The following is a 72,089-nucleotide window of genomic DNA, read 5'->3' on the forward strand; positions in this document are numbered from 1 at the left end:
GTGATTTTTTAACCGTCCATTTTTGTGATTCATGTTAGATATACGGATTAATGGCATATATAAACTGCTGTGGATCCCACATTCAACTAATGGTAGCATCCTATCCCAAATCTTCCCTATGGTTTGGTTTATGCTGAGTTTTGTACTGGCCTGATTTTTGGGTTTTGAGGTAAATGCGTGGCAACGCACCCTATGGATGGGCGCACCTCATGTACATGCCACCCTGTTAGCAACAGGCACGACCCTATTGTGTAGGTGCAGTCATGCTAGCGCAGTTCATCGTGGAGCCTGTCAAACCCACCATCAGTATTACATGGCCATGAGTTTTCCTTGTTCTTCTCAATATTGAGAGCAAGACCAACAGATATAAAGAAGTATATTAGCATTGCCTTTATTTATGGTTCCAATTCAACAGGTAGAGACTACCTTGTAGTTGAGAGAAGGGCCATCATATGGTCCACCTTTGATTGTCCATCCCTCAAAAAACTTAATATATTGCTCACTTCCTGTTGAATCCTATCATGGATGGGTAAATAAATCTTGTGATTTCTTTCAGATGCATGTGCACTGTTGTAATTTTCTGTTGTAACTGTCATAAGTCTGTGATAAATGGAAAGGCTAAAACTATCTTACAAAGGATATTTAAGGGCATAATCCATCCATGGTGGGACACAAACAGATCAATGGCCTTGTTTACTGAAAAAATGGGCAGCGTGCCTTGTGAGTTGGAATGTCCATCAGTGGGCTCTGACACAAGCAAAATGCATTCTTTCAATAGACCAAGCACAATGGGCTAGCCCAAAGAGTTCAAAATCCAAGCCGAAGCCCACTTTTGGGCTGGCTGGTTTACTCTGATTCTATTAGAGAATCTTCAGATAAAGGAAATAGATGTTATTAGAAAAAAAAAAAAGGAAAGAAAACCACCAAGGTTCCTTGGACCCACATTCATAAGGAGACAATGCACAAGGGTGTGGAAATCAGATTTCAGTGATTAGTTGAGTGAAACTGCAATTCTTTCAATTTCTAAAAAAACAAAGGCACCACATCGTTTAAACGTGGTATATATCATTGAGCCATAGAGTCAGATCCAATGACTTAGTGAATTTGTTTGGTAGTTGGGTTTACATGTTGTACATGATAGATAGCTTAGTTTTGATTGCCCATCCCTAAAAAAAGTCACTCTTACAGTACTGTGGTCTTAGTTCTTACCCATCCCATCAATGAAAAGAAAATAAACAATCCACTATTTATTACAGTAGATGAGGTCCTGTATGTGATCTAGCCCAACTTCCATAGCTGATACTAAAAACAGTTCACTTTGATTGAATGATTTTAGTCATTTGATTGATGACTAGGGAATGGATGATCCACATTTATTGCACCATAAAAAGTCTAACCATTGTTCATTGTGTGGGGGCCACATTTGATTTTCCATTCCCCTCAAAAATTACATTGACCAGATGATAGTAACCATCCAAGCTAATGTCTTGGAAACTGACTGCTCATATATATTATACTGAAGAGTAACTGACTTGAACATTTCATCTTGCAGTTACTGCCTTTGTGTCTCCATCAATCTAAAACATTCACTTTGAAAAGATGATCCTAACCATCTATACAATTTATAGGAAATTGACAGACCATATTTATTATAGTAGAAAAGTTCTTATCAACGATTTAGACCCTTTATCATGTGGGGTCCACCCTTCACTGTTGATACCTCCTAAAATTTACTTTGACATAATAATCCTAAAAATTCAACCAACAGTTGAAATAAATTATATATATTTATAATATTAGAAAAGGTGCCCTAATTTTCCACGAATATTTTCGGCCCACAGATAGCACATTCTTTTTCCTTTGATAGGAGGATGCTAATTCTTCAAATGATGGCCCAGAAAGTTGTTGGCTCATATTGCCTATACTAGAAAGTGCATTGATTTGGTTTGGGTTCACCTTTGATTACTGATCCTTTTGAAAATTACTTTGACCGGAGAATCATAACCATTTGATCAATGTTAAATACTTTTTGCGGTGGGTAGAGCCATTCCCAGCTCTTCTGCAAATGACTCATGATCCCAACTTTGTAAGCTGGGGATCTCTCTCTTAATGGTCAAGTTCATGATTTATGCTCTTTTTGCTGATTGGATAATAAGTAATTAAGTATTTTAGTTATTCACGTGCATGTGAAGTGCCGAGTTGACATTTCTCTCTCTCTCTCTCTCTCTCTCTCTCTCTCTCTCTCTCTCTCTCTCTCTCTCTCTCTCTATATATATATATATATATATATATATATATATATTCCCTTTGATGGCCAAGTTCATGATTCATGCCTACTTTGTTAATTGGCAAGACTTAAATTTAGTATTGAAGTGATTCACCCAACACGCAAGTGAATCATTTATGCAATAAGCTTATTCTAAAAGGGTTGTGCATGATGCGGTGAGTGACTCTCATTGCCTAGCAACCTTTGTGATGGTAAAACCGTGGGCCCCACCGTAATGTATGTGTTTTATTCACGGTGTTTATCCATTTTTCAGCTTATTTTACGCCATATGCTCAAAACTGAAGCATATTTAAAGCTCAAGTGAATCACACCACAAGAAGTAGTGGGATTGAATGCTTATAGTTGAGGATACACAATTTTGAATCAATCTGATATTTGTGTTTTCCGATTACCTTATCAATTGGTTAGATGACAGATAAACATCATCATGGGCCTTAGGAAGGCTTCAATGGCGAACACTAACATTCCCACTGTTTCTTGTGGTTTTGTCTACTTGAAGTATAGATATGCTTCAAATTTGCGCTTGTGATTTAAAATGAGTTGGCAAAATGAATGGACAACATGAATAAAACACAAACATCATGATGGCCCCACAGGGCAGGTCACCGTGCAAGCTACATTCATCGTATATGGCTCTATAAATTTATTAATCCAACCACGTGTGTAGCCACCACGTGAATTTGGAGATAACGGGCAATTGTCAATTTTTATTTTTATTTTTTTAATTTTAAGATGTTGCCTACCTAATTATTGGATAGATTTGGTTTTCAAAGCATTCCGTCATTATAATAAGATTCATTGAGTAGACTTGTTGAATGAAATACACATGAAACACTTGCCTCCAACATAGCTATAAGCAGGTGAATTAATAGATGCACAACATGGATAGCTCTTATATGCTGGTGAGTGATTTTTTTTTATTTTTTTATTTTTTGCCTTTTATTGGTTTTTTATTTCCTGCATGGTGAATTACTAGTAGACTTTAAGCTTACCGTGGGGCTCATTCAGCAAAGGGCTACACTTGGGTGAGGCAAAATCAATATTTTAAATAGGACCAACCCAACTAATTCAAAATCAGACCTGAACCAACCTCAGCCCACCGTTGCCACGCTTACTTTGCAAGGAACCGGCCTCTTAACACTATCCCAATACCTTAAATTTTAATTTAAAAAAAACATTAGAAAATTACCAATTTCATGAATTTGATGGAATTCAACCAGCATTTCAAAATTAGACTTTCAAAAGTCTTTCTAATAGAAAAAGGTGGACGCATTCATTTCCAGATATAAAAATCTAAAATATATCCAACTTACATCGATCGAAAATGATTCAGCAGAAATGTCTCTCTCATATAACAGTTGACAACCACTCTATAACAACCGTCTATTTACTTAACAAAATTACCATAGATGCCCCCAACCGATGAGATCGTCTTGGTGGGGCAAATGTTTGGGTGATCCAGACTGATTAGATGGGCCTGAATGTGGATGCATCATGATCTAAAACCCTCCCAAATCAGAAGATCCTGGCCGTAGAATTTGCAATAAATCCCCAATAAGATTGCTGCACTGAGGCTAATTTTTGGGTGATCCAGATCGTTGATCTGATGGCCCCACTGTGGATGGACCATGAACCAAAACTACCCCAAGTTCGAAGATCTGATGGCCTCTTTTTAATGGAACGTGGGTTAAGGAGGTTTTAGTCAGTTGGACAAAATAGCAAGGTCCTTTTAGTAATTTCCTGGAAAGTCGAGGGCCTTTTAGCTTTCCAAATTCCAACCGCTCTAGTTCGAATCCCCCGCTACGAGAGTGACGATCTTCTGTCTTCGCTACCTCCGTCGCTTCTCTCTCTCTCTCTCTCCCTCTCTCTCTCTCTTTCTCTCTCTCTCTCTCTCTCTCTCTCTCATGGCGGGTTCAAGACTTTTCTTCTCTCTCCTTCACTACCACGCTTTCTTTAGGAAATGGAAATTCAGACATCTCAATCTCCGTTTGGTAGGAGCAGTTGTTGAGAAAACGATTCTTTGCCGTTCTTTAAAAATTCAAATCTCACTTCCATTCCACTCCTCTTTCCAACAGATACTTACCTTCTTGCAAAATCCATTACTAAACGTCAATTCCCACGCCTGAAATCCTACTTTTTCCATTGCTTTCTCAAGAAGCCGGCTTGGAGAAACTGATTTCTATTAGCTTTAGTGATAGAAAAAAAAATCCTTCATCGATGGAGCTTTGGTGGGTAAATAGGTTCCTGAAATCAGAAAAAAAATCTAATTTCTTCTATTGAATTGTTTTAGAATCCAATATCCATTTCTGGGTTTTCAGGTTTATATTCTATATGTAATTGCTGAAAAAGATAGGGGTTTTTGCAGTTTTCATCAGAAATTCTCTATTGTTTCTGCATGTTTTGATGTTTAGAATGTTTTTCTGGAATTCAGTCTTGTTTATTTTTTTGGTCCTGATTGATCCTGAGCTGTGACGGTTCATTCGAATGAGAATGTTTTCTAAATATCGGGACAAGTAGACTGATGGTGTACGTTCTTGGGAAATCTCCATTGTTTTGGTATGTTTCAATGATTAAAATGTCTCAACTGATGCTTAGCTGCAGCCATGCGGTTCACACAAGCTGTTGAAGGAGAACATCAAAAGATTAGAATAAGTAGATCAGATTTTGTGCATTTCGCCACAGTGTATGCTCTTTCAGCCAGAACATCTGTTTCCGATAATCCTGAATGTTCTGTTTAATATAGAGCAGCACTCGTCAAATGGGAAAGCAAGGCTCGCCTAAATGGCTGCGCCTGCCACCATTCTCGAACGAGTCGGTGAATGTTCAAAAGCCATCCTTTTCAACAAAAAACAACAAGACCAAATCTTTGGATTCTACATTGGGTGGAGATCCTTCCCTTGGGAGGAAAACAATTGGTGGGGATTACTTCTCTGGGACCAAAGGTATGGTGCCTAATGGCTCGAAGAATGCTAATTCTCAGCTCAATGCATCAAAGGGGTCACCTGGTGGGAGAAGACCGATGTTGCTTTGTAAGCATGTAAGGACGATCGGTTTTGTCTTGGTGCTGTTGGGCTCCTTTTTTCTGCTGGATTCTCTGATGCTGTCTCTCGTCCATCGCTTAAATCTTCAAAGTGGCCCAGTCCATGGAACATTGGAGGGGTCGCAGGTATGATTCCACATATATTCTTGATGCATTACGAGTCTGATAGTGTGCATCATGGTCAGTATATTTGTGGATGATAGCTTACAATTGATCAGATCTTTATAAATTGTTTGGTAACTGCCTCTGCATGGAATTTAGTGTTGAATAACAGTTCTTGAGGAAGTGAGTTGCTAACCACAATGTAGCCATTGCGGTGCTTGGTGAGATGCTAATGTTGGTTTCCAGTATTTCATCCGTTTCATTATCATGGCTGCTGTTGCCACCCTTTTCTTTAAATGCTCAGCTCAAATTGGTATTGTTTTCACATGGGCCACCATTTAGTACAGGTGGGGCCCACCTTTCAGCGATCCCAACTATTCATCTGGTGGGCCTGCCATGGATCAGCAATGCTGTGCAAAACTCCCATATTGGACAATCCTATCCATTCAATGATTGACCAGTAAATGGATGGTTGAAAAGAAAATAAAGCTAACGAACCATACGCGACAGCGAAAAAGCCTCCAGGAAGGCAAGAAGTGGGCTGAAGCCAAGAACCATCTGATTGGATCAACTGCAGGTGAGGTTGATAGCAAATGATGGATCAGGCTCCACCAATTAGGTGGCAGGTATTGTTTGATGGGGGAGATTTTTGTTCCATCGCTCATCCATGTTGGGCCACCATATGGAAAATCTTGACCACAAAGATCTTTGTATATTTGCAAGGGAACTTGCAATGTAACTATTTGTAAAATTTTGGAGCAAGTATAATAATTCATTCCATACGATTCGAAACGAGGAGCAATCACCATGACAGTGAAGCCAGTGTAACAGGGATTATGTTTGTGCATGTTCTACAGAAGGACGAGGGGACCACACATGTTGACAATGAAGAGACACCAAAAGTGATGTACAAACGTCTTCTAGATTTGGCTTCTAGAGCTCTTGTGGAGGTTTGTTTTGCATCTATAAGTTATACATGATTGTTCTTCTTTTATTTATTTATTTATTTTTATTTTTTTTATTTATTGAGATCGGATATTTATGTCCATAGAATCAATTTAAACCTGAGCCATCAACTCTATGGAAGGAGCCATATAAACAGGCATCTGCATGGAAACCTTGTACAGACAAAGATAATCTTCAATATCAAGGTAATCCTGTCACTTATGTTAGTCTTTTGGCTCATTGATCAGCAAGGGAAATCTGTAAATTGATTAGCTTCTTCTCCTTCTTATTTTTCCTGGCCCTGAAATCAGTTAAAATGCTGGTTGAGAGATAATGGTACTTTAAGTCTCAGTATTCTACTAAAAGTGGAATGTGCTGATTTCTGAACAGGGAAAACTACCAAAAGCAATGGGTATATACTGGTTAGTGCAAACGGTGGTCTAAACCAACAAAGAGTAGCTGTAAGGCTCTAACTACTTGTACATTTTCTCTTCTTAGAAAACACTGGTAAACATGCAAGTTATTAAACTAGAGGGATTTTAAAACCAGCATGATTAGATTTCCATCAAGCAGCGTTTTCAGAAATAATATTAATGAATTCTCGAAAAGCTAACCAACGGTTCTACATGCAATATAATAGCACAAAGTTGCCTGGTGGAATCCAAAAAGTAAACATGGAAAAGAAAGCATTTTCTGTATATGTGATGTTTTGGGCTGATTGCAACAATAAGTAACCTGTGGAAAACGGTTTTCCTTCCCATGGTTTCATATATAAAAAAAGGGCGATTTTTGTTTCCTCCACAAAACCTGGTAACCCTGTTTTGCATTTTGTTTAGAGACTTTCTCACTTTTGGCCATTGACCTTTTCACTTTTCTATGGTAATCATATTGATTATAACAAACAGCCTTTTTATGATTCTTTTCCATGAATTTTCTTATCCACGGTTTTCCTTTCCTTTCCATATCTACTTTTTGGATTTCACTAATCCAAACAGACCCTAAAGTAGAAAGAATGGGTGCTACCATCAGTCATTGCAGGTGCAGATATCGACTCTCTCCACTTAATCTAAATGTTTATTCTGTTCTTAAGGTGACTTGGTTGTGACATGTTACATGTCATTTGGATCAAGCTTAGCACTATTTCTGTAATACTGAAGAAGGCATTGAATATCTGAGCTGTGTTTAGAACCAAGTCATCTCTTAAATAATAAGCGTTCATGGTTGGTGTAATTGTCAATGACTACAGGTATGCAATGCCGTTGTGGTTGCTTCTCTACTCAATGCGACTCTTGTTCTTCCTAAGTTTCTTTACAGCAGTGTTTGGAAGGATCCCAGGTCTGCTATCATATTCTGATACTACATCAATCAGATTAGTTCATTCTATAGTTTCTATTGGTTTCTCATGCTGATCTCTCCATTCCATCATTTTAGATAGAATCGAAACATACATTACTATTGCTATTGTATTCCCCACCATAGTTTGCAAACCAGGCAGGCGGACCCAGGACTCAGCTGGGTCAACCTGGCCCAGTCAATGACCTGGTCACTGGGTTGGGAGAACAAGGAATGCATAGGACTCAGCCTGGTTTCCCAAGGCAAAGCATGATTTGATTGACATGGCCGAGTCAAAATGAGTTGGGCGAGTGTTTAGGGGTGGATCTGTAATTTTTAAGAGATCAGTTTCTATAATAAATAATAAAAAATCGTTTTTAACCCACCCAGTTAACCCGCTGATTGCCAGGTCGACCCGGAACCAGTGACTGACCAAGTCCTGAGCCAAGCTCTGGTTGGCAAACTACGTTCACCACCTCTCATGCATCATTTTCAAATTCTCTGTTTCAAACTAATACTATGTTTATTTGATGGTAGTGCAGCCAGTTTGGTGACATTTATCAAGAAGAGTATTTCATGCATTATTTGAAGGATGATCTCAGTATTGTGAAGCAGCTGCCTTCTCATCTCCAGTCACTAGACTTTGAAGCAATTGGTAGTTTGGTATGTTCTTTCCCGAGTTGATGTTTGATACTTTGCTTCTATTATGAAGTTGAGGTGTCCATGATAAGGATGCAATCTTAATCCCTGTTCTTTCTTTTCTTTTCTTTCTTTTTTCTTTTTCTTTTTAACAGATTACAGATGCAGATATTATGAAGGAGGCAAAACCAATCTATTTTGTTAATGAGATACTTCCTCTCCTTCGACGGAATGGAGTTGTTCATTTCCTTGGATTTGGCAATCGGCTTGCCTTTGATCCACTGCCTTCTAAGTTGCAGGTTGTCAGAGAAATATGATCAGATCCTTTCAAACTTGCTGAGTTTTTCCATCCATGCTACATTTTTGTAGATTGCCTTACAACAATTTGATACATCAAAATCACATTTCCAAATGTCATATCGATTACAGCATGCTTCAAAAGAAGGAACTGGTTTTCTTTTATTTTGTTCTGATTTGTTTTTAATCTCTCAACTTGAAATGGTTCCAAATTTCCTTTGTAATGTTACTTGAATATGGTTCCTTGAATGTGATTTTATGTGGAACACTGTTCTTTTGCTTGAATAAGGTTCTTTGAATGTGATTTTACTTGAAAATTACCCAGTTCTGAGGTTAATCTTGTCCTTGAAGGGGTTTAATATCTGAAAAGGCATGAAAAGCTTAAGAGCTGAGATCTGCATGAAATATGAGAAACAAACAACTTTGAAAATCTATTGATAATCTGTTTCAAGCCATTCAGACCATGACATACAAAAGTATTCTAAACTACATATGGCTTGGGTGGCAGAGTTGTTGATATGTAGTTTTTGGACTCCACGACATAATGGCAATCTTCCTATCATTTCACTTATCCCTGAAGTAGACCCTAAGAATTCTGCCATAATACCTTGACAGATTTGTTGTGTAAGGAAGTTGGTTTGAGACATTATAGTTTGTGGGTCAACACCATTTCCTGGTATCACTGAGCTTCTTAAACAAGTGGGCGTCGTCGCTAGTCTTCAGGTCATGAAACGGTAGCTTTAAATGCCATTAGAAGGGTTGATTGAATTCCAACCATGTTTAAGGAGATCCGAAAATTTGTTATGTATCTCTACATCTATGCATGCATTTTGCATTCTGTTCAACATATTCTGTTTCCCCTGTCACCTGTCACCTCTGTTTGAAGCCTGTTGATAGTTTTTAAGTAGCCTTTTTCTCTTTGGACTGAGTTTTATTGTATTTTACAGAGATTAAGATGCAAATGTAACTTCCATGCACTGAAGTTTGTGCCCAAAATTCAACGAGTTGGTGCTTTATTGGTTAGAAGAATCCGAAAATATGACGTACGACGGAGCTTGTTAGATAAGCAATTGTTTGGAAAGTTCATGCCCAGTATTCCCCCGAAACAGCATGAAGCATTAAGAGGCCCATCTAAATATCTTGCTTTGCACTTGAGGTTTGAAATGGACATGGTAGCATACTCTCTATGTGATTTTGGTGGAGGAGAAAACGAGAGAAAGGAATTGCAAGCCTATAGGGAGATTCACTTTCCTTTGCTAATCATGCGCATGAAAGACACCGAGTACGTTTTGTCTGTTGCCATTTAGATGAAAATCTCTGCTATAGATTATCTTGTTTTATTGGGTCTTAAATGTGTCCTCCATTGAATTTATTCAAGGCCATACATGCCTCACCTGTTCACACATGCTTACCTGCCATTTGTGCAGAACATCCATGCCATTCATGAGGTAGGCCACCCAAAAGTCAGGCTGATCTACTTGTTGGGCACATGTCAAATGTCGATCTTTTCATACATGGGGCCCACCCAATGAGTTGACTAGTTGATCTTTGCTCTAGTTCATCTACATGGTTGGGCTCACATGATGCACAACCTGGGTGTCCCGAACACATGATAACTCAGCATCTGTGGCCCTGTTAGAGGTGCATGGTCTTTGCAAAACTCTTCCTTTATTAGGGTGCTGATTAGCATTTCTTAATAGGATATTCTCTGCCTCCATAATGTGACAACTTTCAGGTTCACTTCTCCTTCGGAATTGAGGAAATTGGGAAGATGCCCGTTGACACCTGAAGAGGCGGCACTTATGCTTTCTGCTCTTGGTTATAAACGCGGAACCTACATCTACCTTGCCGGATCTGATTTATATGGAGGGAAATCAAGGATGCTTCCGTTCACTACCCTCTACCCGAACTTGGTCACAAAGGAAGATTTTCTCATGCCGAGTGAACTTGCACCTTTCAGGAATTTCTCTTCCAAGGTAAAAAATCAGCTTCAACCTGGTTATTGTTGGGTCAGTGACCCTGGCCAAGTGCTAATTGGGCTGGGCTTGGTCGAGGTCGAGGTCATTGGTCTGTCAAGCTTGACCTGACCAGGTTAGGTCAAGTCCATGACAATAATAAGATATTAAACCTATAAGATTGTTACTTTCAAGTGTGTTTCTTTTGTGATGATTGATATTATGTTTGATTATTAACTCCATTGTTAACAAGATGTGCACCCAAATATCCCTTTCAAGGAATGGGACAAAAAACATTCTAAGCTATGGTCTCACACAGGCCTTTGATTACATTTTTTAGGGAAAGACCTTGATTAAAAGGGAAAATCCAAGTATGCTCATCATGAATGCAAATTATGCAATCATGAGTAGAATGCTATAATGCTCGTATTGGAGTGTCTGCATTTGTAGCGATGGTGATGCTTGTTTCGGAGTGTCCGCATCTGTAGTTGTAGCATAGAGCATCTCTTTAGCCTTCTAGCATTGAGGATTTAGTAGCTAGGCTTTTGGCATTTCATAGCTTTTAGGCGTCATGGTATCTCATATAGCTATTGAGTGTCAAGCCTCTCGTATAGCTAGAGGGCATCATGAACTTGTTCAAAGAGGTATTGGCTTCATATACGTGTAGCCAACGAGCGTTGAATAGCCAATTTAGTTGAGCGGGAGGATAATAACTTGCCATATCCTTGTAGCCGCCGAAGTGTAGATAGTCATTATCCATAAGACATGTAGGTCTTGTGTAGTGAGGTGTGGAGCTTCTTAGTTGTTTGCCCCGTTGGACAATTTTTTATAATGTTGTTGTGGTTGGTAGGGCTGTCAATGGGCTTGGTTGACCCGTTGGGCTTCTGGGTTTGGCTTGCCTTGGGCCAAACTTGGGCTGGAGTTTCAAGGCATAGGGCTAAGCTCAGGCTTAAAATTCAAGCCCATATGTCAATTGGGCTGGGCTTGGACCATGTACAATGGCCTGTCAACCCGACCCATTAGGGTTTTCAAAGGGTAATTTTGTAATAATTTCATCATATAAAAGAAAACCCACACACCTCCACTCATCTCTCTCTCTCTCTCTCTCTCTCTCTCTCTCTCTATCTTTGCGCCCCAATCGAACCAACCCAACGGGGGCCGTCCCCCCCCCCCCCCCCCAAGACCCTCCAAAATGGCCTAGGTGTAAAGCTAAGACTGCATGTGTTTGGGCTCAGGCCCAGGCCCCCTATAAACATTTAGGGCTAAGCTTGGGTTGTACTATTTTGGTCCGTCACAGGCCTGGGCTAGGTTGGGACCTAGTTGAAAAATGCAGGACAGGCTTGGATGGAGCTTGGCCCGACCCTAACCCGGCCCGTTCACACCCCTAGTGGTCGGGACTTCTAGGTTCTAGCACTACCTTGGGTCTCACGTGAGGGATGGAGGGTAGAATTTGGTGTTGTATGACATGGAGCCGCCAGTGTTGGTATGAGTTTGATATAGATTGAGTGAGAGGTGTAGGGCGTCACTGAGGTTGATGAAGATCTCTCTCTCTCTCTCTCTCTCTCTCGTAGGGAGATGTTGTAGTAGAAGAGCAAGAGAGAATTGATTCCGGCCATCCTTTGTAGATAGAGGCAAAGGCATGAGCAGCGTGCCTTGGAGTCCTAAGGGGAAAGGAATGAGACCACATCCCTTAAAAGCGGGGTAGTGTGTGTGTTATTGAACATTGTGCATGGCAAGATATGAAGCATAGAAGAGTGAGCACGACCCTTGACCTTGGTGCAAACCCATTGTACCTTGCATCTATGGTCTAGTGCATGTCTTTCATGGTGGAATAGGACTAGCGCTTGTTATTTGGAGTAAGGGCATGTTTACGACTAGCATAAAGGTGATGTGGTAGCTCTTTGATGGGGTCCATGCCCGCAGTAGAAGAGGGATGGTTGATTTGCACATGGTGCAAAGCCTTCCTTAAAAAACCTATGCCAGGGCATAGAGCCTTCCCATCACAGAGACTTTCCAAAGGCAATGGAGTGTCCAAACTAGTGGGGCTCATTTCATCTTGGAGGAGTCGGTGTCTGAAGTCCCAAAGCAATCAGCCAACCCCTTGTAAATGAGGCTTGAAGGGGTATTTATACTCTTAGGGTCTTGATTTCCCGTCCAAAAGGTAGTTAGGTAGTTACACTAATGTGGCGCCCTTTGGTTGGACAAGAAGAGGCCATGGTTTTATCAATCTTGAAAACCAAAAATTGGTGTAAAGGCTAGCGCTTGCTTGAATGAAGGCAAGTGCTTGGTGCTTAAGCATTAGCTCCTATGCCTAGACAAATAGGCACATAGAGCTCTACATCTAGTGTAAAGGCTTTCTAAATCTTTCTGGAAAAATGTAGGTATAGTGGATAGATGTTTACGTGCAAAGTATCTATAATAGCATTGGATAGGCACTCTTGGGTGGGCACATTGATTGCTAGCGGTCTTAGAACCCTTCGATTTTTCCACAGGAGTGTATCCCAAAAAGCTTGGTGTGCAATTGAAGGATGTAAGGATTAAAATGAGGGAAATCCTTATGGGGAAAGGCAGCCATTTCCATACTTATCAATAGTCCGGTGCCATCTCTTGGTTGTGTGTGTGTGGTCACTTGTGTTAAGCTTGGGGCTATGTGCACAAGCTGGAAATGTAGACCCTATCCTTTGGGAGATTTTCATGCTATCCTTTGGGCTTTGGCGCAACATGGAAAAAATTGATTTTTCCTATTATAATAAACATGAACTACCAAGTACAAAGAAATTACATGTAGTCCAGGATTGGGTGTCACAAAATTTTAGTTGGATCTTTTTCGTCCCTAGAATACTTGGCTCACTCATGCTTTGCCCTTGTATTGCCTGGTAAGAGTCAGGCTCACTGGGTCCATTGATATAGCCTTAGTTCTTGTTTCTTGCCAAAATTGCACCATTTTTTTAATAGGAAGTAACCAGTACAGAAATTTGCATATAGTACAGGATTGGGCCTACTTCTGCTCATATTAAACCCTTGTATTCTTAGTCAAGAGTCAGGCTTACTTGCTCTGTTGATGGCCCTAGTTTTTGTCTCTTGCCAAAATTTCACCAGAATTTCAAGGATATAGTCTCAAGGAATTATAGGGTCTATAGGAGCATCTAAAGTATAGCTTGTTGAGCGGCCTAATGATTTGGTCGTCTAATGAGACCCGTGGGCATGCCTAAAATAAAATCCCGGATTGGAAGATCCTAATGTATTGATCTTTGGCTTAATGGATCACACCTAATGGAGAGGCCAACTTTAGGATCCTCTAATGATGACGAGGTTCCAATCTGGGTGCATTTTGGGGCACCCTCCATCCATGGTTGGGTCCATCAGGTCAACATTTTCAACATCCTGGGTTTCAAAAAAACATGCAACTATGTTTCGGGATCCTAAGATCATTGATCTTTTGAGTATCAATGTATATACACTTTCAGAAGTGATTGTCAACCAAAACCTAACAACCAAATCAGGAAAATTTTCATCATCACCACCACCACCACCAACCATATCCCAGCTCTTTGAGTTGGGTTTTATGGATCCTGTTTTGATAGCCACTCTTATTTGAGCTCCTATCAAATCCCCTCACTGCCTTGATTCCAAGTCTAGGCCATCCCCTCGTCCTCTTCTTAGACACAAATCCTGCAAGTACGGACACTGGAAAATTGAACCCTGTGACTCCCTTTTTTTAATCACGAAAAGATTGTATTTACCAATTTGTACACAACAGATATTTGCCAAACATCTCCCACCTTCCACTGATTATGAGTGGGGATTCCCACCACGTTTCCCACCCACATTTTGGAAAGTTGGAGGCAAATACTATTCTGAATGTGCATAGGATTCCACCCGGAACCAATTGATGTTGGTAGATCTTGGCGGACAATCTCCCATGTAAATATTGAAATGATGCAGGAGTTCAGCTCGAAAGAAATCAAAATGCTTGCAGACCCAAACTACCCATCTTTGAAAAAACATTGACACGCTTGACATACTTTCTATTCACATACAGAAAAAACATAAATATTGATTCAATAGTTCAGCTAGTGTGATAAGTGATTTTATGTCTATGTGGATTATGCTCACAGCTAACCAAGCATGACACTGATCCTCTTGAAGGCGTTGAATTTCAACTTGCTAATCTGACTGCTTAAGCTTCAGTTTCAAAGCTGAACATTCAACAATGACATTGTATTACAGCTGGGTGATGATTCACAGCATATGATCAGATCAGATAGACCCAAGCTTGGAACAATATATCGAAAATGCAAGTTTTGCACAGATTGGCTGCCCTAAACTCACATTGGATTTTTTCTTTTAGACTTCTTACTCTTTGACCCATTTTCTTATCCATTTTTTCAGCTACTTGTGTTTCTTTTAAACTTCTTACCCTTTGACCCATTTTCTTATCCATTTTTTCAGCTACTAATGTTTTCTTGCAAAAATCCAACATGAAACTTTTAAGTGTTTGTATTGAAGGTATTGGATTCTTTGGAAAATGTGTAACTTCACATGCACGAATTAATATGAAACAGAATTGTTGTTTCCTTGTTTTACACGTTTGAAGGATTTTGAGAGATGAAGTTGATGATCAAGGGTTTTGTATTGATCCTGAAATGTTGGAAGTTTTCCCTGTGGCTTATGCAGATGGCAGCACTGGATTTTATTGCCTGTGCAACATCAGACGTTTTTGCAATGACCGATTCAGGAAGCCAGCTTTCCTCACTGGTGACAGGATACCGCACTTACTACGGTGGTGGATATGCTCCAACCCTCCGACCCAACAAGAAGAGATTTGCGTCGATCTTGTCAGAAAATGGCACCATAGAATGGAGCGAGTTTGAGGGGAGGGTGAGGAAAATGATAGATGAAAACCAAAGAGTGCGAGTACGGCGTGTGGGTCGAAGCATATACAGGCAACCAAGGTGCCCGGAATGCATGTGTAAAATTCGATAGCACATCCTCACTATGGCAGCAGCCATAAGCCTCTGTGTATTTATTTTTTGGCCATTTAGAAATCACAAGTTTCCATGTTTTTTTTTTGGGTAAGCTGTTTCCCACCCCCACATGCATAAACTTTCTTAATGATAACATAGAAAAGCAAATACGTTAATTTTATTAGATTACGCCCAAAAACCAGACTCAGATATACATACAATCTGTAAACCCAAACATTCCATTCTTACTGGAACACATGAACTAACTCAATAAGCAATCATCATCCTCTTCCTCATCTCCTTCATTGAGATTGTCATTCATCGTCTTCTTCTCGGCTAGTGTTTTTCTTGATTTACGGCATGTGATCTTATGATGGAGGGAAGAAGCGGTTGAGGTTGAACGGGAGGGTATAGAATTCCTCATTCCGGCCGTCTCCTTGAAATGTTCGGAATCTAGACCACCATGGCATTCCTCTATCCACGGCAGCATCTTTGTAGTCGAGGGTATTATCAAGAAAAACAGCTACAATCAGAGCGACGGTCGGTGGAGAGAAGAAGACGGTATTGAGAAAATCATTGAACTGCAGCAATGAACAATTCATTAAGTTTCACAAGCTTGAATTACAGCCAAACTAAAAGAGGAACAATTGGATATACACCATAATAGATTATATATTTCATTCAGTGGTACATGCTTTGTCAAGGTTCATAAGCTAGAGCTTGTTGAAAAAGAAAAAAGAAGAAGAATAAGAAGAAGAAGAGCAAGAGCTTGTTGAACCTGTGGTCAAAATACAGCTGTGTTGTCGTCATTATCATCATTATCCAGGCCTTTTTCCAACTAATTGGGGCAGCTACATGAATCCTTTTCCCATGTCCTTTCGGACATTTCCCTTGCACTTTTAAATCTTCAACTTGTACCGACTCACTCCTTTTGGGCCTTCCCCTTGCCATATAGATACAGCCGCGTCATCATCATCTAAAAGCCATTCTAGCTACTTGGGGTTGGCTACATGAATCAAGTGGCTGGGATAGATACAACTGTGCCCTTTCGGGCCTTTCCCAGCTACCTGGGGTTGGGCTACAGGAATCAAGTAGCCCCATCCCATGTCCTTTCAAGCCTTTCTGTTGCCTTTTCAGAATCTTCAACTTGTACCAACTCACTCCTTTTGGTCCTTCCCTTTGCCTTATAGATACAACCGTGTCATCATCATCATCATCATCATCTAAGCTAGATACAACCGTGTCATCATCATCCCAGCTACTCGGGGTTGGCTACATGAATATTTTCCACCATTCCACTCTATCAAGGGCCACAACTTCAGTTAGATTATAAGCCACCTTTAAATCTTTTTTGACTACCTCCCAATTCCTTTTGGACATTTTCCTTGCCCTTGTTGATCTCCGTTGCACATGATCAAACCATATGAGTCTACTTTCCACCATTCCACTCTATCAAGGGTTACAACTTCAGTTAGACCATAAGCCACCATTAAATCTTCCTTGCCCTTTTAGAGCGTTCATCTTATACCAACTCACTCTTTCTAACCAGCTTAGTTGTTGATCTCCATTGCACATGATCAAACCATATGAGTCTCCTTTCCACCATTCCACTCTATCAAGGGCCACAACTTCAGTTAGACCATAAGCTATCATTAAAGTCTTTTCTTACTGCCTCCCAATTCCTTTTGGACCGTCTCCTTGTCCTTTTAAGAGCATTCATCTTATACCAACTCACTCTTTCTAACCAGCCTAGTTGTTGATCTCTGTTGCACATGATCAAACCATACGAGTCTACTTTCCCTCATCTTGCAACCTAACGGCTCTACTCCTAAATTTCATGAATGCATTCATTTCTAAATTCAGATTATTAAAAGTAGATTACCATAATCTAGATTAGATTAGTATAATCTTATATTAAGATATCTTGGTATATCGCCTCAATGAATAACAACAAAAATTTCACAATGTAGTCCCAAATTTATAACAGATCGTAGCTGTCCACCGAGTGACCTCCACCCTCTGAATGCCATGAACCATAATTCGGGCCCTTCCAAAAGTGGACAGCTAAAAATGGCGGACGAAGAGATCCACCAACTTAGATATTGAACGTGTACCACATTGGTAAGTGTAATCAAGTGTGGGGTCCATTCACATGTGGGCCATAAACCATACTCCACTAGCCACTGTTCAGCACATAGCCAATCATCTGCCATTATTTCTTGAATGTGACCATCCAAAGCCTTGGTGTGAAAGCAGCACATGTACATGAATAATGGTATGGTGCTATACACCTGATCTTCCTCAGGTTCACCTGCCTCACATATGGAGATGAGAAATGTGTGCCAGATCTGAGCCGCTTATCAGGCAATCCAAAATCTATTAGATACGCCACATGTTGAAAATAGACTGATTTGATCAGCAGGTGGGCCAAATGGGTATGAAAAATCTGGAATGTTGGTCAGTTTCTCTTTACTGTTAATTTATTCTGTAAACTTGTGTTCTACCTGCTGATCATGACCGTCTAATCCTGGAGATATATGGCATCTACCCAGTTAGGATTGTGCGACCAGCGGCTCACACACATATGACTCGCTCCACACGTGGGCAAGAAAACGTAGCATTCTTTATTATTCATTCTGCACGTGTGAGGTGGGCGAGCGTAGCAATCTCGTTACTATCGCATCATCCAAAACTGGTGCGTACATACCAATATCGTGCATGAATGATATGGGTGGATCGGCATTCAGGTGATATGATGGACCCAAAATCGATATTTCAACCATGATTTAGTGGAGGAGGTGACGTGGTACCCACCCATCCGGCCTTGGTGTGAGCAGGACCATGCTTAGCACCTGTAGTATACTCATAGAAGTACTGTGGCACAGATAGCCCCAGGAACAAAGACACCCCAGTTATGAACAGGTTCCTCATCGAATTCATGTTAGTAAATTGCAGAAACGAGAGCCCCACAGCAGCTGCAAACACAACATACGTCCACACCCATTAGTTTTTTTTTTTTTTTGGGTTCTTGCCATGCATGCATACGTGACATGCAGATTAGTATTTTTTACCATACGTGCATGCACATATATACATGTATATTCATTGCCACACGTATGCATGCATACATGCACATTTACATCATCTATACATAAGCTGAAATAGAACATACCAACGAGTCCAAATAGAACACAGTAGACAGCTGCAAAGATTGTGAATGGTATTGAAGCAAAAAGCGCACCGAATTTCCCTACACCACATTGTAATTCAAGAAATGAGGACATGTAAAAAAAATTCGAGTGGCAGATTTGTAAATTGGGAGAATTTGGGTACCTAATATGGAGAAGAAAATCATAAAACCAGCTGATATTTGAATAACTCTACGGCTTCCAACTCGAGTGACTCCAAGAAGACCCACATTCTCTCTGTGTATGGAGGAGTACATGAGCGCATGATTAGAGAAAATGGACATGGGCGCAGGTTAGTGTAAAGGGAATGGATGGTGCAACTTACATGGAGACGGTAGAGCCGGTTCCTGTTCCGAAAAGCCCGTCCAATAAGATCCCAATTCCCTGTTTCCACAGCAACAACAGAAGTATAAGCTCCTTTGGTTAGTTTCTTACAAAAGAGAGGGGGAGTTTCGTCTTTTCCCGCATGGGCTTTTGGGCCGGGTACTTTTCATGGTGGGTTGGGCCGGCCCTGGTGTGAGGCGGGCGTATCAGGTGTGGGAAGAGTAGGCGAGTAGGCAGAGATGCGGGTAGAGAAAGGAACGCGACGGATACCTGCCAGCCAATGCCGCGGCTGAGAACGTGAGCGGGAGGAGGTGTTGCGCTTGCGAGTCGAGATGCGGCTTTGTAGGCTCCTGTTGACTGCAAAAGTACAACCACCGTTTTATAGCTGATTATTTTGTATGTATTATATGGAAATATATGGGAAGATGCATGATGAGATGCTCCCTTCTTGCTACCTCGATCAAGGAAACGAGTACAGCGGCCATCATTCCAAATGAATGCCCTGCATCAAAGGTAGGTGCACCCCACTGAAGCGGGTACGGTATTTTTATCCTGCATTCATTGTAAAAATGTATTACTACTCTCTTCAAATAAACGTGTATCCGCCAAACCCTGAGCACGGGACCACCCCAGCCCGTGATCGAATGAATCACATGCACGACGGGCTCTGCTCACCGCTTATTATTATTCACATCAGGTGGGCCCCACCAGCATATGCCCAAGGGAAAACAGGAAAATAATAATAATAATAATAATATATAAAAACTAGGTTACCACCTCCTTCACCTCGGTAGCCCGTTGGTCTTTTGCACCCAAATCTGTATTGTGTGCTGCTGGAAAATCTCTGCGAACCCCAACACAGGGCCACTAGCCAATGGCTAGTGGTCGGTGATGTATAGTTTCATCCACACTGTCCGGCCATTTTTCCAGATAATTTTATGGTATGAGGCAAAAAACGAGGATGATCGAAATCTCAAGTGGATCACATCATAAGATATAGTGTTGATTGAACGGCCACCATTAGAAACTTCGGGGGCTACAGAAATTTCAGATCAAGCTGATACTTGCTTCTTTTAAAAAAAGAAAAAAAAATCCCTTCATCCACGTCTGTATGACCTAATCAACGGGTTGGATGTAAAATAAACATTACAGTGGGCCCTAGGAGGTTTTTAGTAGTGGACATTCAACCACTACTGTTTTTCTATGGTATATTTTTTTATCAATCCCAAAAATGATCTGGAAAAATGGATAGATGGCCTGGATAAATGCATACATCATAGTGGGGCCCACAGAGCACCAACCACTGGCCATCTGGCTAGTGTGGCAGCATCACTAGCCAAACCGCGTTCCCCCCACCATGATGCATGTGTTTTATCCATGCCGTCCTTCCATTTTTCCAGCTCATTTTAGGACATGAGCCTAAAAATGAGGCAGATCCAAATCTCGGGTGGACCACACCATAGGAAAAGTGGTTCAATGCGAGATTTGGATCAGTCACCACTGTTTCCTGTGGTGTGTTCCACCTGAGATTTGGAGCTGGCAAAATGGATGGACGGCCTAGATAAATCAAGAACTCATGGTGGGGCCCACAGCTTTTTCAGCAGCACAAAGTCACTCAATCCGAGTCCCTTTTACTCACCGAAAGTGTGGTACAGTGCAACCTTTTGTTTTTGTTGTTTTGCACTTGTCTCTCATACGTGTAAAGCTGACACGCGTGGCTCATTATGGTAAGCCACACATGTACATCAAATGCTGACCTGTAGTCGGTTTCTCCAACCCATTCTTTATTTGGTACAACTGTGGCCCACCTGACGATCAGATCGGCCTGAATTTTACTCGTGGTTAACCACACATAAGTTGAATGTGGACCGCTAGTTTCTCTAACCCATCTATTTATTTGGTACAACTGTGGCCCACCTAATTATCAGTTTTGGCCTAAATTTCGATAGAAAGGCATACACTAAAAATGGTGCATTCTCTGTGATAAGCTGGATGAATCTAAGACACGTACGTGTTCCACATTCCACGTGTGAACAAGGCAAGCAGTTAGCATTCCATGTCAGTTTATTTGGTCTGGACCTTTTTGTTAATCATGTCTTATGGGACACCATGAGATTCATTTGGGGGGATCCAAGGCCCAAAGGTGTGGGATGACAATGAATTGTAAAAGGAATGAGATCTGGAAGGGGACATAGGACTTATTAGTTGTGATCTGCTAATACAATGGGGATTTTGGTTCTTTGAATTCAAAATACTGTACTTAGAGATTTAATCAATAAATACAGATGCTACGTATTGAAGTTAGAGTAATAGGTTGACAATTTTTAGTGTGTATGTGAGATGAAAATTAAAATGTTATATAGACTTCAATAAAGCATCTTCAACTTTAACAATGTTGTAAGCAATGAATAAAAATAGAACCCTTGATTATACAACTGCAATAATAAATAGAGCAAGATTTTGATATTAATTAAATGATATTATTGTGTCAATATCTCAAGATTTCAAAATCTTAGCGGTTTTTAGTTTATTGTGATTTAATTGCAAAATTTTAATATTTTAAATAATCAATATAAAAAGTTAAATGTCTCTCGTCTGGACTTCATCTGCCGAATGAGTGACAGAACACCTCCTTTTATAGGCTTTTAGTTCCGCTGCAGTAGCTTGTCGATAAGGGTCCGGATTTTATAAGATTCTAGTTACACTACAGTAACCTGGCTAGTAAGAATCTGAATTTTGTAAGGTTTTAATTCCATTATAGTAACTAACCGACACTACAGTAACTCATAAAAAAATTACTATAGTACTGTTATAGTGACACTATTTACTACAGTACTGTTGACACGGCAGTAATATTCTATAGTAATTGACAATTTACAACAGTAATTGCTATAGAAGTTGCTAATCCGAAATGAACACTTCAAAATAGCTGCAGTAGTTCCGTCCTTTATATGAATGAAAAAATCTCCTCAAACTCATTATGATAGATATGTGTTAATCGCTTTCCACATTTCTAGAGATTTCATCCCAACTCCTGATGAAAACTACACACCATCCGTTGCTCAATCAGAAATTCATGCTTGGGAATTGTTCAATTTTATCCAACATAATTATAACAATCGTGGAACAAATTTAGCAAATTATCAATTGCTATGTAATATTACTATTGTGTTGGCAGTATTGTAGCAAATAGTATCATTGTAACAGTACTATAGCAGTTTATTTTTTTATAAGTCACTAGTGTCGGTGGGCTATTGTAGCGAACTAAAACCCTGTAAAATCTGGATCCTTCAACCTATAAAAGGAGATGCCCTCTCACTCATCTGGTAGAGCAAGTCTAGATGAAAGCCTATATAGCTTGCTGAATATTTTTCTTGAAATGGACAAATGAAAATACACCTCGTATGTGTATACATGGTGGGTTTATAAATCACATTGAGAAAGTCTATGATGTGATTACAGGTCCAACATGTGATATGTGTACACGACACATTTTCATTAATTCATATAAAGGGTTACAAAAAAATCAAGTCTAGGGTGAACTGTGATGTGAACAGATCCTCAATCTACTAGAAGATTGTGGTTTCATGGTCCTTTAAGGGCTTAAGTGGTGTGAAGTGTTGGGTTATGATAGTATTAGTTGTAATTAGGGTTATTCCATTCTTGATTACTAGTAGTGCAATTTACAGTCTTTTTTTTATTATTAAATTCTTTCAAATGAGTGGGGACTGAAGATGTTGTTGACTAGTGTTCTTCTATACACAACTGTGCGAGGGTGAAGTCATTTGTAGTAGCAGCTGCATCAGTGCAAATTGCATGTTGCTAATGCACTAAAACAGTTGGATAGCAGAAAAACATCAACTAGGGTGTTGGGTTATGGCAGTATCAATTGTATTTGGGGGGTGGGGGGGCGGTGGGTGTGTAATTTATAATCTTGTATTCTTTTGTTTATTGCCTGCCCTTGTAATTGAAGTTGTACTTGATTAATGAAGCTTGCATATTATATGTATTGACATCAGTACAAAACGTGGTAGTAATGAATTGACTGAATTTCTAGTTCATTGTGATATCTTAGATGAGTGGTTTGTAATTTAAAATTTATATGAATGGGGACTAATACGGTTGTTGACTTCTCATGAACACAATTGTATTAGGTGAAATCATTTGTACATTTGTAGTAGCAGGTATAACAACACAAATTATGTTGCTAATGCATTGAAGCATTTCAATTTTAAAAAAATATCAAATCACTAGATTCACATATGTACAACAAATGAATAATGTATCTATTTCATCTACATCTTTTGTCTACACCTGTAATATGAACTATTAACCTATTGCATGTTACAACTCTATTGAAAGGTCAAATCAAATCCAATTTTCCCTTCGAACCAGATGGCATAGACTTCTGAATCTCAGTCATTTTAGAATCAACCCATCTTAGATGAGTTATAGGATGTTTTTGGCAGACTTAACAACAAGTTCATCTCATTTTAGTTAACACTAGATATGTTTTAGAAGATTTGGTAAGAATTAAAAATAATCTCAATAACCCATAATTCATATAAACTAGGATATTTAATACATAACCACAACTAACTAAAATGAAAGTAACTCATGTTTAAGTGACAACCAAACAGGGTCTTTTGTGGTTCTCAAGAAGAGAGAAAGTACATACCAGGGTGCCGAAGAAATGAGGTTAGCCCTGTCTGTACGGCAGTTGACTTGGGTGGTTACAGGTCTATGCTTGTATGCGCCGCTCGCTGTCAACAAGTGAGCGTATGCCCATATCACTGTAATTGATATTAGTAGTGCGAATCGCTCCAAAATCGGCAGTTGCTTTGCCTTAAAATGCTTCAGATACTGCACCCACAAGACGAATTAAGAGAATTAGTAAACTAAATATGATCAAGATCATCCATCTGATCTGCCTCCCATTTTAATCGGTTGAAATGGTATGAAAAGAAGGTCATGGAGTTCCAGATTGACAGTGTGGATCACCAAACAATGTCCCACTTGTACCTACCTAGGGGGATTATTACTCGGTACTACGGCAGATATGATTTTGCATGGTCATGGAAACATTCACTTCATATGTGTAGTTCAATCATGGATCGCTGTTCATATCCTAACCGTCAAAATCATGGGTCCTATCAATCATAGGTAGGTCATAACATAAAAAGGTCCATTAATCAGAGGTTAGTTAGGACCATCCGATCAATATGATTTTGGGGTTCTGAGTGAGACATGTACACTGAGGCCATGATTTCGACATTTTGGACTGAGGTACATTTATCCCATGTGCACCGAAAGAAGAAGAAGAAAAAAGAGATAAAGCACCTGGGAGAATGCAATGAATAAGATAAGCATAGGAACACCAATTTCAACACATCTTCCAACCTGACAGACACAAACATAAAAGATATCTGAGAGAAAAAGAGAAAAAAAAAATAAAAATACAAACTTCATTCGTGATTCGTGTGAAGGGAGATCCGACACACGTTCTAACGTGGCAAAATCTTGATCATGACCTGTCCCACGAATCAAGCCAATCCACTCATCAGATGACCAATGGCTCATATTCAACGTACGTGTGCAGCGCAGCTGATGAGTGGACCAGCCTGGTTTTCGGGAGTCCATGTTGAACTCCATCTAGCACATGGCCCAGATCTAGCACGTGTGAGAAGTGTAACGGTACAATTATAAAAGGGAAGATTGAATGAGTGGCTGCAGCGTTTTGCGTTTTGTTTTTTTACCACAGGAAAGCCTCTGTCAAAAAGGCCAAATCCCACCAGCGCAATCACAGGCACCATCCCGAGCGGGCTGAAAAACCTGTAACATTTTCAACCTAATTTTAGTGCAACAGAACAATCTTTGTTCTCCAATCAATGCATCTGCCCATTGATCTGGACCGTTCAATTGATGGGTCATCTCTTCAATGAGACGCAGCCTGAAAAATCTTATTGATCATTGATCAAATGATGTTTTAGCTGTCTGGCTCGTCGTCCTTCATCTGCACCCTTGCTTATCGTCCTTCATCTGCACCCTTGCTTAGAACCTTTTTGCAATAACCCATTGATCTGATGGGCCCCACCGTGAATGGGGAATGCCCCAAAATCTCCCAGGTTAGAACGACCCTAGCCTTCGATCAGTAGCCTACAAATAGATGGTTGGGAAGAAGATGGATGGCTATGATATTCCAACCTGAAAACTTTCTGGGTCATGCCACATCTGCAGAGGCCCATCATATCAACGGATACTGTGTACATTCCGATGCATCAGGACTAGATATGTTATTTATACTCGCTTAACTGTCCTTTGAAAGAGAACTCGCCTTACACAAGCTGAAAACAAGGCGCATGTACACGAAATCCGAGCCGTTCATCAGGCGATTCCGACTCCATGTCATATCCATAAAAACAAAGATTTATATACAATCATCGGTTGGATCACACATGTACAGAGAATTTCGACTGTTAGATTGATTTCAGTTAACCGTCCACATACTTTGCACATGTGTGCCCCCTGATGATCTTATCCGTTGAATCTTCAAGATATGGAATCTACACAGACGGGATCTCCTAATCAGCAGCCCCAATGAGCCTTGTTTCCGCGTGTGAAGTGTGCACACGTATGATTCCTCTAGCAAACAATACCTTGAACAGATACCCCAAATCTGACTATATCCCAGAATAATCTGCACGCTTGATGAGACTATCAGAGCTCCTTGTATTGCTCTCATGCTTTGAAGAAATCTCTAAAAACATGGAACCCAATTCAAATCAGTTGCATCACATCACTTCCGATTCATACATACATACATAAACATATACATCTACAGAGAGAATGATAGATTATCCTTTACTAACCGCGTGACCATCTGTTATTCGAGACAATGAAGAATCATGTATAATGGAGATGATTGGGACGATGAATGCATACGAACCGCCAATGACCGTTGGCAGCCTCGTTCCAAATAACGTCTGCAATAGCGTATTGATCCCACCCACGAATAGCAATGTCTGAACTACCCTCACTTTATCATCCTGATTCAATACACCACAGTTAAAAAAAATGCATACACGGAGATTCAATGAATATACAATCACACCCAAATCATATTTTCATTCAAAAGTCCAACTGATTCTCACATCGGTTCCTCCCATCAATGGGACCAATAGAGTCGGTATCATCACAGCCGTTCCCAACGACAAAACATAGTGTTGGAAGCCCAAAGCGATTGCTTCACCTATCAAACAAGAAAATGGTACAAACACATAAATAAGACAAGAAAAAACGGCTATAATTCAGTGGCAGTATTACAAAATCGACGTACCCCAAGATGGGTTCGAGTCAATACAGTACTCAAACCCTTGAAGCTGATCCATGGGTAGATGGGTTATCTCTTCTGGCTTTGGAGGGGCGGCCATGGTGAAAACCCAAAAATAGAAGCTTTTCTTCAAATGGGTACTCAAGGCAAGATGGGAATGGTCAGGAATTTATCAAGATAGATGATGAATTCACATCAATCATAGAGGGAAAGAGAGAAAGAGAGATGAGAAAGCTGAGAAAGAAAGGTAAGATGAGGAAAAGAAAAGAAAGAGAGATAGGGAGAAAAGAAAGAAATGTCACTCACATGGGAATGGCTACAAATAAAGGGGGAGAGAAATGCACTCGCCACCCACTCGACCACGTCATTTTTTTATCTCCTCCCTTTGATCGATTACGATTGTACCGTTGAGCTTTTCATGACCAAAATGCCCCTCTGCCCAACAAACTTCCAAACCAAAAGTTACCGTTGGGGGTAGTACAACAGTAGGAATTAGATAGAATATAACATCGACTTGGGAGAGGGCCTTTGTTAAAAGATTTTAAACTTACGAATATATGTGGGGAAAGTTAGACACTTCGAGTCAAGTGACTGTAAAGATGAGGATAGTTTTGGGAATTCCAGAAAAAGAAAAAGAAAAAGAAATGAAGTTTGGGGAGTTTTGTAAGTTCGCAGATAGTAACCACGCGCGAGGGGAGATTGAAAAATTGAATCTCGGCACACGTGATCACATGTCACACGTGTAGAAAGAACTGTTCAATCGTTACGTCGGGCTGAACGTGTTATGTGTCCCAGATCGTAAATAAGGCCCATGGAATCGTAAGTGGGCCACACTTATATAACAAGAATGAGAGGCTAGAAATTAAATTACAAGTGGCTATATTCAACTTACAACTATAACACATCTCATGAATCTGCACCATCGAGTATTTTTTGGATAGTAATCCCTGCATGATGTATGGCCAGGATCTCTCATACGTGGTTCACGTTGTCACGAGCACTCGAGCTCCGCGATTCACCCATTCAAGTTTCTCGTGGCGCGAATTGCTTTTGCATTTCTGAATATCCTTTGGGGGCAACTTTTTAAAGAAAAAACCTTTGATACTCTGATGGAGTAGTATGAATGATATGCAGCATTTAGAAATTCCGTAAAAATCATATTCGCTGGCACACATGTATATCAGACTAAACTGGAAACTGTCCAAAACATGCATCCAGCTTAGATGTACGGTGAAAAAGTAATTTTTATAATATTAAGTTACCGCTCTACATTCCACACGCAGTAGGTGCATATTGTGTTTTGATGTATTTTTATAAATATTCATGCCGCCCATCTTATTTTACCCCCTCCTTTTAAGGCATTAACTCAAAAGTGAAGTGGATCCAAAGCTCAAGTGTATCACACAACAGTAAGCGGTGGTGATTTAATGCCTACCATTAAAAGTACGCGGATTGCTTCCTATCCGGACGGTCTCTAGCCATGAACATGAACGAGCAGTTCTGTGGGTGGGCCCACTGTGATGTATCTGTTTATCCAGGCCGTTCATCCCTTTTTTGAAATCATTTTAACATATTAGCACAAAAATAAAACAGATTAAACGCTTAAGTTGGCCACACCATCGACAACTCTAGCATTTAATGCAACTTGCCTTTAATGATTTGTGCAGTTAATGCAACCAAGCTTATCATTTGGTTTGGTCCACTTGAGCGTTGGATCTATCTCATTTTCATGAACATACTTTAATAAGCCCAGAGAAGAGATGGATGGCATGGATGAACAGATACATCACGGTGGGCCCACCCACATAAGTGACACGAACCTACCCACATAAGTGACCGTTCGTGGCTAGAGACGGGGTAGGATGTAATCCGATTTTGCAAAATATTTTGAGCTACAAAAGTTTTGAATTAGGATACATTTGTGCTTTCCCTTGATACAAGTTTGGGTGACCCCATAAATAGGTTGTATGACAAATAAGTATTATGGTGGCCCTGGAAAGGTTTCGATGCTGGGGGACTTTTCATTCTGTGTGGTTCACTTGAGTTTCCTCAACCGGAAGTTCCACCTAAGGAAGCAGGGGCTGCGGTAGCTGCCGTATCTTTTATTTGTACATGGACAACTATGTGGACCAATGGACTTACCAGCCTTGATCGTTACAAAGGATGATGCTACCACATCAAGCCCATTGCTGGGAGGAAAATCAATATATTGCTCATGTAGCTTACCCTTTAGACCTTTTTGAAGAAGGTTCGGTCGCTAACATGTTTACTTCTATGGTAGGTATGTATTTGGGTTCAAAGCCCTGGGAGGTCTACGTGTGGAGGATCCGTGAATTCCTCCATCTTATATCAAAACTTTCCAAGGCTCAACCCATGGCATCCAAGTTGGGAGATATAAATTGAACATGTATGGTCATTCACTATTGGGATGTATACCTTTCATTTTTTGGTTCGTGCCCTAAAATGAGATGGATGGGGACCTTTTCATTTGGTGTGGTTCACTTGAGCTTTAGGTCCCTTTTATTTTTGGGTTTGTGCCCAAAAATGAGGTGGAAAAATGGACGAACAACATAGATGTCGAACACATACATTACGTTTGGCCACACAGCCCTCAACACTTCAACACGCCAGGACTATGGGTGGTGTTGGCCACACCAACTAATTTCCCTAGGCTTGCCTTCACGAGCTCAGAACGGGAATTGGCTATTAACAGCCACTGTGGTGTATGGGTTTTATCCACACCATCTATCCATTTTTCCATGTCATTCTAAGGTATAAGCTTAAAAATGAAGTAGAGCCAAGGCTGAAGTTTATCACACCACAAGAACAACAATAATAATATCACACATTGTTGTAACCTTTTCAGGCTCCACTGTGATGGTTAATTGCCATCCAACTTATTCATAAGGTCACATGGTCTTGGATGAAGTGAAAACACAAATATCAGCTTGTTGATTCAAAACTTCTGTGATCCTCAAGTAGTTTTTAATGATAAGTGTTTAATCTTTAGTGTGTGGTCTACCTAGGCCTCGTATCTACCTCTTTTTTATGATCATACCCTAAAATGAAATGGAAAAATAGATAGATGGTATGGATGAAACTCATACATAATGGTGGCCTCTCAGAGCCCAAGTTCGAAACGGGTGGAGGTAGTACCCAATCACAATCCCATAGCCATTATTGGATGGTTAAACACGTGAAATATCCGATGCTCCTATTTTAACAAGCATCCATGAAGGAGGATAGAATTCATCAACCAACCTGGTTCTCGAACTGACTTGGGCCCCTTTGATTTTCCATGATACAGGTAAATCATAATAAATAAGTATTTATTAACTTTTTGCTTGGTTTGAGAATGGGAGAGTAATTCCACCTTAAAAATCAATACAAAAATGTTAACTTAAAACTGTGGACCCTACCATAATGTATATGATACATCTGCACCGTCCATCTAATTTATTAGAACAGTTTGGGTATGGATCGAAAAATGAGGTAGACTCAACATTCAAATGGCCTACACAAAAGGAAACAATGGTCTTCATTCGTCCACAATTGGAAGTTGTTTCTTTCATGGGGACCATATTGAGTTTTTTTTTCATCATCTAACCCGTTCATAGGGTCACACAGACATGGATAAGGGGAAAACACAAATATCGGCTTAATAAAAAAAGCTTTTAAGGGCCCTAAGAAGTTTTTAATGGTATGTATTCGATTTCTGCAGTTTCCTGTGGTATGGTACACTTGAGCTTTGGATCTTACTCATTTTTTTGCTCATGCCCATAATTCAGTTGGCATAACAAATGACACGATGGGCCCTACATTGATTTTATAAATTTCTCAATTTAAGTGTTAAAAAAGTAAGTTGTCACTGCATTGGGAAAGATGTGGTAATTAGCTAAGTAAATAATTATTACCCATTTACATGATAATTACAATTGAGCTGGAAAATCAAACAAGCCCTTCATGAAAGCTATTTTCACAATTCATACAATTTAATTTTAGTTGATGTATTTTATTTGAAAGGTATTTTAATTAGTATTTCACAATATATAATTTGTTAGTGCATGCGTATCCAGCATTATAATTTTTTAGAGTATTGAATGATTCCCCTCCATTAATGCCCTTGAGTGAAAGCCGGTCTGTTTGCCACCAGTTCGTTTGTTATCAGGGCTCGATCTTAGGGGGGCATTTGGAGCATGGGATTAGATGGGTTTAAGTGTGATGGAATTACCAAGATGTAATGATTACACTGTGTCAGGGATTGTCTTCTAATCCCATCGCTTGAGGCCATCTCACTTCATGTTTGGGAACAGATTGACTACTTACCTTGCCACTACCAGTTGGTGCTCTGTGGGCCACACCATGATGTATGTGTTTCATCCATGCTTTCCACCCATTCTTCCATGTCATTTTATGGTATGAGCCCCAAAATGAGTTTGATCCAAATCTCAAGTGGACTGCACAATTGGCCCCAGGAGGTTTTTAATGGTGTAATTCAATTACTACTGTTTGCTTATGGTGTGGTCCACCTGAGATTTATATTTACCTTATTTTTGGGATCAAGCCCTAAAATTATATTTCAAAATGGATGGACGGCATGGATAAAACACATACATTATGGTAGGGTCTACATAACATCGACCATTAGCTACACAAAAATCAAAGTAGGATTGCAGAAACCCTTATCTCGACCTCGATTTCAAGAAGGGCTTCACAACTCATACTTTATGTGAGTCCCACTTATCCCATGGGGTGCCAAACGACCCGGATGGTAAATGTCTTTCTTTATAAACATTATATTATTATTATTATTATTATTTTTTTTTTTTTAAGAAAGAAAGAAGAAAAAATAAAAGGGGGCCCTTTTCTGCCTTCTTTACGGTCTGACTCCTCTCCTCGTGAAAAACAGTGCCGAATCTTTAACGTATACATTTTCATGGCCAGACAGCCTTGGAAGTCGAGCCCACTGGAAATTCGTATTTTTGCTTTATTTACCTGCACCAATTAATGGTGCATGTTTTCTTCTTACCTTCCAACAGACGCGAAGCCTGTAAGCCGGGCCAAGGGCTCCCCTGCCTCCAGTACCCCGGTGGGCCACCGCGATATTCATGTTATATCTGATCGTTCATCCGTTTTGTCTACTCATTTTAAAGGTTAGTTCTGATTTTCAAATCACAATGTAAATACATTCTAGGAGGTACTTTGGATGCCTGTACAGCTCTTTAGTTGTAAGAGATTACCGGTTATCAAATTATATGGATTCGTTGGATGCATGTATTTGCCACTTGATAAGCTTTAAACTTTAGTTGTAATATGAACATGGTAAAAAGGCATATTTTATATTATAAGTAAATTATTTACAATTAAAAAGGCATTATACATGTTAGAACATAATGATTTATATACACTTGTGATATGTGGGGCCCACCGTAATGTGTATGGTACATCCAATCTATCAATTAGGTACTTCCTTTGATGCTTTCTAATGGCCCTTAAAAAACTTTTCTATTATTGAATGGACCACACAAGAAAAGGAGGTGACATTCATCGTTAAAAACTTTTAAGATTGCATTTGGGGCCTATTGTGATGGATAGAAGATATCTAATATATTTAGTGTGTGCATGCTTTAATGTTATTTTAGAGCCTTAAAAAAAAATCAAATCTTTCTTATGTGATTTTAAAAATTTGCAAGGTTCACTGCCCAAGCTCTATAGTATGAATACTTTATTCATTGTAAACACTTTATAGGTTATCAAATATACAATCTATTTACTTGGAATAGAATGTAAATTGATTTTGCCTGAAACTTTTTTAAAGTGTAATGTATTTACAACTAAAAAAATTACAAGCATCCAAATGACCCCTAAAATAATCATAATTACTTTTGTACTTACGATTCTTATTCTAAAGGTGATATTGACAAGTCTGGTGTTTTGACACAGAACGGAGGCAACCGACAAATATTTTAGGCCCAAAAGTCTATGGGGTCCATTGTGATGTATATGTCATATTCATGCCTTTCATCCATTCCACTGGCTCATGTTAGGGCATGAGCTAAAACATGAGGTAGATCCAAAGCTAAGTGAACCATAATGCAGTAAATAATAGGAATTAATGCCTATTGTTGATAACATCTTGGGGGCACGGAAGTTTTGGATCAAGCTGATTTTTTTTTTTTTTTTTTGTTTTCCCTTTTATCCATGTCTGTAAGACCTTATGAACAAGTTGAATGACAAATAAAATCATCAAGGGCCTTAAGAAAGTTTTAGCTTTCAACGGTTAATGTTCATTAGAATTACTATTTCATGTGGTGTAGTCCACTTGAGCTTTGGATTTGCCTTATTTTCTGATCGATGCCCTAAAACGAGCTTGTGGAATAGATGGTTGGGCAGCATGAATATGACATATTCATCACGGTGGGCCCCACAATTTTTGAGCATATAGAAACACATGGAATTTACATGGGATTTGCAAGCAACTCCAACCAAACAATGGTACTGAGAAATATTAATGGCACATTTGCAGCCATTTACACTGTAATTAGGAAAAATCAAACAGGCCCTTAGAATCCGAGCTCCAAATCTCAAGTGGGCCAATGAGTGAGAATTGCATGGAAACGGTGGTAATCAAAATTTGGGGCGTGCCATTACATAATGTTATGGTGGGAACAGGAGGAATTTTTTTTAAAGGTGTGCATGTGTTCACGTCATTTAAGTGCATGAAAATGGCTCGGATTTGGCTTCAAGAATTAGTGGGGCCTACCATGATGTTAAGTGAAATCCACTCAGGTCTCTAGGTGCGTCACTCCATTTTAGCCATATGGCCCAAAAATCAGCTCCACCTGTGATTTAGGCACGCTTTACGAAGGGAAATAATTAGGAGAGGTACGCCTCACATATTATTTCTAATCTTATATCACATAAGAGACTTGTAGGCCATGTAGCTAAAATAGAGTGATGCACCTAGTGATTGAGGTGGATTTTACATAAACAACACCACGGGCCACATGTGAGAATTTTTTAGACAACATGTATTGATGTGAGTGACTTTTGCACGAAAATGCCTAAATTTGATTTTAAGAATTAGTGAGCCCTGCTGTTTAAGTAAAATCTACCCAAATCATCTAATGCGTCACTCCATATTAACTATAGGGCCCAAAAATCAACTCGGTTCATAATTTAGGTGAGCCATACGAAGGGAAACCACCGGGAGAGGGATGCACCGTATACTATTTTCAATCGTATGATTCACCTCATTCACAGACTAAGCTGATTTTTGGGTTGTATGGCTAAAATGGAGTGATGCTCCTGATGATAGGGTGGATTTTACATAAAAATCACAGTAAGCAATGTGTGAGAATTCATAAAATTCCTCTCATGCATCAATGAACGTGTCTGACAAATTTTTTATTCACAAGGAATCCATCTACATCATTCTAAATATAATTGAATATTCCAATTCACATGGATTACATGATAATTGTGTTTTAGATTCCAATTCATAGTAAATCCATGTTATCGAATAAGCCCTTGGATGAAGTTACTTTTGAATGGAAGTGGACTGAGCCTTGCCTCCACCTGGATTGACTGAGACCATGTGAGGGTTTTGTGGGGCCATCATAATGTATGGGTTCTATACATGCCATCCATCCAATTTTTCATATCATAGTGGGGTATGAGCCCAAAAAAGGTAGATCTTGTAAGAACTCTATTTAGTGGGCCTCATTGATCAACGGTCTGGATTGTTATACAGTTGGACTGGATGATTGAGTAGACCAGTGGGCCCCACTTCAGGTGATGCGCTGCGCAGTCTATCTGCGCAGCTCTGCGTACTAGGGCTGAAATGCTATAGCTGTCTTACACAGACAGCAGTTTGAATTGAACTAGGATGCTACAACGTGGAGCATGGGAGAGAGAGTTGTGATGGGTTTCAAACTCCCTCTCCACAGACTCTATAAAAGAGAGCTGGGTCCCCAATCCTACACCATAGCAGAAATTCGAGTCCCATCTACTGATTTGCAGAAAGGGTGTGAAGGAGAGGAAGATCCTAAGTTCTACAGGTATTCTGGTATTCTTATCCGGCTTCCATGGCGGCGTCTCAGCTAGGTAAGCTATCCGACCCCTGGTCGCCATGTCCCATGCACAGACAGATCCGTGGGCCTATTCCGCATCTAGATTAGATCCCACAGTTGGTATCAGAGCTTCTTCTCTGTGCATAGGCATGGATGATTACATCCAGCCACATCTAATCACATCAGGAATTTACGAATTCCTGAAACAATTGTGATCAGGGATTTTCGAATCCCTAAATTCAGAAATCAGTTAGATTAGGGATTTCAGATCTACAACCCTAAATCCAGTTTCTATTAGGGATTTAGATTCGAATCCCCAAATCCAAATTCTGCAATTTGGGTTTTCCATTAAAAACTCTAAATTCAGTCATCGCATATTAGGGATTTTCGAATCCCTGAATTTAGAAATCCAGAATTGAGGATTTCGAATCCCAAATCAATTAGGGATTTCGAAACTCACATCAGTCATTAGGGTTTTCCAATCGAAACCCTCATCTAATTAGGGATTTCGTTCTCAAATCCCCATATACCGCAATTGGGGATTTCAAATTGCTGATTCAGAATTCAGATTTGAAACCGATAATCCCAAAATTGAGGATTTTATACCTACCTGCGTCTCAGCTAGGAGGCAGCCGTGGACACCCTATTCACCGCCAGAGTTATGCATCATCTTTGACTCCAGCAGATTTGAGGTTCCAACCTTCATTCATGGCCGACTGAATACTTGTATCTACCACATTCCATCCATGGCTGAGCGAGGGCAGATCTCTTTCAAACCCTCACGATGCTCCATTGTAACTGGATTCTGCATCACCTGTGTTGAGCGACACCACCCTGGTCGCGGTGGCCGTCATTGTGACTGGAGATTCTTGCCGTCGGTCTGGTGATGGATGTCGGTCGTCCAGTCCCTAAGATAGCTGGAGGCGACGACTGCTTCGAATAGCCATGAGGCAAGGGCGAGCAGCAGCAGCCTTTTGTTTTTTCGAATAGCTATAAGAGGCAGGGAGCATATCTCGATTGATGTTATCGGGTTTTGTAGAGCCGAATGTTGATTAGTCGGGTCTACAATTCAGGACCCGATCCAGATTTCGATTGGTGTGCCCTGATATTTTTCTAGACCCATTGATCCAATAATCTGGTCCACGCCACGCGATCTCGTTCTGTTTTATAATTTTGGTATGGACCATCTATGGATTCAATCATAAGAGTACAGTCTAACTCATTCAGATTAGTATGGACCATATGTTATGATCTTGCCAGTCTATTAGCTTGATCATGTTTTTCATATGATATTAAGATTTTTCTTTTATTAATCTGTTCAAATTATGGACGGCCATACATGGTTCTGTCCGTCAAAATATTCAGTCCACATTATTTGTTGATCGTGTGAATGATGAAGACTGGACTGGTCCATGATACTCATTAATAAATCCAGATCAAAAAATAGTTTTGATTCGGCCCTATAGTTGGCCCATCACCCATCTTTAAGTATCGATATGGACCGTTGGAATATAAGGTATGAAACCTATTTATATGTTTCACTTTAAGGATTTTCAAAAGGTTAAAATCAACTAACTTATGGACCGCATCAGACTAATTAAGATATAATCCATATAGAGGCAAGATTATAATAGTAATCCTAAAGTCTATATTTATAGTTTTGCATTCGGTTGTGTTAGCCACCATAGTGACCTCAATCGATGAAAACTTTACAAGTATAGACTTGTAAAATTAGGATAAGGAGGATTGCATACAGTTGCGTTCACTTTTTCATCCGTATGGTAACGAAAACATAGACGATTACCGTTTGACAGTCAAGTGAACGGGTGAAGTAAATGGTTCTGGTAATGTAAAACTGAAAGACTCATCTCACCCACAGGTGTTGAGTGTCTCAGATTTACATCACTGACATCACTTAGCTTCATATTCAGGAGGATCACTAACATATTGTTATTACTACCCACAGGAGGAATGATAATGATGTAAATAGATCCTCACCAGGATGAGATGATTGGGCCCATCGTCATCCTGGATGATTCAGTTGATGCCTCCCTTAGCAACTGAATCAGTTATCTTTGCCTGATATTTGTTTACATTCACTAAATTGCTTTGTGAAATAATGAACTAATGTGAGTATATGTGTATCTCTTATATTTCAGTCTCAATTCCAACTAATACGCATTAAGTCCCTGCCTTAAATGGATCTAATTATACTCAATGGAAGAACGTCATTGAAGTTGTACTGGGCTGTCTTCAATTAGATCTTGCCCTGATAACACTAGAACCGCCAAAGCCATCTGATAATGCCACTGAAGCTGAATATAATAGATGGGTTACATGGTTTAGATCAAATGATACATGCCTGAAAGTCATTAAATATTCAATTTCTGAATCGATGAAGGGTGCCATGCCTGAAACAGATAAGGCCAAAGTTTTCCTGATTGAAATGAGAAAACGATTCAAGAAATCTGATAAATCTGAAGTAGGCATTCTTTTGAATAAATTGACTCGCTCGTCCTACGATGGAAAAGGTAACATCCGTGAATACATTGTAGAGCAGATCGAAATTGTTTCTAAGATCCGTGCTCTAGGACTTGTACTCACTGATGATCAACTGGTTCATTTGATCATGAACAACCTACCTCCCCAATTTGGCACGTTCCTGGTAAACTATAACTCTTTGAAGGACATGTGGACATTGGATGAACTCATCACACAGTGCGTCCAAGAAGAAGACAGGATCAAACAGATGATAAAAGTTCAAAATGTTAATATGGTAACTTCAGGACAAGGGCATGGGCAAGGGAATAAAGGTAGAAAGAAGAGGAAACAAGGTTCTAATAATGGATTCTCTGGTCCTCCATCTGGAAACCATGAGAATCAATCTGGAAATGGATCTAAACGCAAACGGGTTAAAGGTAAACCGTGCTACTTTTGTAAAAAGACGGGTCATCTAAAGAAAGACTGTGAAGGTTTTAAGGAATGGCTCATAAAGAAAGGTAATCATTCTGTTCTTGTCTGTTTTGAATCTAATCTGACCGATGTGTTAGTGGATTCCTGGTGAATAGATTCAGGAACTACTATTCACATATGCACTTCTATGCAGGAATTACTACAGGCCAGGCCACCAATTGATGCGGAGCGCTCAGTATACGTAGGCAATGGTGTCAAAGTTGACGTGGAGGCAATAAGAGTCTATAGGCTTAAGTTAAAGACTGATCATTTTTTGAATTTAGTAAATACATTCGGTGTGCCGTCTATAAGGCGTAATTTAGTTTCAATTTCCTGTTTGGATAAGTTGGGATATTCGTTCCACTTTGGAAATAAAAGTTTTAGTATTTACTTTAATTCGATTAAAGTTGGAACCGGCTCTTTAGTAAACAACTTATACCAGTTAGACTTGATTGTCTCTCACGTCTATAATATTAATACCTTGCATGGAAATGTAGTGGGATCCAAGCGAAGACTAGACTATGAGAATTCCTCCATGTTGTGGCACAGGCGGCTATGCCATATATCTCGTGAGAGATTAGACAGGCTTGTGCGAGAAGGAATTTTGCATTCTCTAGACTTCTCTGACTATAAAGTATGCATTGATTGCATAAAAGGCAAACAGACTAAAACGAGAAAGAAAGGTGCAACCAGGAGTGTAGATCTATTAGAGGTTATACATACAGATATCTGTGGACCATTCCATACAGCCTCATGGAGTGGCCACAAATATTTCATTACCTTTATAGATGACTACTCTCGCTTTGGGTACCTATACCTTATCAGTGAGAAATCAGATGCCCTGGATGCTTTTAAAATCTATAAAGCCGAGGTTGAAAATCAACTCGATAAGAGAATTAAAGTTGTCAGATCTGACCGTGGTGGTGAATACTATGGCAGATATGACGAATCAGGACGCAATCCAGGGCCATTCGCTAAATACCTATAAGATTGTGGCATTGTTGCTTAGTACACTATGCCTGGTACTCCAGAGCAGAATGGAGTTGCTGAGAGACGTAATTGCACCCTTATGGATATGGTGCGAAGTATGGTCAGCAATTCAACATTACCAGAATCTCTATGGGGTGATGCGATCAAAACCGCAGTTCATATATTAAACAGGGTTCCCAGCAAAGCAGTAAGCAAAACTCCTTTTGAGTTGTGGAATGGGAGAAAACCAAGTCTCCGATATCTACATGTTTGGGATTGTTCTGCTGAGGCCAAAATTTATAACCCGCATGAAAAGAATCTTGATCCTAGAACCATAAGTTGTTTCTTCATTGGATACCCAGAAAGATCAAAAGGCTATCGATTCTACTGTCCTTCCCACTCCATCAGGATTGTTGAGACTGGGAATGCCAGATTCATTGAGGACACTGAAAACAGTGGGAGCACAAACATAAGAAATTTTGTATTTGAGGAACAAAGGACTGTGACTCCTGTCATAGTCAATCTAGATCACGTGGACATTAATAATGCAGTCGATTTTGCAGTCACTGCAGAGCACCACATAGAACCTCATATACAAACCACTGATGAGGAAAATCAAGATCAGACTCAACAAACTGAACCATTAAGAAGATCTGAAAGAGAGAGAAGGCCTGTAAATTGAGATGATTACATTGTATACTTGCCAAAACATAATTTTGACATAGTGGTGAAAAATGATCTTAAATCTTTTAGACAAGTGAAATAAAGTGTTTATCCTTCTCGTTGGAGTAATGCCAAGAAGGATGAGTTGAAATCCATGATAGACAATAAAGTGTGAGATCTTGTTGAGTTACCCTCAGGAATAAAGTCGATTGGTTGTAAATGGATATTTAAAACCAAATGATACTCCAAAGGTAATGTCGAACGATATAAAGTCAGACTTGTTACCAAGGGTTTTAACCAACGTGAGGGCATTGACTTTAAGGAGACTTTCTCACCAGTATCAAAGAAAGACTCATTCAGAATCATAATGGCTCTTGTATCTCATATGGATTTAGAGTTACATCAGATGGATGTAAAGACTGCATTTCTCAATGGGGATCTAAATGAGAATGTGTACATGTTGCAGCCCGAAGGTTTTGTAGCTACTGGCGCAGAACATTTGGTTTGCAAACTTAAGAAGTCCATCTATGGGTTGAAACAGGCATCGCGACAGTGGTACCTTAAGTTTCATGAAGTAATTTCTTCATATGGCTTTGTAGAAAACACTGCAGATTAATGCATCTACATTAAAACCAGTGGGAGTAAGTTCGTTATGATGATTTTGTATATTGATAACATTCTGTTAGCTAGCAGTGATACCAGGATGTTGAGCGATACCAAAAAATTTTTATCTCAAAAGTTTGAAATGAAAGACCTTGGTGAAGCTTCTTACGTCATCGGCATTGCGATTCGCCGTGACAGAACACTTGGACTGCTCAGCTTGTCACAGAGGACCTATATTGCTAGGGTACTCGAAAGGTATGGCATGCAAAATTGTGCTTTAGGAAAGTCGCTCATTGTGAAGGGTGACAAATTTGGTTTATTTCAGTGTCCAAAGAATGATTTAGAAAAGAATCGAATGAAAGAATTTCCGTACACATCAGTAGTAGGGAGCATCATGTATGCTCAAGTCTGTACGCGACCGGACATTGCCTTTGTCACTGGAATATTGGGAAGATATCTATCTAATCCAGGAATGCAATATTGGATAGCTGCAAAGAAAGTATTACGGTATCTGCAGAGAACAAAAGACTTCGGACTCACATACAGAAGGTCTGATCAGTTGGAGTTGATCGGATATTCAGATGCAGACTTCGTAGGCTGCGTCAATACTAAGAAGTCTACTTCAGGATACATCTTTATGATGGTGGGAGGAGCTGTGTCGTGGAAAAGCGTGAAACAATCTACAACAGCCTCATCTACTATGGAAGCTGAATTTATTGCCTGCCATGAGGCATCTAATCAGGCATTATGGTTACAGAGTTTCTTCTCAGGTTTGCGGGTACTGGAGCATATCCCGAAACCATTGAGAATATTTTGCGATAATTCGGCTGCTATTTCCTTCTCTAGTAACAACAAGCATTCGTCAAGGTCGAGGCATATCGACATCAAGTATCTTGTTGTAAAGGAAAGGGTTCAGAATCATCAAGTGTCCGTGGAATTCATCGGCACTAAGCAGATGATTGTAGATCCGCTCACTAAAGGGCTCCCTATCACGCCATTTCAGGAGCATGTAACATCCATGGGAGTCATTGATCCCACAGATGTTTTCAGTTAGTGGGAGTTGAGCGTACTTTGATTTTCACAGACACTTAGAGATCTCGTTTTATACAGTTTGTTTGGATGATTTTGATATAAAGATTTATTTCTGCTTATTTATATATATGCGCAAATTTTGAATAAGTGGAACTACAGTTATGTCTCGTTGGAGACATGAAAAAGCTTCAGGACCTCTTAAGGATATGCACATATTATCACACTAAAGTGTATAATCCTTATACTACATTTCCTAGTTCGTGATCTATGTCGTTAAGATTGAAAGTATTTGTGATCGCGCTTAGACTCACTTCGCCTAAATTAAATGTTGTGATGACTACCGCGTTTCGATACTGACTGTTTTGATGGACCAGATTGAATAGCATTACTCATATTGTCCAACTGTTTTCATTGGTTAACCATTTAGATATTTTCTTAAAATATCAAAAAAACTTGTTTACAAAATTATTATGTATATGACTATCATTGACGTTGCTCAATGAGGCCCAAGTGGGAGAATGTAAGAACTCTATTTAGTGGGCCTCATTGATCAACGGTTTGGATTGTTATACAGTTGGACTGGATGATTGAGTAGACCAGTGGGCCCCACTTCAGGTGATGCGCTGCACAGTCTATCTGCGCAACTCTGCGTGCTAGGGCTGGAATGCTATAGCTGTCTTATGCAGACAGCAGTTTGAGTTGAACTAGGATGCTACAACGTGGAGCATGGGAGAGAGAGTTGTGATGGGTTTCAAACTCCCTCTCCACAGACTCTATAAAAGAGAGCTGGGTCCCCAATCCTACACCATAGCAGAAATTCGAGTCCCATCTACTGATTTGCAGAAAGGGTGTGAAGGAGAGGAAGATCCTAAGTTCTACAGGTATTCTGGTATTCTTATCCGGCTTCCATGGCGGCGTCTCAGCTAGGTAAGCTATCCGACCCCTGATCGTCATGTCCCATGCACAGACAGATCCGTGGGCCTATTCCGCATCTAGATTAGATCCCACAGATCTAAGACACAAGTGGACCACACCATATGAAGCATCTGTGATAATGATGCCCATGGTGATGCTTATTTGCCATCCAACCTGTTCGTAAGGTTATACAGACTTGGATGAAAGGAAAACACAAATATCAACTTGATCGGAACTTCTACAGCTCCTGAGGAGATGGTGGGCATTCCATCCCCATCTAGTGGTTCACATGAGCCTTGGATTTGCATCTTGAAAATGGATGGATAATTTGGATAAAACCCATACATTATGGTGGGCCCCACAAAGCCCTTGCTTGTACCAAGTTCGTCCAGCCAGGGACAGGATGCAATCCTCTTCCCCTTTGAATACCCCAAGTCCAACACTTACTGCTCTTACTTTCTAGGCCACCACGGAATGATCAGACCATTCATGTTCATGGTCATAGAGTACATATACATGGGCCAAATTGAAAGGATCTTGTTATAAAGAGATCCTCACCTTACGTATTAGAAGAGATGAAACATTTGTTCTGATTCCTTTATATCTATTGGGCCGATGTTCATCTTCGGGATTTTTGTCCTGTGGTGTATCTAAGTGGGGCTTGATGAATGGTTGATCATCAGGTGGGACAGAATGGCCTTTGTCGATCCTCAGCATGATCGCTTCTGGATATTGTTAAACGATTCTTATTGGCTTGCTCTACATCTTTTGCCTTGCAATTTTTTTTATGTCTTGTTGTGCCTTGCCATGTAGAGATCCAAACCCCTCATCTAAATAGGACTCACCATGGAGTGACATCTTGAAAAGATCTCATCGATAAGATATAGTTGCGATTTTAAGTATTGAAAAGGTGAACCATAGTCATCGTGTTTATTATATAAACCTTATTAAAACCAATTGGGGTCTACTGCATGAATCCTTTTATGTCATTTCAATTATGTTAGAGCCTGCCTTGTTGGACTAAAATGTCATATTATTAAGATTCATGAAAAATGATGTGGCTGAAGTTTAACAATAGTGTTACGTAAAACACACTCTCTCTTATAACTTAGGATTTTAGAATTCTCTAGACTACTCATAGAGACTTCTCGAATCTACGAGGAAAAAGCAAGAAAAATAGAAATAAATTCTATAAAATTCGTAATTTGATTGATGTTTAAAATAAACGAGTTGATAACCCTTTAAATAGAGATATCAAGCAATGAGAGAAATTTCAGAATCATACTGCAACTAAAACTCTTAGAATTCGCAACTTACTATTTATGGACGGTCGTGATGTCTACTAGTGTGCAAGGTTTTCAACCAAAAATAGTAAGTGTCCTATTTGGCTCCACCACGTTATTCTCCTAATTATTCTAAGCACTTTTGGCGTTGGGCGCAACTCCTAAAGCCCAACAGATGAAGAGTTACAATCAAACTAAAACTTACTATTTATAGTAAAAATAGAATTAAAATAGGGAAACAATCGTAGCTTTGATGGTATTTCGCAAATCTGGCTTGCGTTGGGTGATTAAAGTAGATCGTTTTACTCCAAAATCATATATATTACATACGATAACTCATTCTGGATTGTGAGATACGCCTTATTTAAGGTCTGACGACCTAGATCACTTCTGTCATCGACCGGGCCTTTTCTGATCCATCTTGGCTATGAAACTGTCTGTGACCCGCTCTACATCATAATTAGGACTAGCAATGATAGTACAAATCTCTCACCGGAGATAATAAAAAGGCAAACTATTGTTTCAAAGTATTTGAATGGATGATAAGAATCTCTAATTAGTAGGAATTTCACAACATTGCCCATCCACGGATGAACTATTTGGATCAGTATATTAGGGTGTACAAGATCTAACCCACAGCAGAGGAGGATGATATTCCAATTCTCTCTTATTGAGTTTATGAGCAATGGAGTGGCAAGACTTTGTAATGACAAAAATTATTGGAAGTGCTAGATGCATTTGCTTTCATTGTATTTCATAAATGTACTAGCCTCAGCCTTTCATGTAAACAAGGCTCGCAAATGTTCTTAATAAATTACATGACCTAACCATCAACATCATAAGCTAAAAACCAAATCCAATGCAAACCCTTGGGTCAATGATACTATAAATATAGTCCTTATTTGCTTCAGAGTGATATTCGACTAAAGGATATGTCTATGCTTTGATTTTCTTTGTTTAGATAAGTAGGGCCGATGATTTAATAATCTAAAATATAGGACATTTGGGCATCACAAAACATGCTATGGGTTCATAGAGCCTTTGACTTGTATTTTTAAAATTAAAGGAAAAGAAGAGAATCATAGAAGAGAAAAACATAATGTTGGAATTTCTTCTTAAGTTGTATTATTTCTTTATGCCTATAAAAATATGAACCCTTCAACCCATTTATAGATTTCCAGATACATTCTTCTTCAACAGTTGTGCATGTATCTTCTCCGATTTCTAAATAGTACTTAACATCTACTAATTTCTAAGCAATTCTTTTATTTTTCCTATGTAATATAGGCTATTTTAAAAATTCTTAATATGTGCATCGGAACTTAAGACACTCACGCACAATTATTAACGATGTCATAAAATTCCATAAATACATGCATGCTCAAGACCTTAAGCATTCTACACATGCAATGAATAATTCATATATTATTTCAAGGTACATGTGCATGTATGCACATAAAGTGGATTAATTCAACATTGCCTCTTAATGCACTTTCAGATTACTCTCAACATTTTTCAACAGTATCTAAACATTATTTTAAGAGTGGCTTGGTAAAGATGTTAGCTACTTGTTCTTTCATCTTGTAATACTTCAACTTGATCTCATTGCTCTCAACAACTTTGTGGATGAAGTGATACTTGATGGTGATGTGCTTCATCTTGTTGTGAAATTTGGAAGATTTTGCAACATACAATAATTCATCCAATTTTCTTTTTGCTCATGTCCTCGAGAATTTTTCATTGCTATATTTCTTGAGAAATCACAAGAGATGTCACTATATACTTTACTTCTTGTGAAAATTGAGTAACAATACGTTACTTCTTTGATGCCTACAAAAATATCCTGAATCCAAGAGTAAAAGCGAATACCAATGTTATCCTCATATCATCCATGGATCCTGCCCAATCACTATTTGTATCTTTCACCAACTTTTAGTTTGAAATAGGCATATATGATGATTTTAAAGTCAAGCATTCCTTCGATGTATCACAACACCCTTATTTACCACTGCCGAGGGCCCCTTTAATTGGGACGCACGACTAAATGGTATGGAATTTCATTAGGTGGAATTAACACAATTATTGCATAATGATTATATGTATGGAAATACCATAGCATTTTGATTGCCAATCCCACTCTTAGCATTAAATTATTCATTTAGGAAAATCACTGTATGAAGTGAAATCTCTGTTTGGTGGGCCATGGAATTATAACTAATGGACTAGATTTTAGAATTGAATTCGGTTAGGGTTGTACACGAGCCAAGCTAGCTCGAAAATCTCGCTCGGCTTTGCTCGATCTTGCTCGGCTTGAACGATGACTCGAAGCAAGCCAAGTTCCATATGACCTAGCTCGTTTTGAAAATGAGTAGAGGTCGAACATAATGCAACTCAACTCGACTTAGCTTGAAGCTCGAGCTTAACTCGACTCGAATATATATTAATATTATATTATATTTAAAAATAAAAAACTTAAAACTTAAATTTTTTTTTTACCCTACTCAGTCATCGACCCCTTTCTTACCCTTTCCCTTTCCCTTACCCAACCCACTGCACCCGAGCTCCTCTCTCTCTCTCTCTCACATTCTCCTCTTCCCACCCGGCCACTGACTCGAGCTCTCTTTCTCTCTCTCACCACCCACAACAAGATACTTCTATAGCTTTATCTAATATTATATATATAAATATATATAAAATTGAATATTTGATTTGGGGGTTGGGTCAGATGCGGGTTGGGTCATTTGGGTCGGGTGGCTAGGTTGAGTTGGGTATGGGTTGAGTCAGGTGCGGGTTGGGTGTTGGGTTGAGTTGGGTGTAGGTGTTGGGTTGGGCCAGGTTGGGTGATGGGGTGAGTCGGGTGTTGGGTCCGGTTGGGTGTGGGTGCTGGCAGATGGGTTGGGTCGGGTCGGGTGTGGGTTCTCGGTTGGGTTATGTGTGGGTGTTGGTCAATGGGTTGGGTCGGGTTGGGTGTGGGAGCAAGCTCGACTCGACTTGAGATAAGCTCACATCAACTCGATCCACTAGTTCGCCTCGAAAGGTTTGGCAAGAGTCAAGCCAAGCTTGGCCCACCTCGACTCAACTCGGCTCGATGTACAACCCTAATGTTGGTCACCTATATGGATGGACAATGAAGATGAAAAACGTGCATCAACGTGGAGCCCACGTGATAGATTTTAAAATCTATCGAAAATGTCACCATATCTCATATTTGGATTGAATGATATGATATTTGAATTAATCCAATCATTTTCGTCATTTCCAAACAATGAATAGAATTTACATTGGACCAAAATGCAATTTCGTACCACCTAATCCCATCTAATCACACGTTCCAAATGCCCTAAGTGAGTTTATTTTGGACAATTCATGAATCTTGAGAATGAACTCACAGGAAATATGTATTTGGCCTTGTAACAGTGAGATGTAAGAGGTTTCTAATGGCGTTTCTATACAAGAATTTGTTCACTTTTATTAAACTATCTTTTATCTTGTTTACTACAAAAGTAGTATTAGGTTTACATTTTTCCATGATGGATTTTTAAAGGATAGATTCAACATACTATCTTTGAAAAATAAAAATAGTGAGAAACTTCTATTATTGAAAAATAATGCATTATGACAGATAATTAATCTCATATGTCTTCATCAAATCGAATTTGAACTAGCGGAGCATATTGTAATAGTTTCCTATGAATATAAAATCATCAATATAAAATAATATGATGAGAATAGATGTACCTTCAGTTTTAACTTATATAGTTGGTTCACAAATTGTTTATTAGCAAAATAATTATCAATTTGGCAAAACCACACATGGTACTTGTTTTAGCCTTTATAGTGCTTTCTTCCATCACAAGACTTTATCTTCTCTGCCTTCCATCACAAACCCTTGTGGTTGAGCAACATAAATTTTTTCATTGAGAATTCTAATTAAGAAGGTTGTTGGAGTATTTAAAAAGAGAGATAAAACAATGTTTATATCAGTTGGATGTAGCCCACTTTTCTTTCATGTCTCCAGATGTATGTTGTATCTCCACATGTGTGAATAATCTATCCGTATACATGGTGTGCATGCATGGCTTAGTAGTGTCAAAGTAGAATTTGGTCTCTCTTGTGTTTATAAAAGAGTTTTCATCTCTAGAGTTTGTACACAACATCTCCTCTTTGTTTTTTTTTTTTTCAAAATTTCCCCATTTCTTTTTTCTCTTTACACGTATGAAGAATGTGTGATAGAGCTTTTGGTGGTGGGTTTTGCTTGATGTGTGCACATTGATGAGACCATACATTGGGCCACTGTATCTTGGTGATAGTGCGCTTCAAACATTCCATAGCAAAGAAATTCGATCAAGGGGCGTGAACTATCCTAAAAAGAGCAACCTAGACTATGCCTTGTCGAACAAGAAAAATGACTTCTTCATCGATTGAGATTTCTACATTCGTGATCTACCAAACATGTGACGTTTTATATTTTTTTAATTTATTCTAGTTTGAATATTTTTTCGAACAATTATTTCCTATAGATTTAACATTAAGGTGCCGTTTGATAAAACTTATTTTTAGTATGTGACGTTTTATATTTTTTCGATTTATTCTAGTTTGAATATATTTTCGAATAATTATTTCCTATAGATTTAACATTGAGGTGTCGATTGATAAAACTTATTTTTAGCACATATCACCTCTTTTCAACATTTATATCATTCAGATCCTATGAATTTAGATGATTAAGTACTTAAATTAATTTTCATTAAAAATGGGTCTTTCTTTCAAATCTCCTCCTTTCACTTAATACTGAAGGCTGAATGTTAAAAGTGATGGCACATTAAAATTTCTTTTCACTTTTAATTAAAATTTCTTAAAATTATTTCAAAATTACAATTTAACACTTAATTTTCTGTGCTTATTTTTTAGTTTATCGAATGACACCTAAGTTGAAAAATGGACTTCTCTCTCTCTCTCTGTTTTTATTTTTATTTTTAAATAGTCTCTAATTGAGAAATAGGTGCAAAGATTTCATTGAATTGATGTCAGGTTATTTCCTAAACCTTTTGCAATGAATCTTGTGTTGTATTTTTGAATTGAGTTTGTAGAGTATTTTCTTTTATTTTGGTAGCAACTGATGATGAGTGCTTACTTGTTGGATTGGTACTTCATTTATAAGATGGAATTTCAACTCTCCTCCTTTCACTTAATACTGAAGGCCGAATGTTAAAAGTGATGGCACGTTAAAATTTCTTTTCACTTTTAATTAAAATATTCTTAAAATTATTTCAAAATTACAATTTAACACTTAATTTTCTGGGCTTATTTTTTAGTTTATCGAATGACACCTAAGTTGAAAAATGGACTTCTCTCTCTCTCTCTCTCTCTCTCTCTCTCTCTCTCTCTCTCTCTCTGTTTTTCTTTTTTAATAGTCTCTAATTGAGAAGTAGGTGCAAAGATTACATTGAATTGATGTCAGGTTATTTCCTAAACCTTTTGCAATGAATCTTGTGTTGTATTTTTGAATTGAGTTTGTAGAGTATTTTCTTTTATTTTGGTAGCAACTGATGATGAGTGCTTACTTGTTGGATTGGTACTTCATTTATAAGATGGAATTTTCTAAAACGATAATGTACCTTCCATGTCTTTACAATTTTTGGTGTCCTATGCATTATTTTTCACCTCTTTCGTAATAACAGATTTGCGATTGTGGATTGCATGATCGTTGATTAATAGCTTCATTTGATGCTTGAAATCCATTAGCTATGGTGTTGTTATCGTCCTTATTGGTCTTACATATTTGTACTTTGGCTGTTGCTGAGAAGGTATAAGAATACCAATCTTTGTTGAGTTTATTAATCCACATATATATATATATATATATATATATATATATATATATATATATATATATATATATGAGGTTTTGAATGAATTGGAACTTTTCTAGATCATTTATCAATCATCCATCCATGGATCCATTAAGCAATTTGACAATTGATTCATCAAGAGGCATTCCTTCATATGGATATATATATAAACACTCTTCTACATCTTCAAGAGGCACTCCATCTACATAAGTCAACTTTTCTTCTTCAATAGTTAATTGGTAAAAATCCATTTAATTCTCTAAATTAGCCATGCCTCTGTAAGATCATAGCTTACTATTTAGCATAGGTGTTATAAATGTTGGTCTTTGAACTGGTTGACCATGAGCCACTTTGATGGTTGTGGGTTGTTTACTGCCACGGATATGTTTGCAATCCATGCCTCAATCATCCGATCAAACCTCGCACACGTAATTCTCGCTTTGAATGATTGAATTCTCAATAAATGGTCACTAACTTTGCGCTCATTGATGCCTTTTTCATTAGAGCATTGTTTGTAGGATTATTGTCGCCCAATCTGCTATTGACATCATAACCTAAGGAATAACCTTGCTCTCATACCAAATAACATAATGGTTGATGAGTAAAGAGACTCGATAACTATTATTAGAGTATTAAGCCTTTGATATACATTGATATGCCATCTTCTAATAACTTGAACTTTTAGATCAAGTGATAATTTGACATGGTATTAGAGTAGAATGTCTTGTATTTAAATCCAAACTTTGTAGTTCATGCAAATACCAAGTTAATTGGGTCTCTAACAAAAACCAGTTTGGATTGCGTCCAGCCCTTCTAATGTGTGCTCACGGGAGATAAATAACTTCGTATGAGCTCACATCGAAGGGTATAATAACTGCACATGAGGCCTAGACATAGCATCTTTTAGTGGGCTTTGTGTGACTAGACCCAAGCCCAGGTTCGGCCCATTGGCATTCATAAGTTCGATTAGACTCTTATTCCTAAAAAGCGGTTAACTTTTGTTGTTTGAGTAGAATAGGTTTGCTAGAATACACAGCGATTGTGTTGTAATAGAACTTTTGCCGTTGGATACTGATCTTTTCAATGACAAAAACCATTGATATGATCGATCTTCTTGGGGATGGGAAGATCCAAAGAAACTTTCTGATTAAAACATTATTAAGCCTTTGATCATTCAAATCTACGTAGACCGTCTCTAGTCAAAGGAAGGAATGTTTAGTGATGGAAGGGACGACCGTCTATAGTCAAAGGGAGAAAGTTAAAGTGATGGAAGGTACGATTTCCGTTCTAAGAGTTTTGGCTTTTTTTTTGTTTATTGCATCTAAGGTGCGGTGCGGCCCTCCATACGAATGATTCGGATCATTGAAAGATGAAAGTGGACGTGTTGATGTGACCAAGTTCTGTGGGTCCCATCATGATGTATGTGTTATATCTACACCTTTCATACATTTTGGGAGATCATTTTATGAAACAGACCCAAAAATCAGGCAGATCCAAAGATCAAGTGGACCACACCATAGAAAGCAGTGGGGACAATGACGCTCACAGTTGAAACCTTTTTAGGGCCAACCATGATGTTTATTTTCCATCTAACCTGTTCACAAGGTCACAAAGACATGGATGAATGGAAAACCCTATTATCAGCCTGATCTAAGACTTCTGTGTCTCCCAAGAAGCTTTCAATGGTAGACGTTCAATCCCCACTGCTTTTTTTGGTGAGGCCCACTTGAGACTTGGATCTGTCTCATTTTTATTTCCATAGCCTAAAGTGATCTATAAAAATGTATGGGCGGTGTGGATATAACATATAAATCGTGGTGGGTCCCACGTAACTTGGTGACGTCAACAAGCCACAGCAATAGGATCTATCTCATTTTTATTCCCATAGCCTAAAGTGATCTATAAAAATGTATGGACGGTGTGGATATAACACATAAATCGTGGTGGGTCCCACATAACTTGGTAACGTCAACAAACCACAGCAATCGCTTTCTTGAAAGATGAACAGAGATCCAAAGGCAAAGTCCCAATGCATCCTATGGCAAACCTCCGTATAAAATCCTGAGCCTTGTAGGAAAAACAAAAAATAAAAAATCCTGAGCCTTGTAAGATGACACGCGTGTGCAATGAAGCTCATGTACACGTCACATATGTGACAGAATAGAAGGGTAGATCCGAGATCCAATCCATATATCATAAAGAAAGACTTTATTGATTTTCTTAAAAAGAAAGAGGTTGATCCGATGGTCATGTGGGCCACATTTTTCAAAAGAAATCTGTGACGTTTAAAGACTTGGGCTGAAGTTTTCTAACTCACCTATCTATATCCAATATTGTGGCTTACATGCTGAGTTAACCAGATTTCCAACATATAAAAGGCCGGACCAACCGGATGGATGGATTGGATCATGGACGCATATGCCATGCTGGCATATCCTTGGTGTGTACATGAGCTTTATTGTAGACGCGTGTGCTCTTGACAAAGCTAATCATTTAAAATAAGCATTACCCCACTTTAATTTTAATGATAGAAAGAGGAATAACATGACCCTAGACCAAAGGAGATCACAGTATTCTCGCGCCTTGGATTTGAAAAAGTGGGGCCATTGGATCCATGATCTAGAGCGTTGATCTTACGTCCCCAAACATGGACAGGCGGTTTCCAAAAAATTCCCTAGAATGGAAGATGACGACCATCTGATCTTTTGATCTTTTCTATACTGAACGGTTGTCCCATCCGGAACGTGACTGATGTCAAGGCCCACCGGATCCACGGTCAGGATCATTGGAAACTGGCCCTACTTGTACAAACTCAAAGCTAGGACACTGCAGTCATCCTGGTTTCATGGAATTATTGCTTGGATGGAAGACCCAGTCCAGCTTTTAAAAAAGCTGGTCCCTTTGGGTCGGCTTGGGCGGCCATGAAACGATGAGTTTGTTTCTTGCGGAATGGCCGCAAATTTGCTTTGATGGTGACCGAGAATCGAAAGCACGAAATCTCATTGGCTGCTGAAATGGGAATATTGAGCAGTGAGTGGTGCCCGCTCCGATTCCACTGCTGCTTCCGGAAACGGATTGCGTACTTAGTAACTCAGTAATAAGCTGTAGCGAACTCAGTAAACTCTGTGGGTCCGACTGTGATGTGCGTACCTTATCCACGCCGTCCATCATTTTTAACAGCTCATTTTAAGGCATGCGACCAAAATTGAAGTATATATAAAGATCAAGTGAATCACACCACAGGAAATAGTGGGGATAATGATGTACGCCGTTGAAACCTTCCTAGGACCTACAGTGATGTTTATATGTCATCCAACCTGTTAATAAGATCGCATAGACATAGATTAAGGGAAAAAACAAATATCAGCTTGATCTAAGACTTCTGTGGCTCCCGTGAAGTTTTCAACAGTAAGTGTTCAATTCACAATGTTTCTTCTGGTGTGGTCTGATTGAGAATTGGATATGCCTTGATTTTCATCTCATGCATTAAAATGAGCTGGTAGAACGGATGGACGGCGTGGATAAGACACATACATCACGTTGGGCCCCACAGAGTTCACTCACTACATTGTAGCGTAGTGAGTTACTCAGTACGCAATCCGCATCCTACTCTTTCCTGAGAAGTAAGAAGATACCACTGGGGCTGGAATGATGAGGTTGGACAAAGCTGGAGGATGTGCGATGGAGAAAGTGGGCCCCACCCTAGCTCGCTTTTTCTTCGGTTGTTCTTTTAGGGAGATTCCTTTTGGCTAGGTTTTCGCCATAGGAGAGGTGATACGACTTTGAAATGAAACGGAGCTGTGATAGAGGAATGGAAGTCGTTGATCAGCAAGCACCCCTTCACGTGATGGTGCAGTGTACGGAACACGTGTTATAGATCCGGGCCGTTCATCAGGTAGGACACATCATGAGCATACCATTGATAAAAAGAAGATCCGATTCGCTAATCAACCAGATCAAACTCGTATGATAAAAAAAGAACGATTAGGAAAATGTCCAACAGCCAAACTTTAACATACACGTGTGGCTCACTTGATGAATGGCAATCACATATCCACAATGTCCACAATTCACCTTACCTGATGAAAGGCTCAGATCTTTCACACGTGTGCTGTACGCATGTATTCCTGACACTTTTTCTTCCCTTCACGTGAGGAGCCGGTCACTGAAGCCCGAACCGAAGAATTATAGGATTCTCCACAGTGAATTTGGCTTGGCAGTCATGATACATGGGCCCATCCATCTTAATCCAGGTCATAGGTCTGTAATGTCTGCCATGACGGAACCGTGGGTAAGAATTTCCAGATTTTAAGATCCTGGTGGGACATTTTACAGCTGCACGTTGACCATTGCTGTAAACGTTCTCGGTCGTCTATTTGCCGCCACAAATTAGATGGTTGAGATTGACCAATCAACTAAGATTGTTTGGGCATGTGACATCCACGATGGAACCGTACAGAGCAATGGCCTGGATTACCGTAACTGGATACCGAACCATGGGCTCTGTTTCTCATGATTGAGATGATGAATATACCGTAGAAAAAGTATAGGATTGAGGATATATTATTCCTTGTGATGATAACGTGATTAGAATAGACAAGAGCAGCTGAAAGGAGTCCTTTTTCTTTACCCTTTCGTCCTTGTCATGAACAATGTTCAGGAGTCATTTGGCTCATTGGGCTTGAGTGTATCTGGGTGCATTCATAATCCAAAGGGCATTCGTTGGATTTAAAGGTATATTTGAAATACACAAATTTATTTTTACTGTTGATGTGATTTAGAATTGAATGTCTTTTTCAACTTATTTTTAAAGGATAGAGATTCGCATGTGTAATAAAGGTATTGATAGTTTACTTAATCTATTGAGCATTTGTGAATTAAAATTATAATTTGCATCACTAAAATTACATAAATAATATGATCCGAACAATCTAAATATTAGATGTAGGGATGGGATCACTGTCTTCCTCAAGGATAACTACTCCAAATCTACGGAGCTTCTCTGGACTCCTCATGGAGACTTCTCGAATCCACGAGGAAAAGAAATACAAAAAACTTCTTGAATGATTGATAAACGAGCCTACAATCCTTTAAACAGGAATACGAAGACCTGGAAGAAGTTTAAAAATTAAACTATAATTAAGACTTTCTAAAATTCATAACTTACTATAAATACTAAATTTCTATTTATAATAAATGTCCTATGTAGCTTAATCATATTATTCTCTTAATTTTTCTAAACACTTTTCATGTTGTACACAACTCCTACAACCCATTGGATGAAGAGTTATAATTAAACTAAAACTTACAATTTATAGTAAAAATAGAATTAAACATGAAATTCGACTGTCTATATAATGGAATCTCATAAATTCGGGTTGGTTGGCTAAATTAGCTCGTCCTATCCCAAAATCATAAATGGTACGTCGAGTAACTCATTCTAGTTTGTAAGATGTGTCTGTTTTAAGGTTTTAACAGTCTTGATGACTTCTGCCTCCGATCTAGCCTTCTCTGGTCCATCTTGGACATGAAAGTGTCCATGGCTCTAAATCGATATTGGCCATGTAAATTGATAAATTGGTAATTAAAAAGACATTGGCATATCCTTCATTTGTAATCTTATACTTGTGTTTCACGCAACGTTCAAAATTTCATCATTTTTTGCCAAAGTATACATTTCTATAAACATATTACAATCATTTAATCACATATAACATATATACACTAATTATAGATATTAAAGTTGATTTAGTAATCAAATACAGAATTTTAATGTATTCCTAGTTTTGGATTTTGGTGCATTACGATTATGAACTCATCAACACAGAGGAGTCGAAATCAACTTGATTTGTGATTTAGAATCTAATGCATTCCAAATACAAGCGTTGAGTCTCAGTCAGACTTGGTTGAGTCTGATGCAGTTTGGACCATGAGTATGGGTTTAGAGTTGAGGATGACTTAGCCTAAGTCACCCTGACTCAGCCGAGTTGCCACTCAACTCAGTACTGACCGAGTTGGTCTAACTTGCCCAACCAAAAACCTCGGTTGCCCGAACTCTGGCCATTTTATTTAAGCAAAGAGGCTGGGTTTAGCTTAATTAATATACGGCTAACTAATGTAGTCCATTGTCACCAGTTACATGTTGCTGCGGCAAATCCAGATTGGCCGTTAAGTAGGCCCCACCCACTGTGGCCCAAGTTAGAAAATCAACACCAACGATCATGAGATCTTTGAATCAAGGGCTTTTGATTTTTGAATGGACAATTAAAATCAGAGAAGGTCAGCAGTTAAATATCAAAGAGGTGAGATGACAAGATCATTTCCTCTTTTTAAATTTTTTTTGGTTGGATACATAGGATCAACAGAGTAGACCAGGGCCATCAAATGGACAGCTCCTCTTCAAAACACCCACTCTTAAGAACTACCCAGATAAGCAAGTTCAACCAAACTGTCTTACATCCACTTGGGTAGCTAGAGAAAATGCATGTTGAAGAAAATAAGTATTTAATTTCAAAAGTATTGCACAAATCAATCAAGCCCTTTAAAAGTTGTTTTTAATGTTTGGATTGATGGCCACCAAAAATTAAATGAGAAAAGGGAATAGTCGTATCTTTCACTTTTTTACATGAATTTAAGGAATACTGCACTGCAAACCAATTGCACACATTTTCCTATGGAATACACAAAATTTTCATTTCCTGAGGATTCCACATCTGTTTTTCATATTCATGAAAGGTTTCAAGAAAAACACACTCTTAACTGGACTTTAGATAATAGTTAAGAAACCCATGCATAGAATCATTAGCACTTTGAAGTTACACTCATGGTTGTCATCTTTCCTGGGAGGAAATGGAAGAGGAAATGCTTTTTTATTTTTATTTTTTGGTAGCTAGAGAAAATGCCTGTTTAAGAAAATCAATTTAATTTTAAAAGTAGTGCAAACAATCAATCATGCCTTCTAAAAGTTGTTTTTAATGTCTAGACTCAGCTGAAAGAAGAATCATTAAGGTCCCGTTTGGATGCCACCAAATAAGTTACTGTTTCTTGGTTTAATAATTACTTTTTTACTTAAAGGTATTCAATCACTTCAGCTTAATAAGTAGAAACCAAGATAAACTACTTAAGATATAAGAGCTTATCTTAAGTAACTTACGATTCAAACACCTCCTAAATGACCTATTTGTCTTGGCATATATCATTTAAGTGGAGACGTAGAATGGTCAGTGGTCAAAAGGGAGAGTAATGTTTCTAAAAAGGTGGAGTAGGGCTTGCTTAGGAGCTTGTAAATGGAGGTAAATGGGAAATGAAATTAGAGATAAATGAATTTGAAGTATATTAATCAACTCAGTTGCATTTAGCTGGGAGTAAAACAAAATGCATTGAAATCCAAATATTCTATTTACACGGGAGTAATTGAGAGGAATTAAAAAGCATTGAAACTTTTCAATATATTCACTGAAACATGTGCTATGTGGTATACTTTGATATAATGATTGTAATAAGCCCATTGAAATATATGCTTTAGCGAAAAATGAGAAAATTCTGAGCCTTAGGTAGGCCACAAATATAAGAATCACAAACAAGCAACTTGCTAATATTGTTTAAACGTCTATTTAGATGGCCAACTTTTGGATAGTTTGGATCATTTTATTGGTGTGATTTTAGTAATGTAGCTGATAATTGGACTGTTGAGTATCATTAGCGTGTAGCATATGTACATCGGACATGTGCATAGCAACACATTTATTTACTCGCACAACTCTCCGAGGGAACCTAAAAAGGCATTTCAGTGTGTTTACTTCCAAATTTTTGGTTTGAGAGAAAATTTCATTTAGAAGCCTATTTACTCCCAATTCACTTCATTTCCACACATTCACTTCCATCCAACTCAGTTCAAAGGTTATATACCTTAATTTACTCTTAGTTCTTCTCATTTATATTCATTTACTCCTATCCAAATGACTCCTTAGGTTTTAGAGAGGAAAGAAAACCACCATTTTTTAAGGAAATTGAGAAAAGGAAAACTGATCTCCTTAGTTCCTTTGTCTTTTGCAAGTGGGGGAAACTCTTACATTTGAGGAAATTGAATTCCTTTTCTACAGTTCAATCCTGTTTTTGACAAATCCAAACAGCCCCAAGATTCCACATTGGAACTCAGTGCATGAGCCAATGGCTGCCTAAAGTATTGCATAAAAACAAATACATTCCTTAAAATTTTATTCTTAAGAGGAAATTATTCCATACAAACTACGTTACACATTAAACTCACTTCCCAAGTCACCTTCAGTCCAAATTTGTCAACATCATCAATCTGGACCATAGTTTAAAAGCTTGAAAAATCTCAACTCGCAGCGAAGGAAAAAGAAAAAGAAAAGCAATCTGGCCCATCCAAGAGGTGGGGAGTCCAAATCAATGGACCCATGGGAGGACAGAGATAGCTTACCACAAACTTTCAGCATTTGTTCATACCCAAATAACTCATTAATCAAACTTAGAAAATTTTAAAATAAACGCAAAAAATTAAAGACTACGTCAGGTGGGGGCTGATTCAAGTGGTCGTTTGACTTTTTAGCATTCGTGCGTTGGGTTTCAGTTCATACCCATATGGTTTTGGTAAACAAGCTGTTGGCTTGCTACAGCAGATGGTCTATAGGACGCGTAACAGCATCTCCCAATTTGGCTATATCAGCTTGGAATAGCCTGATATGGAGCAATAGTGGGGTGTAATGGTGTTAAACAATATGATACCCGTTACACCTGTGTAAAACCTTGGTCTGTACACCATAATCTCCCATATTGGAGTAGGGGTGGTAATGGGTTAGACTTGGGTCAGGCCAGTGCCTAGCATGATACTTAATACCAAGGTATACAAAAACAGTTAACCGTTATGCATTACGGGACTGAAATGGCCATTACACACACAAAAAAAAAAGAAAAGAAAGAAAATGAAAAAAAAAAAAAACTGCCCTAACAGCCTATACGGATTCGTATGGTTCCGTAATGATCTCAAAGCAGGATTTTTATTTTTATTTTTTATTTTTAAATTTTTTTTATAATAAGTCTGTAACACCATTACGGCATGTATCGTACCACTATTACGGTTACCATTACTGTTATGGAACACCTTACTTAAGACCAAGGCGAGCTCAAAAAGATTGGTTGGGCACTGACCCGTTCTGGCGTAAAATCGATAAATCCCTATTTCCTACTTGAGTGTGCCTAATCTATCTCTTGATCAAGTAAGCTAAACAGGAACAAATAAATAGACATCTAGAGAAATGAAATCAATAGTCTTCATTCAAGATGAATGGTCTAACTGCAGAGTGAATGGTACTATTTGTAGGATAAAATACATATACATATAAAGTTGGGTTGTGCCTGTCTAAATTGATTTGAACCCAAGCCATATGAATGTGAGGCCCAACCTTGGTCCACAGGCTGAGCTAGTACGTCCAAGCCCATCCCATTGGAAGACCCTTCCAATCGAATTTTGGGCTTTTAATTTTATTTTAGGTTGAATGTGGGCTGTTGCTGTATTTTCTTTCTCAGCCATTTGCTGATGTATACTGAAGGGTTAAAAAATTTTCCATGTAGGGCGATCCAGAATCGATGCAATCATTAACCATGGGGCCTAACTTGTACAAGCTAAAAAAACCAGAAAGCATGATATAGAAACTCTTGGGCCGTGCATTGTCTGATAGAGCTGGCCCGAGAGCTGATGAGACTACCACGAACAGTTCAAAATCTTCGCCATGGACAATCCTAGGTCCCGCCAAGTCTGGCTCCTAATCTGATGTGCTGTATCAGGAATGAGCTTCATCACCTGATACCTGACACGTGGCAGGTGGGTTGTCAATCCAGACCACTGAACTGCAGTCTTGTCCACTAATTGCCCCATCGCAAAATAACACCAAACAGGTAATACTGAAATATCTTTTTTTATTTTTTATTTTTTATTTTTATTTTTTTGTGGGCCCTAGTCAATTCATTCCATTTACAAGCTAGGGCCATGGAAGAATAGGACCCACAAAATGGACAGTTTGGATCCATGCACCTCCTGCCACATCTAATTTCTTACCTGAAGCCCAACATAAAAATTAGAAAGGAAGCATTTGCATGTGCGAATCACGCCCACAATAAAACCAGCCCATGAAGCGATGAACCTGTATTGAATGGCGCACACCCACGAGTAAGTCACTCAGCCCACCATTGTGTCACAAACCAACAAGATCTGGGCCAAATTATTGGGTCCTTATGCGTAGACAAGCTTGTACGCAGCCCAATTAGTAACTGAGCCCATGACTCGAGTCCACATGCCTTAAGGTTCCCCTGAACTTGGTCTGAAATGCTTGGTCAACCCGACCCAACTAGTGTATTTCCAGAGCTACAGACACATAGGCGTCGCAGCGTCTGTGTATGACGTCTACTTCTGGTGCTAGGTAGTAAGGGCGACAATGGGCCTGGTAGCCTTCACAACGCGACAAGACCAACCTGACTTCAGGCCGGACTCAGACAATGCAAAATTAAAACTTTGAACAGGCCCAAACAGTTCAAAATCCAGGCTGAAGCCAATCCCAGGCCCGGACCATTGACAGCCCTACTATACATGCCTGGGACAGACATTTCTTAGTGGGCTCAATAGGATCTGATCTTTTGGAAATTGAAATGTTGATTTGAGGCCCAAGCCTGCCGAGTAACATCACACGCATTCATCTCAGACTCGGATGGTGCCTCCACAGATTTTATAAATCCTAGGCCCAAGCCAGGTCTGTTTATTAAATGGGATTCTAAATTAGGCCCATACTAACCCATGGGCCTGTTTACACACAGGAGATGGTACCGCACCTGATAGGCCGGCTCATTAGCGCATGTAGGTGGAATTGGACCGTTAATTCTTTTCAGGTATTCATTTTCTTTATACATGTGGCCTACCACACAAAATGGGCTGACTTAGACGGACTGATTTTAGCCCTGAGCCGTTGATAAGTGGGAACTCAAAACGGGTGTCCCACACCATCTTCACACTGTAGGCACGCCTCGGTCTCCTGCTAGTTAAAATCATTCATGAAAACTTGACTCAGAAACTAGTTGAGTTGAGTTGAGTCGACTCAAACACTCGGTGAGCTTCTTGAATCAGACGGTTCTGCTGCTTGCATAGTGATGATGGCGGGATACAATTTCATCGGTCAGGATCACATCCCCTGGATAGATTGAAGGTAAATGACAAGGTTATGTCAAGTCGAAGACTGATTCAATACAGGCAGCGTACCGCAACCGGAACCTGCCGGTGCGGGGCCCACCGTGTAGTGATGTCTGCTACTTTGCCCGTTGTTGACCTGCAGTGTACTGCCAGCAGTAACGTCAACTTACTTCTACGTGTAACGTATGTACCATGTCCAAGCACTTCGAAAGCGTTTCTTCATCTGTCTCTATCTCTCTCTCTCCTTTTTTTTTTTTTTTTTTTCCAGATCTTGTGGTTGTCCGTCGGTTTAGATGGACGGGCGCCAAGCTAATGCAAGGATTGGACTTATTTCATGATAGGTCTGTTGGAATTTGGAAACACCTCTTTTAAAAGTGTGAGCAGTGTGAGAAGCCTAATTTTAGCAGATTGAGAATGAGTGGTACATGAGACGCAGATTGCCATGATCAAGTGGGCCACCATGATGTATATGCTTTATCCTTACTGTTCCTCTATTTTGTTAGTTCATTTTAAGACATGAGACCAAAAAATAAGCAATCCAAACTCAAGTGAGCCACACCATAAGAAACAATGGGAATAATGATGCCCATGGTTGAAATTTTCCGAGGAATCAACATGATACTTATTTTCCATCCAACTTTTTCATAGGGTCACATATACTTGGATGAAGGGAAAATTGACGCAAGGATAAACATGATGAGGTCGAGCGGTGTCTTCCTCAAGGATAACTACTCCGAATTGATGGAGTATTTTTTGGACTCCTCATTGAGATTAATTTATTAGGGAAGAAAGTAAAAATTAATTTTTAATAATTTTGAAAATAAATTGATTGATATTAAAAATGAGTTTACAACCCTTTAAATAATTATATCAAACTTAGGAAGAAGTTTCAAAATCAAACTCCTCAAGCTCTCTAAAGTTAGTGACTTACTATAAATAGTAAACTTTCTATTTGTAGTTATGATTTCTACTGAACCTCATTGTTTTTAGCTAAAAAAAATAAGTGTATAATTTGGCCTAACCACATTATTCCCCTAATTTTTCTAGGCCCTTTCCATATTGGACACGACTCCTGATGGATCAAAAGTTAACCGGTCTAAAATTTACTATAAATAGTAAAATTAAAATAAAATAAATTTTCAACTGTCAATGTGATGAAATCTGACAATTTCGGCTTGGGTAACCCAGCTTAGCAGGTTGGTTGGCTAAAGTAGTTTCTTCTACCCAAAATTATATATGCTATGTCGATTAAGCCATCCCATTTTGTGAGATATAATTGTTTTAAGGTTCTGGCGGTCTGGATCACTTCCTATTGAGCTTCTTTGATCCATCTTAGCCATGAAATTGTCCACGACCCACTTTACATCAAAAACACAATATTAACTTGATGATACATGTTCAACTCCCATTGCTTCCTATGATGTGGTCGACTTGAGATTTGAATCTACCTTATTTTTGGGCTCACGCAGTAAAATGAGCCGAAAAGACGGATGGATAACATTGATCAAATACATACATTTTGGTAGGCTCTACACACCAGGCAATAAATACATGCGAAGAGAGGAGTTCTTTTCAGGAGACGAGAATGGCGGATTTTAACATGGTCTCCCCACGTTGGATTCACTGAACAACCGATAGTTTGACTAAACTTACATATGGGCCACAACTTTATTAAGTAGATCGGATTGCTTTTGGGTAAGTGCATCTACACTGTGGGACCCTATAATAGAAAGGACTGAATCCTACAAACGTGTTTCACGATAGCGCACGATAGGCAACTCGTACACGAGTGGAAGAAAATTAATCACGTACAACATACTGTATGTTATAGCGTGTCATACAACATCCATTAAATCTGTGGATACTACAATCAAGATCGTTTTTATTAAATTTTTTTTTTTTAAAAGGAGACTCCGGCCAATTAATAGGTAATTCACACTTGTAAGTCCAGTAAGAGAGCCAACTGTACACTGAGTGGCCCACCAGACGAGACTATCGGTCTGATTTTTGTGCCATGTGATCTTTATGCTTTCACCTATGGTTTTCATGCTGCGGATTTCTGAAACAAAGTGTTATGTTGGTGTATGGGGATGTATAGGAAACTAGCATACGGCTGCTGCTGGTGATAGTCTCTTTTTTCTCCGCAAAAGCAGAGCGAATCACGAATCACTGCAAGTGGGCGGCAGGATGTCGGGTATCGTCTTCTTTTCAGTGGAGCCCACTATTACCACTGACCAGGTTTTTCGTTTTTGAAAAAGTTTTGATACTCTAGCAGCAAAGTGTGATGGATGATACGCATGCCGTTACAAATAATTCAGAAATTGCATACAATAATTCAAATTATATAAACAGGTCAACTCATGCAACTAGTTTGAATGTATCATAAACCAAAACTTTTATGTTAAAAATGAATAATAGCCAACAGTATTGTTATGGGTAAAAATGAACTGACTAAAGAGAAAATGTCAACTTAGACATCTCAGCGGGCCACAATATCGGCTGGCGCCAGTCATGACTAATGAGCTCCTCAAAGGTCCAACATGCATTGGTTTTCAATTCTAACAAGTGGGGCCATGGCTCAGTAATAGGTGTGCAACTCGACCTCATTAGGTAGGCTCAGCCTCGTCAAGTTCACGATGGTCCCCGCCAAGTCGGGTCAACCTCGTCAAGTTCACGATGGTCCTCGCCAAGTCGGATCAGTCTCATCAAGTAAGCTCGGCCATAGACCTCAGCCTCGGCCATTTGCCTCAACTTTCTCGAGGTTCGATCACTTGATCTTATCCTCACCAGAGATAGCGCAAAACGTCCATTGAACGTACGCCTATAATTCAGGAAACGTCTCTACTCATGTAACCAACTCTCGCCCTATAAATAGAGGACCTATCTACACTGAAAGGTATACAAAATTTCTCACCCTAAACCTCTCAACACAACTAGACTCAGATTTATAACCTGATTTTGGCATTGGAGGGTCCCTTGCTCTAGACAAGGTCTCCTTGGTCTTCTTCCTATGCAGGTGCTCAAAGGCCAGGGAAGGACAGTCCAGATTCTTGCATCAACGGGTATTATTTCAACTTACAATCTTCCCCGAATTGTGCAGCCAACTCGTCCTGTAACTCGGCGATAGTGGCTTTCACAATTTAGCCAAGATACTTTTGAGTTTTAATGTATACCAGGTGATGCAAAGAATATTGATTTTAATAAAAAATATTTTAATAATAAAATAATATATAATATAAAAAGTTGTTTTGAAAAACACTTTTCTGCAGGTTTTTGGGAATAGTCCCAAATGGAAAAGAGAAGAGAAAAACCTGTGGTTTATATGAAGGATGTGGAGTATTATAATATTTACCTACCTAGTTTGTGGAATAGTCCATGCACAACAGTTAGAAAATGGCCATAAAACGACTAGTTTTCCAACAGCCAGAAATGACTTAATGGAATTTAAGTCTCTGGACCATAACCTCCTAGCCACCATATCCTATAAAAGGAGAACCTGGATGGGTTTCCAAACAATCAAAACTCACTCCAGCAAACCCATACGAACTGAGACAGCCAGCCCCTCTCCACTCATATATTCTAGTGTTTACAGCAACATAGCAAGGCTTAAACTTGAAGAACACTTCATGTTTGTTAAACGCAAATCCACACCAGGCTCGTCGTATCCTAGAAGCTATTTGCTTGTAATCTACCAGCATACTCAATTCACTTGAGTAGAGGCAAATAACGCTTTAAGGATAGCGTTTCAGACGTGCTTCAGCCTGTTCTGATTTCTGATTATTTTGTACTTTTTGATTTCCACATTATACAGAAATACATTAATCTGTATATTTCCAACACCAGGTGTAGCAGTTTGAAGAGCCTGCATATTAAGTGTTATATACAGCCAGAGTACCAAATAACCCCCTTCAACTTTATAAAGGTGTGTCACACCAAAGAATTCCGAGCCGATCTAAGCGCACGTCGTGAGCTTGCACGTTCACTGGATCCTGCCTATACCACTGGCGTACATTTGTGTAAGATTCAAGCCCGACTGCTAGCCAGGTCATTGAAACTGATTACCTCTGTAAGCATCTGTGAGAAAGCGCCGGGTTACTGACACTTGTCAATGTTCCATATCTAACATTCGATCCTATTCGAGCCACAGCGGATGGCCAGATCCACATAGTTCTTAGATATTTGAGGTCTGGACTCTCTTTGGCTTTGACCATCTTCTCACTATTGATTGATGTATTAAATTTATAAATCAACATGTCTTTAGATAAAAGGTTCGATGTTATCGAGCAGACCTGCTCATCCTAAAAGTAGGGAGTTTATAGAGTTGTTGCTAGACACTTTAAGGTGCCCACCAAACGGATAGTCAAGATTGTCAACTGGCAGTGCCATGCATGCAGTGGCATACGGACCAATATGGGAGTGTCTTGGTAATCCAATCCAATCCCTATGGCTAAAGAATCCAATTTTCAGTGGGCCAGGGGTGGCAAGGCAGCCCAGCCTGGCTGAGGAGACCCTGTAGGCTCAGGGCTTGGGCCCGTAACTGTGACCTGAGCGGTTCTGGTATTGAAATTGAAGCCGTCTGGGCCTAGGCTTAGGTCAATGATGAATGGGCTGCACTCGCCTATGGGCTAGGTCCAATCATTAAGGAGCCAGCATTAAATAAAAAGAATGGATGGTTTAAGGGCAGCTGTGGATCGGGTCATAATTATCCAAATAGTTATCCGGTGGAACTCAGTGATTGAGGATAATGTTACAGGTAAAAATTGAACTAATCGGATAACCGAAATGAGCGAAGACAGATTTTAGAGGTTGGCCTCGGCCATGGAGATAGACCTCGGCCTCAACTATGCAGATAGACCTTGGCCTCGCCATCAATTATGGAGGTCGACTTCAGCCATCTGCCTCAACTTTCTCAAGGTTTGGCTACTTGATCTTATTTTCACCAGAGATAGTGTGAAACAGTCGAGAGACATCCGCTGAATGCATATATATAATTTAGGAAACGTCTTCACCTATGTAATCAACTCTTACCTTATAAATAGAAGACCTATATACGGTGAAAAATACGCAAAATTTCTCACCCAAAACCCTTCGATACTATCAAACCCAAATTTCTAGCCTGACTTTAGCATCGGAGGGTCTTGCTCTATCCAGGGTCTCTTTGTCTTCTTCATATGTAGGCACTCGAAAATCTAAAAAGGGTGAAATAGATTTTTGCATCACCAGATACTATAAAGTTATTTGGATTGGATTATTTCAAACATTTGATCCTTTTACTTGCCCAGGTGTAAACTTCAGTGTTGAAACTGAAGGCTCTGCACTCATGCTTAAGAAATATAAGATCCTCTGACGAAGACATGCATTATATATTTTAGTTGGTAAATATGGAGGATTCTATGATCGAGACATGCACTATATATTTAATCGGTAAATACAGAGGATCCTCTGATGGTGACCTGCACTATATATTTAAGTTGGTATGGGGTGTTTACACCCGTCTTGATATGTCGACGCTTTCTAATAAAATAATATACTGCCACCGGGCTCATGGGCCATGACTGAAATATTGGAAAGCCCAGCCCCTGACCTGACCCATTTATCAATCGGTCCTCGAAATCCGCCCTACGCTCCACCTACTGGCTGATGTTTACATACAAGTCAGGAAAACACTTGGCCGCGACCTGAAAAACTCGCGAGCCATCCCAGCCTTTACCAGCCTCACGTAGTAGAGAGACGTTCTGCTATGGCCTGGATTTTGAATTGGTACAAGTGGGTCCACTTTTCAGTGATCTAAACCATCAATATTACAGGCTCCATAGTAAATGTGCCAAAAATCTCTCTTTTGGAGAAATCCTAAGCATTTCAATAGATGGCCAGCGAAATCACGGTTGGGAAAGAAAATGAAGCCATAGCTTTCATTCGGCTAATAAAACGCCAAATATTGTAGTGAGGATCTTCCAATCTAAGGATCCTTAGTGCATGGGCTATCTAAGGTGATTTCCATCTCTTATGGGAAAATATAAGCCGACCACCTTCAAGGATAGCTTGGATGGGCCATATTTAAGAACGGCTTGGCATGATCACCTTCAAGGTCAGCTCGGCCCGACGAACGTTTGTCCCCGAGACACTTTACCTAGGAGAATTAACATGAAGCTAAGGCCTGCCCTTAAAAACATAGCCCCCGGTAGGTTGTGGTCTCAAGTTTCTAGTCGTTCATACTTGTCAGGAACTGGATAACCTGACATGATCAAAGAATCATCGGGAACAGCTAGAGCCGATGAGAGATTGGGCCTGAACCATAGTTTGGACTGATTTAGTCGTGATTGAATCAACTCGGGTCATCTTCGACTGAACGATAGAGTCGAGCTCTGTTAAGCTCGGTCCAAGTGGTCCTCGGTCGATCGACGGAGCTCGGCTTGGATCATCTTCGCTCAACCAAGGGAGCCCGACCAGATCAACTTGGTGCAAGATCCCCTCCTAGTGATGCATGGTGAAAATAACTGTCCAACGCATGATTCTAGGGTAACCGACAACATTCACCGTTCGCGCACATCTCACCTAACGACTGAGATCGTGCCTACGATTATAAGCCATCTGGTCCTATGAATATTATAAATAAGGAACCCACCTACATAAATAAGTGCGCAAAATCTCTCGTCCAAAGCTCCTTTACACTATCAGACGCAGATCACCAACCTGGCTTTGGCATCAGAGGGTCTCCAGCTCTAGCTAAGGTCTCTTTTGTTTTCTTCCTGTGCAGGTGCTCGGATGATGGTGATCTAGATTTTTGCCTCAACACCATCAATGGCGTGGCAGCTGGATGACTTGACTTAGCTGCCACGCTATTTGTACAAAACCCAAAGCCAAACTTAGCACAACCCGTGGCCCAAGCATTGGATGATACTCATAAAAAAGCAAGGTTGGCAGGCCGCACACATCCTCTCTCTCTAGTTTGATCGGTCCATCCTAACCATCTGGCACCGGCTGTTAAATTTCTACAAGTGACCTTGCTCTTATTAACTGTCCATTTAATAACCATTAATTGGGTGATTAATGTCATTTGGTCAGTATGATTTTCCCTATATACATACCTCAGTCCACTAATTTAGGCTTTTATTTTGGGCGGTCAGGATCGTTGGATGCTTATCCCCTGGGCACGGAGGACGAGTCACTAGCATTATTAGATTGTTTAAACAACCCCAACCACACGCTTGTTTGTCAAAATAGGACTATTGGATTTTTTCATTTCAAAACTGCAGGAACATATCTACCAATCCAGTGACCAGAAAATAAAATAAATCTGATTTTTGGTTCATGATACATATGAGGCGCGTAATTTTGGACAATTTAACTTGACTTATTTAAATGCCGCGTGGAAAATTTCATAGTAATGTCAGTGTCAGGTATCAAACTTTATCTCTTTTCTTTTCGTGCGCATCTGCCATCGAATCTGTGACTCAACCAGTCACTTCTTCTTAAAGTGGTGAAAGCTTACCAGGGAAGTTTCCTTTTGAGAGAAAACTACCTCTTTATCAAAGATGGTAGGAGACAAAAGTGAATGGTGGTGGGCTCACCAATCCTTTATATGTGCTAGAATATCTTAGGGACCACAAATGATGGCCCACGACCTTTTTCAACACTGCATGGTAATCCGGAACCAAAAAACAAAATAGAGGCTTGCATAGCATTATGTTATGCCAAGTATATAAATAGAAATTTTTTTTAAGGGAAGAAGGAAGCCCCGTAGCTCAGGTTTCAGCGAGGGCCTGTTTGATTTTTCAAGAAACATGCAAATCATGGTAAACAAGTAATTATTACTTTTTCACCATGTTTAAAAATATGAGAGTAATTTCACATTGAAAATCGAAACAAAAATGTTGACTTAAATATGTGGACCCCACTGTAATGTATATGATATATCCACACCGTCCATTTATTTTATTAGAACATTTTGAAACATGAATCGAAAAATGAGGCAAATCACTCAAATGACCTACACTAAAGGAAATAGTGGCCTTAATTCATCCACCATTGAAAGTTATTTTCTTCACTGGGCTCACATTGAGATTTTTTCATCATCTAACCTGTTCATGGGGTCACATAGGTGTGGATAAGAGGAAAACACAAATATCAGCTTGATCCAAAACTTCTAAGGGCCATAAGAAGATTTTAATGGTAGGTGTTCGATTCCTGTTATTTCCTGTGGTGTGGTCCACTTGACCTTTGGATCTACCTCATTTTTTTTACTCATGCCATAAATTCGGTTGGCATAACAAATGAGCGGTGTGGATAAGTAATATACATCACGATGGGCCCCACATTGATGTTGTAAAATTTTCAATTAAAATGTTAAAAAAATAAGTTGTCACATCTGCATTGGGAAAGATGCAATAATTACCTAGGTAAATAATTATTACCCATTTTCATGGTAATTACACTTGAGCCGGAAAATCAAACAGGCCCTAACTTCGTCTTATTAAAGTAAACCAAAGGCACGTGAAAGACCGTTGAGAGTGTCCATTGTCTTAGTAGGAAATAGTACAATCTTTTTTCCTATTTTATTGAATCAATAAAAAAAAAAGTTGTCAGTACTATGGTTCCCTATTGTTTGACGGCCCCCTATTGTTTGATCTAATATTGACCGGGGATGAGCCCAACTTACACAAGTTCTTGGTTTGACCTCACGTAGTGGTTCTTGTTTTTAATAGAGTGAAGAGGGGCTAATTTCTCGTACTTGCCCAGTGTGCCTCCATTTCGTTGAGTGCCCCGCCCGGTTAACTGGGCAAGTTGGAAGAATGAACTGGTCTTCTCAAAATCCTGCATGTAATTAATACCATTCATGTGAGGTTTTATTACCTTGATTATATATAAAGTTGAGGGCTAGTGTTCATTTTTTACCCCCCAGTCAGTAAATGAGAGAATTTAAAACAGGCCAGTATTGGATGTGTCTTGTCCTTCAATGGAGGGTATACTAGTCATATATATTTTTCTCATAAGATTAGCTGGCACCCATTTCTACTCTTGGTACACCGGACAACTCTTTACCAAGTCTATCCAACACAAAAGTAAGTAGGCCCCACCATGAAATGTCTATGTGAAATCTATTCTTTCAACACTTGCGGCTTCTTATGTTAGGATGTGGGTCCCAAAAACTAAGTATTCAAGTGGGCCAAAGCACTGAAAGCAACGAGAACAAAAAAACCCACTATTGAAATAATTTCCGCTGTTAGCTATTTCTCTCTCACGCGTAGCATGCCCTAATGCACCATTTCCTACTGGTTTCTCTTTCCCTTATCTTTTTTCCTTTAATCTATGCATGTGCGTGGACGTTGTGCATTCCAACGTGTGTATTATATAGAATTCTTTAAAAATTATAATTTTTAACAAAAAAGTACCTAGACCTTTTGAAATTAAGTGAACCTGCTTTTTGTAAGTTGAAATAACTAAAATATTTTGGTCTATTTTTTTCTTTCAAAAAGAAGTGTAGTTGAGGATTGCGGAGTACTCCACATGTTTTTATGTGAATCTAACCCTTCTAACAGGTCCACATGACTGTATTGATCAGATAAATGAAAAGTCAAGGTGATCCAACCATTGGCGGGCCACAACCATAAAAACGATTACAACACCCAGAAAACTATAGTTCATTGCAAAGTACTGCTGATGTTGGATCTATGTGATTTTTAGTTTAGCTGATCATCATGCTTATGTGTACATGTACTACTCACGTGGGCCATAATAAACTATTCCATGTGTTTAAAAAAAATATCTAGACGCAGATAATTTGGTCATTTGATCTCCTAGAGTTGCTGTTTTCTTAAAATGAGAATTCGAGCCAAAATCAGCTCTAGAAATAAGGACTCCTCTTTTATCACAACTGTAACCCGAATTGGTGAGACTGGGAAACTCAGATTTGTGAAGGCTTTGATGTGGAGAAATTTGATTAGTCTAGCTCCGTTGGTTGAGTGTGTACTTAACCGGACCATTCGAGTGGAACATAGCTCAATTAAATCTCACCACATCAGGGCCTCGCTGAGGTGTTTTCCAACCTCACCAGTTTCATCATACTATAGGAAACAGTGGTGATTAAATGTCCCACCTTTAAAAAATTCTTAGGGTCCATTGAAATGTTTATTTGCTATCCAACTTGTTCGTAAAGTCAGCTTGGATAAAGGAAAAAAAAACAAATATCACCTTGATTGGCTCACAAGAAGTCTATTGTTTTATATGTTTGGATTATTTGGTTCAAATTAAAAGACTATGAAATAAATAAATAAAACGAAATAAACAACTTATAATATTGAGTCAAGGCATGATGGAGTCACCTGGCCTGAAATTGAATTTGCTCCACCTAAGAGACTTGCACTTTCTTCAAGACAGCATCAAAATAGTGCTTTAAGCACTCTTTCAAAAGATTTGGTTGGTTGTTCGCATGCCCCATGGAAGAAGGTGAAGCCCTAATACAAAAAAATTCTTCTGATATATATATATATATATATATATAAAAGGTTACCTGAACATATTCAATGTAGAACCAAACTCACAACATAAAAAAGCAACTCAAATTTTAAATTTTCGAGAAAACAACAAAATATTTAAAAACCACTTTTATTTTAAAACACAAAATACAACATCCTATGGTATGGTTCACCTGAGATTAGAATATGTTTCATTTTTTGCTAATGCCATAAAATGATCTAGTAAAAAGGATGGACAGTGTGGACATATATAGTATACATACACCGAGGAGGGCCCCATGGCATAGACTGCACTATCTTGGGTGAGGCCAAGGTGCACTTAATCCACTCTCTTGTTTGATAATATGATAAAATATATAATTGAGGAGCATTTTCACACCGAACTTGAGTGGGATCGCTTGTGGGATGCAGGGGTATACTCGGGGTGAGCAGGGCCCACAGGGGAGGTCTCGTGTTCGAGACTCCTCACCGGAGGTGATTAATACGCATTTCACATCGGGCTCGAGTGGGGTAGCTTATGGGATGCGAGGACACACTCGAGGTGAGCGGCCCGTGTGAGGCGGTACCTATGTGATTTGAGGCCCACTAGGGGGTTTGGCCGAGGTCCTAACACATGAGATCTGGGGCTAGGCTATGAGATAAAGGGATTGATTCGCCATGTTGATAATATTTGAGACATAGGCACATACAATTTCTACATATAGCATGGTACATGATTAGTTATAATAAACAAAACAGATCGGTTTGATGTTCCCAATTTTGGATTGATTTCAACCATCCATTAGATGTCTAACAATCAAATAGTTAAGAATCAAATCTGTGTAACTTTTGGTTTATATTTATCTAAATTGCCATAATTCGGAAGAATTGATTAAGTATATTCACCATCATAATCTGTTACTGGCGTGAGATATAAGCATATAGGGCGAGGATGGAGGCCCGATGGTTCATCCCCCACTGCTCACACCTCATCTAAATTAAGCTGTCTTTGTTAATGAATTTAATTTGGATTGGTTCTATTTCTTGTGCAATGAGGCAATGGAATGAAAGCTTATCTTATCCACACATGCATTTCTGCGTTGAAAATCTTTAAGCCAGCTGTCTGGTTTCTTTTAATTATTTATTTATTACGAAGTCTTTATATGCATGATTCATTATCTGAACTTTAATTGATCAAGTCTTTAGTCGTTTTCTAATTTTCCTGTGTGAACGATTGGAGTTGTGGAACGTGCAATTCACGTGAAAAGGAGTGGAGGGATGAAAAAGGAGAAAAAGTGAAAGGGATGAGTAGGGCTACATGGGGGTGCATGATAGGCATGCAGAGAGAGATGCGCCGACGTGATTTCAACCATGGTCTACCCGTTCTCACATTTTCTGATGCGGCAGCCCACTCAAATTTTACATATGCTTCTCATGTTTGGTTCAACGTCTTGGTTTGTCTTCTATATGGTGGCCCACACCCATTCACATACAAGCACGTGTGGACGATCATATGCCTTCTCATAATTATTTTTGTAAGAGTAATTTTTTAGCTTAAAATTAAACTCGCAAGTTAAATAATAATAATAATAATAATAATAATAATAATAATAATATATATATATATATATATATATATATATATATATATATATATATATATATATATATATATTTACTCTCTCGCT

General features: G+C 39.2%; 2 protein-coding genes across 2 annotated transcripts; one reads left to right on the forward strand and one right to left on the reverse strand.

Annotated features, from left to right (window-relative positions):
- Nucleotides 1-4,151: 4,151 nt before the first annotated feature.
- Nucleotides 4,152-15,736, forward strand: LOC131245409 (O-fucosyltransferase 8). The gene is made up of 10 exons (XM_058244861.1): nt 4,152-5,453; nt 6,287-6,379; nt 6,481-6,580; nt 6,765-6,835; nt 7,621-7,709; nt 8,249-8,369; nt 8,501-8,644; nt 9,590-9,924; nt 10,378-10,618; nt 15,275-15,736. Exons 1-10 carry the CDS (start codon nt 5,046-5,048, stop codon nt 15,581-15,583), a joined length of 1,911 nt encoding a protein of 636 aa, XP_058100844.1. The 5' UTR covers nt 4,152-5,045; the 3' UTR covers nt 15,584-15,736.
- LOC131245410 (nucleobase-ascorbate transporter 2) lies at nt 15,723-26,719 on the reverse strand. The gene is made up of 14 exons (XM_058244862.1): nt 26,413-26,719; nt 26,228-26,325; nt 25,946-26,122; nt 25,733-25,833; nt 24,833-24,908; nt 24,417-24,476; nt 23,755-23,939; nt 19,532-19,628; nt 19,347-19,433; nt 19,078-19,136; nt 18,898-18,989; nt 18,737-18,814; nt 18,379-18,539; nt 15,723-16,145 (listed from the first exon to the last, which is right to left on the reverse strand). The coding sequence occupies exons 1-14, from the start codon at nt 26,504-26,506 to the stop codon at nt 15,933-15,935; spliced, it is 1,578 nt and encodes a 525-aa protein (XP_058100845.1). The 5' UTR covers nt 26,507-26,719; the 3' UTR covers nt 15,723-15,932.
- Nucleotides 26,720-72,089: the final 45,370 nt, after the last annotated feature.

Source organism: Magnolia sinica, chromosome 5 (genome assembly GCF_029962835.1).
Source record: "Magnolia sinica isolate HGM2019 chromosome 5, MsV1, whole genome shotgun sequence".
Taxonomy (NCBI): domain Eukaryota; kingdom Viridiplantae; phylum Streptophyta; class Magnoliopsida; order Magnoliales; family Magnoliaceae; genus Magnolia; species Magnolia sinica.

Coding starts and splice junctions, on each gene's coding strand:
- LOC131245409 (XM_058244861.1), top strand. CDS start 5,046: ATGGGAAAGCAAGGCTCGCCTAAATGGCTGCGCCTGCCACCATTCTCG. Junction 5,454..6,286: donor GAACATTGGAGGGGTCGCAG/GTATGATTCCAC, acceptor CATGTTCTACAG/AAGGACGAGGGGACCACACA. Junction 10,619..15,274: donor TCAGGAATTTCTCTTCCAAG/GTAAAAAATCAG, acceptor TGGCTTATGCAG/ATGGCAGCACTGGATTTTAT.
- LOC131245410 (XM_058244862.1), bottom strand. CDS start 26,506: ATGGCCGCCCCTCCAAAGCCAGAAGAGATAACCCATCTACCCATGGAT. Junction 24,909..25,732: donor ATTTGGGGTATCTGTTCAAG/GTATTGTTTGCT, acceptor AAAATGTTACAG/GTTTTTCAGCCCGCTCGGGA. Junction 18,815..18,897: donor GATTTTCTTCTCCATATTAG/GTACCCAAATTC, acceptor AATGTGGTGTAG/GGAAATTCGGTGCGCTTTTT.